The following is a 71,818-nucleotide window of genomic DNA, read 5'->3' as shown; positions in this document are numbered from 1 at the left end:
CCTTGGGCTACCCTAGTCCACCAAAGCTGTTGCTTCCTCCCAGAATCGAGGTCCTCCCATTCAAAGGTAAATATATCCCACTTTCCTCTGCCAGTGGGCACACCCAAAAAGCATCTTTTAGGTCTATCATGCTAAACCACTGGTGTTCTGGGGGGATATTACTCAGTAGTGTATAGGGGTTAGGCACTACTGGGTATCAATTCACTTTTTTTTTGTTCACTTCTCTCTAATCTTGGACAAGCCTGTAAGTCCCATCTGACTTCTTTACTGGTAATATGGGTGTATTTTGAGGGGACATACATGGTTCTAAGGTCCTGTCCTCAAGTGAGTCCTGGATCATTGGCTGCAGTCCTCGTCTCCCTTCCAGGGAGAGTGAATATTGTCGTACCCGAACTGGATGGTTCTCATGAACTATTCTATTACTATAGATTTCATGTTCAATTTACCTCAGTTTTTTGGTTTTGCCCAGAATTCATCTCACTAATTTTGTCTTCATCTTCTTCCCTTAATTGGACAAGCTGAACTACCATTTTCCCTTCCACTGGAAGCACTACAATGTCAAACTGCACCTTTAAATCCCATCCTAATAAATTTCACCCTGCATCTGGAACTAATAGAACATCCCCAATTCCTATTTTATTTGTTCTTTCAAACTTCATTTGTATTATAACTGAGGCTTTGAACCCTTCCCCTTTAGCATCTCCTGCTTGCATGGTATCTGGATCCTTTTTACACTCCTTCGCGATTCTACAAACACAAGTTCTTTCAGCCCCCATGTCTACTAAGAACTCAAATTCTTCCTCCTGGGGACCTATTTATAAAGCTATCAAGGGCTCCTGATGGTATTCTGTCCCCCAGGAGAGCCCCTGACACCCCTAGTCTTCCACTTCTCTTTTTTGCTTAGTCTCATAGACTCTCAGCTCCTTTCCCTTCTGGGGGAAATTCTTTCTGATATGCCCACTCTCTTTACAGTAAAAGCAAACTGGTCCTAGGTTCCTGTGTTTCCCAAACTCTCCTTGCTGTGTCCAGTCCCAAGGTGCTGCATCCCCCCTCCCTCTACCTTCTCCCACTCGGAATCCCTCTGCCTTTCATGGGTTGCTCTTTACGTGTTCGTTTCCTTCCCTAATGGCATTTACCATTACCTTGGTTTTTGTATTAGTCTTCTCTTAGTCCCTCTTTACATACTCCTTCTGTGCCTCTCTTAAAAGATTTTTTAATCTCCTTTCTTGCCAACCATCTAAATTTTCTAACTTTCTCCACATATCTGGCCAGGCGTGACTGACAAAATTTATCTTTAGTAAGACCTGTCCAGCCACTGTATCACGGTCAACCCCTGAATATTGCCTCATATTCCTTCTCAATCTTTCTAGCCACTCTGTCATGGTTTCTTCCTTAGTTTGCTGCTCATTGAAAGCTTTACGAGCGTTTTAATTACATAGAGGTGCCTCTTTGATACCTCTTATAATCAATGTTCTGTATTCCTCCATGTCTTGCCTCTCCCTAATGCTGTTGTGATTCCTGGTGGGGTGCACTATGGGCATTTTCAGATTCCCAGGAGGTCCTTGCACATGCTCCCTTTCCCATATCCATATCTCAGCCACTTGGATCGTCTGTGTTTCTTCTGGTGTGAATAGCATGGCCATTATTGATTGCATCTCTTCCCATGTATAAATATTGGGCCCCAGAAACTGATCTAACTGTTCCACTAATCCAGTGACGTCCTCTAGTAATCCTTTCAGTTATTTCTTGAACATTCTCACATAGAAAGAACTAAGAGGCACGGTTACAAATTTAATTCCTTCCAGCACCCTACACAAGGGTACTTTCCTCAGGGGATACAATCCCACTGCTTGGTTCCCATCCCCTGATCTGCTTTCCTCTCATTGTGCCACCCTCTTTCTGGTGTTTTGACTAGGCCCATCAGGGGGTAGGGGAGGTGCATCTGGGGCTATTGGAGGGGGAGGGGGTAAGTGTTCTAATGGGTCTCATTCTTTATTTTCTGATAGCTTAAACATGCTCACCTTTGAGGGTGAACTCTCCCTCCCACAGCAGGCAGCATAGTCACTCTCTTCCTGATTGAATGGTTTCTTACCTCTTACATGGATGTTTAATGCCTGACACATCCATCCTTTGACCCATATGACCCATATCTCGGCCAGTGTACATGATTGCTCCTAATTTCCCTTCTGGTCCATTCTACCATGCAATACTGAATCATTTTGAGCTCATCCTTATCTCTGGTATTTGGCTCATATTTCCACAGGTCTAGTTTCCTTCCCAGTGGGCCATTTGGGAGTATACCTATTGGTACTGCCTCAATTTCTACTCCTCCCCTTGGGGATTCCCTATTTGCCCACAGTCCCATCCTGACTGGCCGATCACAGGCCCTCCTCTGACAGAGCCCACCTTTCCAACCATAGGCCCTCCAGACAGAGCCTGCCTCTCTCAGAAGAGAAAAGGAAAGGGGGGCCAGAAAAAAAAGAAACAAGGAAAAGAGGAAAGAGAATAAAAGGAAAGAGAGAGAAAACCAAAAAAACTGTACTTCTTTTTTGACAAGTAAAAATAAATAAAATCTTACGATCCAGGGGCTTCCATATCAGAGGATGGGTCCCTGCCCTTCTTCTTCTCCTCGGTTCAATGCTCTGGTCCCACGGTCACACTCTGCTCCCTGTCCCGCCTGGCTCAGCTCAGCTATGGCCTGCCCCTGGCCCAATTATCCTCGGCAGCTGCAGTTCCACCCCTGGCCCGACCTGTCTCAGCTTTGGTGGCTCCACCCACTCCAATTCGACTCAGTGGCTTCCATCCAACCTCTGACCCAGCTTGGTTCGGCTTCGGTGGCTCTGCTCACCCCAATTCAACTCAGAGGCTCAGCCCGCTCCACTTCAGGAGTTCCTGCTCCTGGCCTGACTCGCCTCAGCCTCAGTGGCTCCACCTGCCCTGATTTGGTTCAGCTCAGCAGCCGGCCCAGCCTGACCCCCTCAGTTTGGCAGCTCTGCCCTGACGCAGCTTTGCTTGGCAGCCGGACTGCCCCGACCCCTTTGGCTCGGCAGCACACGAACTGCTGCACCGGCTCCTGGGTGACTCCCTGCAGCAAACCCCTCGGCGGCCACCCCACTTCCAGCCTGGCTTCGGCTGGCCCTGGAAATTACAGCGCTGGCTGCGCCCCAGAGGCTGCCCCCACTCTGAGCACTGCACGAGCCACCACGCCATGTGGAGCTTATAGGTGGCCATTGAATCTTAGTATGTATTGTATAGGTGGCCTTTGAGTCTGTCCTGGTTTAGGACAAATTAGGGGAAATCTCCAAAAGGGAGCCCCCCAAAAAAAACAAACCTCCAACCACCCCTCCCCCAATACCGGGTTCAGGAAGGAATTTCTCGGAGGAGCAAAGTGGAAAACAAAACCTATTTATTGACAAGTAACAAAAGAACACTCCCCAACACAAGAAAAGAAAAGAACCCAGGCAGTGTTGTAGAGGGCGCTGAGCTTCTCTTGCAGACTCCGGGGGTCCTGGACGTCTCAGGTCAGGTCCGGAGCTGGTCCAGTATCTTCAGGGGAGGGTAAGAGAGAGGGAATGAAAGAAAAGAAAAAAAACCAGCGCAGAAAGCAGCAAAAAAAGCAGCTATCAGCTAGGGGCCGAGGCAGGAACAAGCAAGCAAGCAAGCAAGCCAGCAAGCCAGCAAGCCAAGCCAAGCAGCCAAAAGCCAAAAGCAAAAGTGCCCGGTCGTACTCACTCCTCCCTCCCCGCCCCGCTGCGGCAAGATGGCGGGGGGGGGATGGGGAGAGAGAGAAAAGGCACAGCTGCCAGACACAACACACGATATTGGGATAAAGGCTGTCACCCCACGACACTCCACCCCTTATCCCATATCGTGAACATACAATAAAAAACTTTCATTTCACTTACTCACACCTTTGACACTTACGCATTCCTCTCATCTTACTTGCTCAGACCTTTGACACTTACAGTTTCCTTCTGTCTCACATTCAACAAACAATGACATTCATATATGAGTCTCATCCCACAATCAGGTCTCCCTGAGGTACACACCGTGTTGTTCCATCTTTCTGCATTATCCACCATGTATAACCTGGTCCTTGAGCAAAGACAATCCCATGGATGGGTTTGTCTGTACTCGAGGCAGGGTTGATCCATACTGTCTTTCCCAACAAACCTCTGACATGGGCCACTGGGGCTTTATCCCCATCTACTATATTAAGGAGCTCAGACTGAGCAGGACCCGCTCGGTTGGTGGAACCTCGAGTGTTAACTAACCAGGTAGCCTTTGCCAAATGCTGCTCCCAGGTTTTTAAAGACCCCTCACCCAATGCTTTTAAGGTGGTTTTTAACAGTCCATTGTACCTTTCCACTTTCCCTGCAGCTGGTGCATGATAGGGGATATGGTATACCCACTCGATGCCATGTTCCCTAGCCCAAGTATTAATAAGATTGTTTTTAAAATGAGTTCCATTATCCGACTCAATTCTCTCGGGAGTACCGTGCCTCCAAAGGACCTGCTTTTCAAGGCCCAAGACAGTGTTACGGGCTGTAGCATGAGACACAGGGTAGGTTTCCAACCATCCCGTGGTGGCTTCTACCATGGTTAGTACATAACGCTTGCCTTGGCTGGTTTGAGGCAGTGTGATGTAATCAATCTGCCAGGCCTCCCCGTATTTGTACTTAGACCACCGCCCCCCATACCAGAGGGGCTTCACCCGCTTGGCCTGCTTAATGGCAGCGCACGTCTCACAGTCGCGAATAACCTGAGAGATACTGTCCATGGTTAGATCCACCCCTCGGTCTCGTGCCCACTTATAGGTGGCATCTCTACCCTGGTGGCCTGAGGCATCATGGGCCCATCGTGCTAAGGATAACTCTCCCTTATGCTCCCAGTCGAGATCTATCTTCCACTCCCCTATCTTTGCAGCCTGATGTACTTGCTGGTTGTTTTGCTGCTCTTCATTAGCTCTACTTCTGGGGACATGGGCATCTACATGGCGAACCTTCACAGGTAACTTCTCTAACTGAGTAGCGATATCTTTCCACTCTTCCGCAGCCCAAATTGGTTTTCCTCTGCACTGCCAGTTCGCCTCTTTCCATCTCTTCAGCCACCCCCACAGAGCATTGGCTACCATCCAAGAATCGGTATACAAATAGAGCCTTGGCCACTTCTCACTCTCTGCAATACCTAGGGCCAGTTGAATAGCTTTGATTTCAGCAAATTGACTGGATTCACCTTCTCCTTCAGTAGCCTCTGCAACCCGTTGAGTGGGACTCCATACAGCTGCTTTCCACCTCCGTTTCATCCCTATGACGTGACAAGAACCATCGGTGAATAGAGCGTAACGTGTTTCTTCTGCTGGCAACTGATTGTATGGCGGAGCTTCCTCAACCCGGGTCACTGGCTCTTGTTCCTCATCCGCGACACTAAAGCTTTCACCTTCGGGCCAATTTGTAATTATTTCCAGGATCCCAGGGCGATTTAACTTCCCAATTCGAGCGTGCTGCGTAATGAGGGCAATCCACTTACTCCAGGTAGCATTGGTGGCATGGTGGGTAGAGGGAACCTTTCCTCTGAACATCCATCCCAGCACCGGTAGTCAGGGTGCCAGAAGAAGTTATGCCTCTGTACCAATCACCTCTGAGGCAGCTTGGACTCCTTTATAGGCGGCCAAGATTTCTTTTTCTGTTGGGGTATAGTTATCTTCTGTAACTCCTGTATCTATCCTGTTATCTTCTGTACTCCCTGTAGCTCCGACTCCAAAATCCCAATGGTCGGCCTCGGGTCTCGCCGGGCACCTTCTGCCAAAGGCTCCAGGACAGACCATGGCTCCTGGCTGCAGAGTAGAGCACGTTCTTCACATCTGGTCCCGTCCTGACTGGACCAAGGGCTACAGCATGAGCGATCTCCTGCTCGATTTGGACGAAAGCTTGCTGCTGCTCAGGGCCCCAATGGAAGTCGTTCTTCTTGCGGGTAACCAGATAAAGGGGTCTCACAATCTGACTATACTCAGGGATGTGCATCCTCCAGAAACCTATAGCACCTAAGAAGGCTTGTGTTTCCTTCTTATCGGTTGGTGGGGACATAGCAGTGATTTTGTTAATAACATCTGCAGGAATCTGACGCCGTCCGTCTTGCCACTTCACCCCCAAGAACTGAATTTCTCGGGCAGGTCCCTTGACTTTGCTCTTCTTAATGGCAAATCCGGCTTTCAGGAGAATATGAATGATCTTCTCTCCTTTCTCGAACACTTCTATTGCCGTGTTCCCCCAAACAATGATATCATCAATATATTGTAAATGTTCTGGAGCCTCACCCTCTTCTAGTGCAGCCTGGATCAGTCCATGACAGATGGTAGGACTGTGTTTCCACCCCTGGGGCAGTCGGTTCCAGGTATACTGCACTCCCCTCCATGTAAAAGCAAACTGAGGCCTGCATTCTGCTGCCAGAGGGATGGAGAAAAATGCGTTAGCTATATCAATGGTCGCGTACCACTTTGCTGCCTTGGACTCCAACTCGTACTGCAGTTTCAGTATGTCCGGCACAGCCGCACTCAGTGGTGGAGTCACTTCATTCAAGGCACGATAATCCACAGTCAATCTCCATTCTCCGTCAGATTTTCGCACGGGCCAGATAGGGCTGTTAAAGGGTGAGTGGGTTTTACTGACCACCCCTTGGCTCTCCAGCTCTCAAATCATCTTGTGGATGGGGATCACAGCATCTCGATTCGTCCGGTACTGCCTGCGGTGCACTGTTGAGGTGGCAATTGGTACTCGTTGCTCCTCTACCTTCAAGAGTCCTACTGCAGATGGGTTCTCTGATAGTCCAGACAAGGTATTCAATTGTTTAATACCCTCTATCTCCACTGCAGCTATTCCAAAAGCCCACCTGAATCCCTTAGGATCTTTGTAATAGCCATTCCGGAGGAAGTCTATGCCCAAAATACACGGAGCCTCTGGACCAGTCACAATCGGATGTTCCTGCCACTCCTTCCCAGTCAAGCTCACCTCAGCTTCCAACAAAGTCAACTGTTGTGATCCCCCCGTCACTCCAGCAATGGAAACAGGTTCTGTCCCCACGTGTTCCAATGGCATTAAGGTACACTGTCATCCAGTGTCAACCAATGCTTCATAGTCTTGTGGCTCTGATGTGCCAGGCCATCTGATCCACACCTTCCAAAAAACCCGGTTTTCCCGTGCCTCTTCCTGGCTAGAGGCAGGGCCCCTCTAAGCCAGATTGTCCTTCTTTCCTTGGGCGTATGCCTTAGAAGTTCCTTCAAGGGGATCGGACATGTCATCGTCATACTCAACATCTCGGCTACGAGCAACTGGAGCTGCCCTCTTTTTGGTGATACTTCCTCTTTTCTTCAAATCACGCACCCATTGTGCCAAAGCAGCGGTGGGTTTTCCATCCCATCTCCTCATGTCTTCTCCAGACTCACGCAGAAAGACCCATAACTCAGCCCGTGGGGTGTACCTTCTCTCCCCATCAAAGGAGCGCCAGCGTTGGATACCAGGGCCTCTAATTTGTACAGCCGAGATTTGAATAAGGTCCTCCTTAATCTCTTCCCGGAGTTTCTTATGATTCTCCTCTATTTTGTCCTCTAGTTTCCGCAGTCGGGTTTCCACTGCTGCAATTCTGGCATGAGTTGGTCCATGCACAGCATCTGCATACGCTCGAAGCTTCTTCGCCATATCGAGTACAGTCTCATATGTATCATCCCGCTTCATTATTGCTAGGGCAGAAGCGTATTCAGGTGGCCCAAGTCGCACAAGTTTCCTCCACATTACGGGTGTGCATGGTACCAGGTCCGGATTCCTAGTTGTTATATCATCTGAGAAAATGAGCTGTGCCACCGTCATCTCTCTCAGGCGTTGGATCCCCTGTTCTATGGTTTTCCACCGTGTCTGCTGTATATAGAGATCATCTGCACATAAGTATCTTTGTGCTACACTATCCAGGACCCGTTCCCAGAGGCTGTGAGGGCTAGCCCTGCTCATCATACTTTGATCGATGACAGGATCATGTGACAGGGATCCCAAATGCCTCGCTTCAGTACCATCCAAAATCGTAACCTCCCCTGCAGCATCCCAAAGGCGGACTAACCAACTAATTATAGATTCGTCAGGTTGTCATCTGTAATCCTTTCTTAGGCCTCTGAGGTCCTTCAGAGAAAAGGAGTCAATATTAGCTCCAGAATCTGTGCCCCTTGATGTGGCCTCTGATTTTGGTGAGGGTCCTTCTCCTGCATCATCATCATCATCCTCCACCTTTCAATCGGTCTTGTCTTTACACTTTCCACCTCTTGTATTAGCTGCGACAGCCATGGGCTGGGGCCTATTATCTGAATCAGCTGCTAGCCTGGAGCCTGGGATGTTAGCTGCAGCCTGGGTCACTGGGATAGTAACTAACTTATCTGCCTGTTCCCTTTCTGCTATCTGCTGCTCCACAGTATCTAGCAGAGTACGGTAAACAAACGCCAAGGCCCAGCTCACTGCAGTAAGCCTTTGCTCCTTAGTATTACCATGGCACTTCTCCCTCAAATACTTTGCCACCTCGACTAGGTTCTGAATTTGATCAGATGGAAAGTCCCAGTCTATAGGATCAGAAAATTCCTTTAAAGTCTGGCCCATATCCTCCCATTTCCCACTCCACTCAAGATTTTTCCTGCTTTGTTTTACTCCTGAATCAGGAGTCTCCCTAAATTAAATGCCAGAAAGATGGTTTCTTTTAAACTCAGGGGAAATTCAACATTTCCTAATAGAGATGTCAACAATTTGGAGGAGAAGAAGGAAGACAAAAGCTGAGAAGCCCCTTCCCCTTCTTCTCCCCAAACAAACTGAGTACACAGCCATGACAGCAATCCATACATTCCTGAAACAAGGTCTTTCATAAACCTCCGACAAATCAGCACACATAAGACCAGCCCAATGACTATTCTGGTTAGTGCCCCCTGCTTACAGAAGCTACTTATTAGGGACAACACATGGGCTATTTTTGGGTAAGGAAATAACGCTAGGGACCACAAAGGTATTAAAACTTCAAAAACCCCAAGGGACCAGAAATACCGGCAAACTTTCACCCCAAATGACATTATGAATTACCAATATTTTGCCCGCAAAACAACCAAAACCAAAATATTATTGTTATAGGTTTTTTTTTCCACTGTCTTTGGCCTCCGTTTCCTGGCCAACGCACCAAAAAGGGTGTCTTGGTTTAGGACAAATTAGGGGAAATCTCCAAAAGGGAGTCCCCCCAAAAAAAACAAACCTCCAACCACCCCTCCCCCCCAATACCGGGTTCGGGAAGGAATTTCTCGGAGGAGCAAAGTGGAAAACAAAACCTATTTATTGACAAATAACAAAAGAACACTCTCCAACACAAGAAAAGAAAAGGAACCAGTCTGTGTGGTGGAAGGCGCCGAGCTTCTTGCGCAGACTCCGGAGATCCCGCCGGACGTCTCAGGTCAGGTCCGGAGCCGGTCCAGTATCTTCAGGGGAGGGTAAGAAAGAGAGGACGAAAGAAAAGGGGGAAAAAAAAACAGTGCAGAAAGCAGCAAAGGGAAAAAAAGGCAGCTATCAGCTAGGGCTAAGGCAGTAGCAAGCAAGCAAAGTGGCAAGCAAAAGCAAAAGCAGGCCAGCCAGCCAGCAGCAAGCAGCAAGCAAAAGCAAAAGCAGGCCAGCCAGCCCGCAGCAAGCAGCAAGCCAAAGCCAAATAGCTGAAAACGAAAGTGCCCCAGTCCCCCTCACTCCTCCCTCCCCCCCCCCGCCGCGGCAAGATGGCCGGGGTGGGGGGGGGGGGAGGAAGAAAGAGAGAGTGAGAGAGAGAAAAAGCACAGCTGCCAGACACAACACACAATACTGGGATAAAGGTTGTCACCCCACGACAGTAATCTACCTGGGGTAAGAAGTGAGTGCTGAGCAGCAGACTTTAAGGCAGGGAAGCCATATGCCAAACCCTGAAACCCCAGAAAACGAAAGAACACGGAACCTTCTTAGGCATGGCAGGGTAGTGCCAGCTGTGGGTTTATAATTATGGACTGTTCGCCAGACCCCTCTATGCTCTTATTGCCAATGGAAACAGAGATCTCCAGTGGACAAGAGACGCCACATGGGCCTTTCACCAGCTAAAGAGTGCCCTCATGTTGGCTCCAGCTTTGAAACTTCCAGATGTAAGTAAAGCACTCTTTCTATTTTTCCACGCAAGGAATTGCCCTGGGAATATTGGCTCAGGACTTGGGTCCATGCCAGAGGGCAGTTGCTTACTTCTCTAAGCTACTAGATGCAACAGCCAAGGGTTGGCCAGGTTGCCTCAGAGCTGTAGCAGCAGCTGTGCTGAATATTCAAGAGGCACGCAAGTTTACCCTGGGACAAAAATGACCATGCTAGTGTCCCACACAGTGTCTGCAGTACTGGAAGTAAAGGGTGGCCACTGGCTCTCACCACAGAGGTTTCTGAAATACCAGGCCATCATAGTAGAGCAAGATGACATAGAGATAGTGGTGACTAATATTGTCAACCCAGCGGAAATCAAGGAGAAGCAGTACACCACGATTGCCTAGAGACCATCGAAGCTACCTACTCCAGCCACCCAGACCTAAAGGACACTCCTTTGGATGATGCAGAGACCTGGTTCACTGACGGGGGCAACTATGTTGCCAATGGGAAGCGACATGCTGGGTATGCAGTGACCACCTGCAGAGAGGTAATCGAGACTGGACCCTTACCAACAGGTACCTCTGCGCAGAAGGCTGAGATAATTGCCTTGACCCGTGCCCTGGAAAGGGCAAAAGGGAGGAGAATAACCATCTACACAGACTCAAGGTATGCATTTGGAGTCATACGTGCACATGGAGCCATCTGGAAGGAGAGGGGAATGCTGACCTCACAGGGAAAGAAGAGACAATCCAGCTGCTGGAAGCAGTTCAGCTACCTGAAAAAGCATGTTAAGGCACACCAGAGAGTGAGCTTAAAATTGGAGGAAAGAAATGAGCTGGCGGATGGAGAGGCAAAGAAAGCAGCAAAGGGTGAGGTACAGATTTTCCTCGAAGGTAAGCCTTAATGCAATAATACTAATCAAAAGAGATGTACAACTGCAAGTGGTGGGCTACCATTGAAAGACAGCTAGTAATCCCTTCCCATTTTCGTGGTTACTAGTGAAGGAAGGGCACTAGAAAGCACACTAGGGCCTAACTACTTAAAAGCCTTTTGTAGAGTGTGGCTCCTTTCTCAAAATGACCAAGGCTGCCAGTGATACAGAGTGCATTGAAATAAAGTGTTGACTTTGAAGCAGTAATTTCCACAGGCTTTCTAGAACACACATCTGATTGAAATAATCGTTGTATCGTTGTCAGGAATTTATATGCCACTATCACTCAGGTAAGCCGACAATGTGATCCTTGCCTCCAGACTAACCTCAAAATACCCCCCGGCCAAAACTCGGTCAGACTGGGAGAGGCCATGAGCCTGTACAGCAGTGGCAAATTAACTTTTCAGAACTCCCAAGGAAAGGGGGGTATCACTATTTACTGGTATTGATAGATACATTTCCAGGGTGGCCAGAAACATTTCCCACCAGAACTGTCAAAGCTCAAGAGGTGACCAGATTATTTTTACAAGAAATAATACCACGCTTCAGAGTTCCAGCCACGATATCCTCAGATAAAGAATCACATTTCATTTCCAAAATAGTGCAACAGATTAGTAGCCATCTGGGCATAGATTAGGAACTTCACACCCCATACCACCCCCAATCAAGCGGCCAGGTGGAGAGAATGAATCATTTGATTAAGCAGCAAATCATAAGACTGGGGCAAGAAGTTAATCTACCCTAGCCCAAGCTCTTCCACTAGCACTATTGCAAATTCAAACTAAACCTTGAGCTAAAGGAATGCTGAGTCCTTTTGAAATGCCTTATAGAAGACCATATAGAATACAAAGGGAATGTCCAGAATGTCCACCTACATGGTGGCATTAAGCAAGCAGCTCAGAGAAATTGAGAAACATGTGGCTGGAACTCGGAGCAGGGAGTTAGATAGCCTGGAGATGATGTATATGTTAAGTCTCTTACAGAGAAGACTTCGGAACCACAGTGGGAGAGACCACTGCGAGTACTTCTCACCACCTTCACTGCAATCAAAATCAAGGAGCAGGACGCCTGTATTCATCACTCTCAGGTGAAGAAGGCCCAGAAACCCCTTGAGGAGTGACGCCAGGTGAGAATGAACTGAGATTAAAACTTACTTGGGCAAAATGAGTACATTGCAGTCAGGAGTAGCTCATATTTTAGTTTGTAGAATTGTTTTGTGTGTAATCATAACTGAAGTTTTAGAACTTGAGAGTACCTCTATTCAAAGCAATGGTGAATGGCCTTGGTCCCAGGCATTTAATCAGTATACTGGATCCATGGGAAAACCTTCTGAGATAAAAGATTTAAACATATCTACTGTAGTAATTCACGAGAATCAGGTATGTGAGGAGCAAGAATAGCAGGAACAGGAACTGTGAACACTTCAAGGAATCTGAGGAGAAGAAATCAAAGTAAAGTGCTGGGTCATCAATAGGATGGCTTATGAGAGACCAGATGTAATTAGCGTCTGAACGTCCCCTGGTGTATATGAACACCAGCAAGTCTGTGATAACCTAAGTGAATCAGACTGTTGGTGCAATTTCACCTTGATACAGCCTGTAGAAGTGACCTGCCTTTGAGCTCGAATTGCTATCAGACTTTCATTTGAATTCAAAGTGGACACTGCATTCTTTACCACAGCAGGGCCTTATACACCCCATACTAGTTCAGACTCTACCCAGACTCCAAACTTGAACCTAATGTAGTAAAGAATGTGACTGAACAACAGCTATTATTCAATCCAGAATGGTCTCTCAAATGTGTGGAGTTGATAATGCAAATTAACATCTCAAAAATCCAACCAGCCTGCTCCTCCTTCCTAAAAACTTCCTTTGAGGGCTGGACAACATGGTTACAAAAACAGGCATATCTCAGGAGCAGAACAAGAAAGGAAGGAGCCAGCTCTCCTGGTGCTTAAAACCAGGAACACCAAGAAATCAGTTTCCTTAGGTCATTTTCCAAGCTGGTTGGCTGAACACCCAGGCAATGGCTGGTAAAGGGTGCTGAACTGCAGCATTATTAACCCAAGCAAGGAAGGTGATTTTCTTTATTTATAGCTATCCCTTTTCCTACTGAGATTTGGATCAGTGATCGTCCCAGTCTGAGGCAGTTGGATTCTGCTTAAAAGAGGTAGAGAGAGACCCCCCGTCAGAGCTCAGCAGCAGGCTGTAGAATTTTGAGCATCACTTTTGTACTGAGTGTTTCAAATAGCAGAAACCTGATCCCAGTTTCTTCTGAGGCACTGCAATGAATTTAGGCTCTTCTCTCAGATTTCCCCTTCATTATTTACTTGAGGCTTGGACCTGCCCTGAACACAGTCCACAGCTTGACCTTAGCTAGGGGCAAGGTGGGTGAAGTTTTGTAGACCAGGAGAGACATTCCTGCTTGCCACACATCTGGGAAATCAGGTGCTTTGGAGGGGGAAGGAGATTCCCTGAGGTCTCTATATTTCAGAACAAACATCTGCCTCAAATATGACCTAAACCTCTGTCAGATACACTTGTGAAGTGTGTCTGAATTTGCAGTGTGAGCCCAGCACATCCCTCTGGCAGGGATGGTCATGGACAGAAAGCAGTTCCTGTTCCCCATAACAAACATCTAACTGGCATATTAGGGACAAGATTAGGAGTTTTAAATGGAATTGATTGAGAAATACTGGTGAATAAACTGGCCACTGCAGCAGGTAGCCTAACAAAATTGAAGCAGCCTTTATAGTAATCTCTATTGACATTAGGAACTAGCCAGTGACAGATTTCAAAAGTACTGCCAAAGTAAAGAAGTATGAAAAGGCCGGGGACCAAGACCACAAGTTGATAGTAGAAGCACTTAGTACAGTTCAAGATAATGTGTCTTTAGCTTTCAGTTGTATACAAGCACAGTTATGGATACAAGCAACAGCAGCTCTGATCATATGGGAAAGGGGTGAAGGTAATTTTCCAGCTGAAATTCAAGAAATTGTGTGGGATAATGCAATTGATATTGAAAAGAAGTTTCAATCCTGGCGGACTATGGTGAATTTCACCTATGATCCTGTTCTAATGTGGCAACTGCCTTTGTGTTTACCATACATAATGCCACTGTTTATGTTATCCATCCCATCGTTGCCCTAGGATTAAACCATGAAAAAACAATACTCTATCCTTCAGAACATAGAGTGTGGGCACAAAAGATGAATGGAAAGTGGCAGACAGTAAACTTGGAATCCTGAATTACTAGAGAACAGATGGAATTCATTTGTGAAAGCAATATTATTAATGTGCAGGATGTGTGTCTGGACACTGAACAGAGTATTTGTCACTTTGAAATTCATCCAGTCATTGACCAGAAAACTGTGCTCATATATACTGGAAAAGGGTGTATGCTTGAGAACTGCTTGTGCTGCTGTACAAATTGATAGCAATGATGTTATTCTGTCTAGTAGAAACCATTCTAATCTCTGTATTTGTAATTTTGTTAAGATTATCTATTACATTGTTAATTTGGAACTGTAGAATGCTAAAACAAATAGCTGTACTAACCTCTTCGTCAAATGTACATGGTGAAGCGTTAAAAGACACTTATTGTTGTGGAGGTTTCCCTTAAGTAAAAGAATTTACTTATTTCCCAGGAAAGGGGGGAATGAGACAGAGTAAAGATCCATTCTGAATTAGGTGAAGTGTCTAAGAAAGGTGAAAAGTCTGTGAGGCCAAAGCTGAAGGAAAAACTCGCATGCCAAGACAGCAAGGAGACAGAGAAAGAAAAACAGAAAGACCACAAGGTCGATTTGCCCCCGACTTAGAAATTCCTTTGATAAAGAAGAACTGGTGCTAAATGTCACGCAGAATGAATATGTATGAACTTATTGTGAAACTGTATGCATATGCATTTGGAAGGGGGATAAAAGAAGACCCGAGGTCTTCAGAGGTACGCATGCCTTTTTGGGGGCTTGCGTCCGGCGCGCGTCGTAATAAAAGCATACTGGGCTTTACAACTTTTATACAGTTGTGAGGTTTCTTCTTTTCTCCGCAATACACCTCTCAGCCCTGGTGTGACCCTACCCAAACATCATCGAGGTCAGAGGGACAGAGACACCCCCAAAGCCCCAGAAGGATTGAACCTGGGATTTGGTTTGGGGCTGAGGATTTAGGAAGGGGTGGGAATTGGGGCTGGGCTTGGAGTTTGGAATGAGATTTAGATTACAGCTGGGATGGGGGTTATGGCTAGACATGGGATTGGCTTTAGGGCTGGAGTTGGGATTGGGTCTGGGGCTAGTCGAGTCTGGAACTGGGATGTGATTAAATACAGAACTGGAGTGTGTCTATATGTGGAGTGAGATTGAGACCAGGATCAGAGGCAGGTTTGGGACCGAGCTCACTCAGAGCAGTACAGGGGGGATGTCACTGTGGGATGGTTTGGGGAAAATCCTGGTTTGGAGAAAAACAAGGTGTGAATGCCTTGTGCTGGGGATTCCTCTCACCCAAGTCCATCTCTACAATTCACCTAATGTCCATAAAAACCTCCAAAAATCAAGAGTGAATCAAAAAAGCCACCAGGAGTTCCCTTTTTCAAGTGTCATTCCTCTGTTTTTCTGGAGGCCCCCATCTCAGGGCTGCTGGGGATCCCATGGGTCCTGGGCATCCCCCTTCTCCAGGGTCCTGCTTACGGATTCTGGAGGGTTTTGGGTTCCCCCTCTCCAGCCTCCCCCCAGTCCAGCCACTTGGGCCTCCCCCCTCTCCCCACCATCCTACACTAGTTTAGGGCAAATTTGGGAGAAAACCTCCAAAAGAGGTTTCCTCTAGAAAGCAGATTCAAGCAGCTACTCCCCCAGCTGGTTCAGGAAAATATTTCCTTGGAGAAAAGTGGAAAACAACTCTTTATTTAACAGGCAAAGCATTCACCAACACAAGAAATGAACAATATTAAACAATAAAACATAAAGAGGTTACAAACGCACAAAGTCCCCCTGTGGGCAGTAGCTCAGCTCACTCAGTCTCTTATCAGTCTCTTATCAGTCGCCCCAGTGCTGGAAATTCCGTGGCCCAGGCCTGACCCAGTGGGCCACAGGTGCGAGCTGCTGGTGATGTTCTGGGTCTTCAGTGCAGAGCAGGTTTAAACAGCTCCAAAGAAAAAGAAAAAGAAAAAGAAAAAGAAAAAGAAAAAGAAAAAGAAAAAGAGCAGTCCAGGGAACTTCTCTTATTCAGCGAGCTAAAAACTAACTAAAAGCAAAGGAGAGCTCTGTCCCACTGTCTATCCAGGAGCCGTAATGTGGAGAAGTGCAGTTTCTGAAAAAGAGCTGCCGCTTCTTCCTCCCACACTTCACGCTCAGAACCAGCCTTAAAGGTGCAGAACTCATTTCTGGGCTAAACAGACCGATGGGGTATGAGCATCATGAAGTCACCCCAGGACACGCCCCTGTCAGGGTCAGGGGGTCCCATCCCCGCCTCATCTCCAGGCTGCCGGGGGTCCCCCAGCTCTGGTATCGCCCCTTCCCTCTCCCTGCCCTGGGGGTTCCCCGTTCCACAGCCCCGGCTCTCACGGGGATCCCCAAAACCAATGTCCCGCCCCGTCGGTACTGGGCCATCCCCACGTGGACCCCCTGGGACCTTCCCGAGGGGCAATCGCGGCTCCTCTCCCCCCAGAAAAGCTCCTCTCAGGGACCCCAGAGATATCCGGGGCTTGAGTCCGGGATCTGCCTGCTCCGAACACTCAAAAAAAATCTTCCTGGAGACCCCAGGTTGGAGTTATTTGGGAATTTAGCTATTTGAGCTGGGCTTCTTGTAGGACTTTTAGTAGCCCCTTGTGTTCCTCATGTTGCAGTGAATGAACCTGTCAGTCTCGCTGGTAACATTTGCTCCCTTTCCTCCTGTGATTTTGACCAACTTTTCAAGGAAGGACAACAAAATATTTTTTTTTTTAGTGGCCACCCACAACAGCCATTTTCCTCATCATTTCTCCCATAAATTCTCAAGGAAGATAGAGGAACTGTTTCATAGTTTCCAAGAGTTCCTCCAGAAAGAACCACAACCTCCTCAGAGAAGGGAACCATGCTCTTGACAAAGGCACTTGGGGTCAGACAACAGTGCCTAAACTCATTGTGCCAAAATAATATTGCAATATGGTTAAGAAAATTGTTAGAGAGATGCCTCTGCCTCAGTAAAGGTGCTAATGAGACCAAATCCAAAATGGATTTTATTGAACAGTAAATATGAGGTGGAGAGAGAAATGGAAGGAAAGAGAAGAGGAGAGAGCAAAGGAGTGACAGGGACAGAGACCTCCCCTGGGGCAGGGCAAGTGTGAAATTGTCTCGTGTGAGTGTGGCCTTCCCAGAGTGGGGGTTTCACACCTGAGCCAGTTTGGGTAAGGGGGGTGGTGTTCACCCCCTAAGCAGGGATTACCCCACTGTTTCAGGTTGCAATGTAAGATGTAACCAAAAGCATGTTTCCAATCCCCATCCTCATCAACTGTTATAAACAGGTGGGGCAGTGTTCTTTATCTCTTCCATGACTCACCCCTGGTAACGCCCTCCAGGGGAGATATCTTCTGCTAATGGGCCATTGAGTGTCACTGCAGAACTGATAAAATTCCATCATCCCATTTTGGGATGCTCCGCCCAGGCGAAGGATCCAAGCATTCCTACCTGGACAGAAGCTGAGCCTTGCTATACCAGGAGCACCTTGCCTGCTGGATTCCAAGAGGACAAGAGCTCCATAACCACCACTGGACCTTCAGAGGAAGACCAGACCCTTCTACAGGATTACTGCTTTGATGTAATCACATTCTTCACTCCAACAGGACTGCAGCCACCATTTAATGGTACGGCTCCCACGACCCTGACCAGCAGGTTATATCCTGACTCTGTCAGTTTAAGGCAGTGTTTCTGTATCATTGCTTTGATCTTCATTTTTCTTTTAAATTGTAATACTGGCTTTGACCCTCCCCAGGTTTGCCTTCAAACCAGTTCAAAAAACAATGTGCTCATCTGTTGTTTTCCTCCCAAAACAGGATTTCTCATCCTGAAACCTTTGCCAGATGGAGGAGGTGGCTGCAAGGAAAAGGAACATGCCCCAGGAAACTCAGGCAGATGAGGAGGAAGCCAGTGCCCCTTTCCCCCTCTCTCCTGCTCCATCTCCCAGCCCAGCAAGGCCCCTGGCTGCAGGACAACCCCATCCTGATGGGGCTGCACTGGGGGGGATCTCCTTCCCCTTCCCTCTGGCGTGGGGACAAATCCCATCCTCTCGTTGTCCTTCCTCCCTCAGACAAGGAGATGAGGATAGAGACTAGAGAGGACAAATCCCTACAGTAGAACCTCGTTGAAGAGGACGTTTTGAGTGACTCCACAGTGCAGAATTCCACTGGGGAGGAAAATCCCCAGAGATCCCACAGGAGGAGGGTCTGCGAACCCAGCCCAGTGTGCTCTGAGGAGGAAAGACCCAACCTGAGCCAGGAAGGTGAACAGAGCTTCAGCCAGATCTCGGAGCTGGTGACTCATGGGGAGCTTCATGATGGGGAGAAACCCTACAAGTGCTCGGAGTGTGGGAAGAGCTTCAGGCAGAGCAGCACCCTGATCAGCCACCAACTCATCCACACTGGGGAATGGGCCTATGAGTGTGGGGAGTGTGGGAAGGGCTTCAGCTGTCGGTCAGAACTCATCAGGCACCAACGCATCCACACTGGGGAGACGTCCTATGAGTCTCTCCAGTGTCAGAAGAGGATTCAGACCAGCTCCAGTCTCCTCCAGCATGAGCAGATTCACACAGAGCAGAGGCCCTTCTGCTGCCCTGAGTGTGGGAAGGGCTATAACTGCGACTCCAACCTCATCAAGCACCGGCGCATCCACACTGGGGAGAGGCCCTACGACTGCCCCACCTGTGGGAAGAGGTTTCAGAGCAGCTCCAATCTCCTCTGCACCAGCGGATTTACACCGAGCAGAAGCCCTTCCGCTGCCCTGACTGCGGGAAGGACTTAAAGTAAAACTCCCCCCTCATCACCACCAAAGCATCCACTCAGGGGAGAGGCCCTACGAGTGTCCCCAGTGTGGGAAGAGCTTCACCCAGAGCTCTAACTTGAAAAAACACCAACGGAGTCACCAGTAAGGGAAGTTCTGCGAATGCCCCAACTGCAGGAGGAGCTTCATGCACTGCTCCAGCTTCATCCCCCATGGAGGTCTAATGTTGGGAAGAGCCTGGGTGATCCATGTTCTCTACGATCCATGCCGGGAAGGGAAGACACCTGCCCCTATTCCTTCCCCTGTCAATGACATGGTCTGGAACAGAAGAAAATGAGGGTCTGGCCACGGCTGTGTCATTACATTGACTCCCACCTCAGGTCATTGCCAGGGGCAGGAAAGGGACTTTCTCTCTTCCTGAGAAGAACGATTTCCTTTCCGGGTGGGGGAAATAGGTTGCCGGGAAGACTCAGGCAGTTGTGTTTTAGTTTTCCCTGTAAACATTTTTAATTATCCCTTCTGTTATCAATATTGTTTCTGTTCCAATTGATCCTTATCTCGTTGCTGTTCCCAATAAATTGTTCCTATCCCAGCCCGGGATCTTTGACTTTTGTGCTTTCCATGGGAGGCGGGAGGGCAGTGAGGGCAGCGAGGTTTTAGTGGAAGCAGGAAATTGGGGAATCCCATTCCTGAACCCCGGCCCATGGAAACCGAGCATCCCAACTGGTCCCAGCCCTGGTGGCCATGGCAACAGCCTTGGGAGCGGGTCCCTGGCTGGGGCTGTGGGAACCTCTTCCCTCGGGTGCCCAGGGACAGGAGTGGAGGGAACGGCTGCAGCTGAGTTGGGGCAGGCTCAGGTTGGATGTCAGGAAAAGGTTTTTGCTCAGAGGCTGCTGGGGCCCTGCCCAGGCTCCCCAGGGAAGGGTCCCAGCTCCAGGGCTCTCTGAGCTGCAGCAGCGTTTGGACAGCGCTGCCAGGCCCAGGCTGGCATTGTTGGGGTGTCCTGTGCAGGGCCAGCAGCTGGACTGGAGGATCCTGATGGGTCCCTCCCAGCTCAGCCAATTCTGTGGTTCTGGGATCCCATGAGCCTGCGGATGGGACTGCCAATGGTTGCCATGGCAATGGGCTGTGGCTGCAGGCCTGAGCTGGTGTCCATGGCAACCACCCTGGCATGCAGTTTCCATGGAGCTGCCACGGGACTGAGCATAGCAACAGGGGGCTGGTGATGGTTGCCATGGAAACTGACCATAGCAACAGGAGGCTGGTGATGATTACCATGGAAACAGACCATAGCAACAGGAGGCTGGTGATGGTTACCATGGAAACAGACCATAGCAACAGCGGGTTGGTGATGGTTGCCATGGAAACTGACTATAGCAGCAGGGTCCTGATGATGGTTACCATGGAAACGGACCATAGCAACAGGAGGCTGGTGATGGTTACCATGGAAACGGACAATAGCAACAGGGTCCTGCTGATGTTTGCCTGCTAAGGATCAGATTTGTCACAGGCCTTCCGAGGTGTTCCATGGGAACTTTCCAAGATTCTCCAGGCTGTTCCAGAGCTGGAATGTCACAGGCACAGAGAGGGGCTCCATGGAGACCTCCCAGGGGTTTCTTGGGATGGTAAAGAGCCCTGTGGTCAGAGGCAGTCACAGCCATGGTGACATCCCAGGGGACCTTGGGCCACACAGGCACTGATCTGTCACAGGCACTCACAGGGGCTCCACGGTGACATCCCAGGAGTCCCCAGGCTGCCAAAGAGCTGGGATGTCCCAGACACTCACAGGGGTTCCTCTCACAGGCACAGTGGGAGCTTCAGGCAAAACCTTTATTTCTTTATTGGAGAAACTCCTTCTGAGACATGAGATGGAGAAATTACATCCTGCAGGCACCATGGATTCTCAAACCCCTGCAGGGCCCCTAGACTTCTAAAATTCCTTCAAAGAGAGGAGACTGGAAGCGGTTGGATCCAATCCCAGCCCCAGACTTTGTCAAAGGTGTTAAAGATTAGACATGTGTAATTGAACTTTAATGCAATTTTTCCCCCAGGATTAAAGATTGAATACCAGATAAATTTATATAAATACAGCTCTGATTTATTCTGATCATGATTAGACAGAATGGTTCATTCCCACCACAAAGTAAATGAAAAAAGGGAGTTATTGTTGCAGTCTGAGGTGGTGTGCACACAACCTTCCCCGAGAGTTTCTTGTGCCAATGGGTAGGAACCATGAGAGCACCAGCACATAGACACACAGACACAGACAAACACACACACAGACATACAGACACACACACAGACACAGACACACACACAGAAGTGCTGAAAGTGTCCAGGGGCCAAAGACAAAGACAAAGGAGAGTCCAGGGTACAAATACAGGGAAAGAGGGTGCAGAGTAGAGCACTGGGGATCCAATGCTCTGAGGGTTCAGGGGCGGTACACATGGAAGGGACCAATAGTAAATGCCAGTGTGGATGGGCAGGTTACACACCAGTGGGAAAACAGGGAAGGGAGGACTCACAAGAACATGAACATATAAGAGTTAAACGGGTAGAGAAGGCCAAGGGAGAGTACAGAACTGGGACAAATTAACATAGTGCTGCAGAACACCATGGGGAAGCCTCTTTCCTCACCCTGAGCTGTGAGGAATGCCCAGAGCCTACAGTGTGTCTCTCCAGGGCATTTCTGCTGGCTTTTCCCTGGTAGGCTCACAGGTTTCCACAGTTGTGCAGTGTCACAATGATCTCCTTGGTTCTGCAGCCGTGCTGTGGCTGCTGTGTAACACTGGACCTGTGATACCATGAGGCTCCATAGTGTCACCATGGTCCCTTTGGTTCCACAAGGCCCTGCTGGGACATGATGGACCCTTGGTTCCATGAGGGGCCTGGGCTCCCACAGCCCCTCACAGGGCCTTAAGGCCTCTCCGAGTTCCCCATTGCCCCTCATGGCGTCTCAAGGCCCTTCATGGCCCCTCATGACGGATGGCCCCTCACAGCCCCTCACAGCCCCTCTCAGCCTCAGGCCTCGGGCTCCACCCAAGGCAGGAGAACAGGTTGGGCCCTACTTGTTCTGCTTTCATTTCAGTCCCTTCACAGCCACGAGTGCAGAAAGGCTGAAATGGAGCCTTTCCCCAGTGTTTCCCCCGGGGTTAATTGAGGGCTGAAGCTCTGTGCTGGCGCTGGCCCCAGCGCCACCATCCCTGCAGCCGCCAGGCCTTTGCTGTCCCCCCCGTGTCCGTTCCCTGTCCCCGAGTCCCGCCCGGCTCTGGAAGCAGCAGCAGCCGCAGTGCAGGGGGCGCCGGCCCGGCCCAGCCGGGGCTCCCGGCCAGGAGCAGCAGCAGTGCTGGTCCCTTCCCGCCTGCTCCTGCCTCGGCTCCCAAGGGCTTTTTCCAGCTCAATTCTGGAGCAGAGCAACCAGCACCCACACACAGCCCTGACTGCTCAGGGCCCGCCTGTGCTGCCCTGAGCCAGCCCTCAGAGGAAGAAAGGATTGGGTTCCAGCGCTGTTTTCAGCACTCTTTGACTCACCCTGAAGTGACAGCAGGAGGCTGCTGGTGCCTCTGCCTTGGGAATTGCAGATCATGGCTGCTCTTGGCCCTCTTCTGCTTGCCACCTGAATTTTATCTATAAAACTGCAAGTGCCTCTTTCAGTTGGTGCTACCTACGGTGCTTTCCTGACAGTGAAGTCAGTATTTTTTTCTCGGACATAAAGATCAGCAGATACTGGAATGCCCATCAGCCCCTGAGCACTAAAGTGAGGGTAATTAAAGCCACACAGGCCACATTTGCAGTGCTCAAACACAGCCTTGTTGCTGGCACTGTTGAAATAGAATAAACTGACAGAGGCCATCACAGAAATTGCCTCTGCAGTGTGGAATTAAATTAAAAAATCCACCAGGAGAAACTGAAACCAGAACTTCTTGACTCACTTCATTGCTCCTTCCCAGCAGCAGGAAACGCAGATGCCCAGAGGTGTTTTGCACTGCTGCTGCACCCAGTTTGAGCCCAGGCTCTGCCCAGTCCCAGCGGGAACCTGAGCCCAGCCCAGGGAGCTCAGCGCACGCGGGGCCAGGCCCAGAGCCCCGGGCACGGCCGCCCATTGTGGGGCAGCGGCGCAGACGGAATGTCCTGCAGCCCAAACCTCCTGCTCCTGCCACACAGTGCCAGCCTTCTCCCCCTCCTCCTCCTCTCCCAACACGGCACAAATTCCAGCTCCGAGAAAGCTTCCCCAGACAGCGCTCTGGCTCCTGTTCCAGTTGAATGTCCCTGCAGAGAAACAGGGAATCTTTCAGCCACTTCCACAAGCTCAGGCTTTGCACTTCACGGGGAATCTGGGATGCAAATGGCCTTGTTAAGAAAGCCAAAGGCCAAGGGAATGGATTATAGATTACTGAAAAAAAGTCACCCAGCTTCCAGGCAAGGTTTACCAAGGCATTTCCTGCATTTCTTTTCAGATTCTTTCAGTTGGCTGCTCTGGGAAGTCCAGCTTGTACTGGTGCTTATCATGAACTGATTGTGCTCTTGATTTATGCACCAAGCACCAGATGTGGAATCATCTACACTGAACTCAGAAACAAACTCCCCCTGTCACAGCAGTTTCACATTCCAGATCATTTTCAAGATGTCCAGTGACAGGTTGGAATGATTATCACACAATTCTCCACTTGTAGCTGCAGGCTCTGGAGATTCTTTCTCTGCATGCAGCCAGGCTTGTATTCCCTAGCAATTCCTGGTATTGGTACCTCCTGTTTTCTTAGCCTAGAACAGTAACAATGAAAACCTCACCAATGGCACTACTCCCCAGTCCACCAGGAAAAGAAAGGACAAGTTTTCAAGTCCTCAAAACCTTTGTCCTGCTTTGCTGCAGGAGTCCTGCTGCATGCACAGACAATGTGGAAAGCCAAGAGAAGCTGCAGGTGGTGGCACATCATATGACAGGAACTCGACCTCTTTCTCCAGGAAAGGTTTTTGAAAAGAGCAGAAAGGATTGCAGAGAAGATTCCTGCAAAACTGAAACAGCTTGAAAGGAAAATTGAAAGAAACAATCCAAAATATTTTCCTCAATTTATTTCTATGCTCCCTTTTCCATCTTGCACTACTTTCCCATCCAGTTAATTCCAAATGGATCTCACCTCTGAGATCGGTGACTTAGTGAGTTTTAGACACACTAAAATACCATGAGCTGCACACAGTTTGCCTTCCCCTGTTTTTGTTGGAAAGCAATGCTGGAGCCATCAGTGCAGTGCTTAGGTCAGGCACAAATCCTGCAGGCAGGGGATGTGCCCCGGCAGTGTGTGACCCTCAGCAGGGACAATGCTCAGCAATCCTGCAGCCAGGGAATGTGCCCCGGCAGTGTGTGACCCTCAGCAGGGACAATGCTCAGCAATGCTGCAGGCAGGGAATGTGCCCCGGCAGTGTGTGACCCTCAGCAGGGACAATGCTCAGCAATGCTGCAGGCAGGGAATGTGCCCCGGCAGTGTGTGACCCTCAGCAGGGACAATGCTCAGCAGCGTTGCTGCGCTCAGTCTCCATGGAACCATGCCAGGAGCAGCTGCTGAGCTCAGAAGCCATCGCAGCCCCCACCCTGCTCCAGAGCCCCTTGGCAGGGTGGGCTCCTGCCCTGGCTCTGTGTGCCAGGAGCCGGCAGCGCTGGGTGCAGGGAGCCCAGGGAGGGCACAGAAATGCTGGGTGAGAAATGCTGGGGCACAGCGAGATGGGCGAGTGCAGTCGGCCAGGGCAGAGGAGCAGCACGCACAGGGGGCACAGCCTGCAGGACACATGGCCAAGGGGAGAAAACAACAAACTTCTCAGGAGGGTGGAGAACAAACTTTTAGTTGCAAACTTCAGAGAATGAGGTACTTGGGAAATCTTAAACAGCATTGAATTACAGTAAATCACTTGACAAAGCACTGACTTTGCAAACTCTAACCTGTCCAACTTCAAGTTATCCAGATTTCGATAAAAGGAAGTCAGGAGAAGAGAGAGAGGGAGACAGAGGTCCACAGTCAGTCTTGGATCTCAGCTGCTGTGAGCTCTGGGGCCATGGGATGTGTCAGTGTCACACCCGTGTCACAGCCTGACCTGCTCTTGTCCCTCTCTCAGGTGGGGTTTTTGGGGTGCCAGGGGCTTGGCTGCCACTTTGGGGCTGCACCAGAGGCTGCAGTGGCTGGGGTGGGGCAGTGACCACCCCACCTATGCCGAACTCTCCCTGCCCCCAAACACACACTGGAGATGTCTGGGGCTGTTCATCATTTCTCTGCTCTCCAGCACCAAGGCAACGGACTCTGGATACAGTTCTGAGCTCATGCCCAAGGCAACCACCTCTGGCAATGGGGCTCCATGGAGCTGCTCTCAGGAAACCCCCAAGAGCTGGGGAGTGCCCAAAAAACACCTCAGAAATGTGAGATACCTCAAAATCTCTTCAGGAATGTGGATTATTAAAAAAACTCACTCAGTAATGGGGTCCCCCTCCCTTCATCACCCCCAAACTTTGGCTGTCTCATTCCAGACCCCAGCCCACCTCCCCAATCCCAACCTCAACCCATCCCACCCCTCCTGGACATCAACGCCCCCTTCCCAAGCCATATTTCCCCCATTTCTCACCTCCCAAACCCCATCCCACCCATCCTGCCCCATCTAATGCCCATCTCAACCCTCCTGATTTGAAGCCCACTTTGCTCAATCCCCTTCCAACCCCATTCCACACCAAAGAGCTGTGGAATCCAGGAATTTTGGGGTGGGATTGAGTAGTTTTCAGTGGCATTGAGATGACAGATTAAATCCTCTTGTCTCTTTCAGTGCCAAGAAAGGGAAACAAGTACACCAAATACCCCCAAACCCCCCAAATTCTCCCAGTTATCTCCCTGAATCCCAGATTCCCCTGAAACACAAGTAAAAAGTGAAGCTTTAGATGTCTTTGATTAATTTATTTATTTTTACCCTAATTTTCTCTGTTTTAAAGGGATGAAGATGAATAAAAAAAAAAAAATTAGGGCCAAAACAAAAGAATAACCAGCCCAGTGTCTTCCCAACATGGATCACAGGGAATGTGGATCGCCAGGGCTCTGACCAACGTGGGTCCTGCCATGGGGGATGAAGCTGGAGCTTGAAGCTTCTCCTGCAGCTGGGGCACTCACAGGGCTGCCCTTACCGGTGACTCTTTTGGTGTCAGGTAAAGAACAAGCGCTGTGAGAAGCTCTTCCCACACTGGGGACACTCGTAGGACCTCTCCCCGGTGTGGATGCGCCGCTGCCTGATGAGGGTCAAGTTGTGCTTGAAGCCCTTCCTGCAGTCAGGACAGCAGAAGGGCCTCTCCTCTGTGTGAATGCGCTGGTGCAGGAGGAGATCGGAGCTGGTGTGAAACCTCTTCTGACACTGTGGACACTCGTAGGGCCTCTCCCCAATGTGGATGCGTTGGTGGGTGACGAGGGTGGAGCTGCAGCTGAAGCCCTTCCCACATTCCCCACACTTGTAGGGCCATTCCCCAGCATGGATCATCTGGTGGCTGATCAGGTCGGAGCTCCGTCTGAAGCTCTTCCCACGCTCCAAGCTGTTGCAGAATGGCTCTCAAGCTCAAACTTCCTTTAGGTCCCTGTTCGGGCAGCCATTTGTTGCAGAATGAGGCCTTTGTCGGGGATGAGCCATTTGTCGGTGAGGGGAGACTCGGGCACTCAATATGAGTGATAAGCAAGTTCCGTTTATTGAAGAGAGCATCAGACACTTATACAGCAAATAATAAGCTTATGAATATTCTGTAAGCAAAGCGATCTATTGGTTAAACTATACCATCAACTCTTCCTCATTCCTTTGGGCCTACATTCTCTATTTCCCACGTCTCTCTGTCCACTTGTTATCATACGGAGCTAGGCCCAAGGACACGCTATCTTGCAGTGGCAAAACTCAAACTAGCTGTGTTCGGTACTTTCTCAGCTCCTGGTCAGCTAACAAGCGAATGTCTGCGTGACCTCTGTCATGTAGCCATTTCTCCACACTTACCAGTGAGCATTTTCAGTTCTGCCACCCATGTTTAGAGCAAATTTTCTGTGACTCACTGCACCAGGTCAGTTCAAAGAAGAGCATTAGGAAGTATCCAGCTGTATTTTCTCTTCTTCCTTCTGTGTACATGCTGCTTTTTTGAGCCCTCTGGCTTTCTGAGCTCCCTCACATGTCTTGATCCTTTTCTGGATAACCAGAGGGATATCAGGATTAAATCCTGTCTCAGCTCTGAGGTCTGGCTTTTGAAGAGCCCCAGTCATCCTCTCCTACTCATCTCATTCTGGTCTTGGTGGAAATACTATGCCTTCATGGGATTGTTATTCATCTTTGGGGCATTCTGGCACTGCTGTTCAGTGAAAGATTTTGAGACTTTGAAAGGTTTCCTGATGTGGCAATGACAATCCTCAATCCTAATGCTTGATGGGGGTTGCAGTTGCCTCAGTTGTGAAACCTCCTGAAAAACATTGTTTGCTCTTTTCTCCTTGACTTTTCCTTGACTGTTTTCATCAACAGATTAGGAGGTTTGGGGATATCTTTTCAAAGGGAACTTCAATTAATCTCCTGTCTGGCATTTCAAAGGGGAACAGTGGTTTGGTTTTTTTTAACCAGCATCTGCTTACCATCCAATTAGCTAACTGCCTTTAATTAACCATAATACATTCCAGGAGAGCAAAATAACAAGGGAACAAAATCAAGTGGTGACAACTCTGTGACTGAACCTGGACTTCCCCTTTCCCAGGTGCAGGATTGTGGGTAACCCTTTGCTGGCCACTTTGAGCTCTGCCATGCAGTGCCTTGGGTTTCTGGGGAGGGAAAAGCATCCAGTCCCTCACCTTCAGGTTCACATCTGCAAATCCAGAGGCCATTTCTGTCCAGTGGATATTTCTGTCCAGGGGATTTGCACACTGGATGCTCCATAGGATTCTGGTTGTAAGCTTTCCTCAAAAACATGGTGAGATGAGGTGTGCAGGACTCATTTCTTCAGAAGAGCAGGAGAAACCTCTGAAGGCCTCCCCTAAAGGGCCTCCTTACCCAGCAGTCTGACACAGATTTGCTTCTGAAGAGATTTGTAATTTGTCCTTATTATGTTCTATGTGTGATTTAATGAAAGCCTTTTTCTCTACTGTAATTGAGCTCTTAATCTCATCTGAAAAGCAGAGCATAATCCCTTCAGAGATGGTGTTTGAGTAACAGCCTGTTTGTGTTTCCTCTGCTGTGGTGCTGCTCATGGAGCTGCTCACTCCTGATTTAAGAACAGAAAATAAACAGATTTCTCTGAGTCAAAAATACATCAGTGATGGCACATAGCGTAGGTTTGAATAAAAAACTCTTTTTTCTATTGGGCAAGAGATCTTCCAAGGAAGATCTTCCCTGGTTCTGCAAAGAATATGAAGGAGTGAGTTTTCCTTAGTGAGCCCCTGAGGCTTCATGCAGGTCATGCTCAGAAAATGGCACATGGGCATGGCAGCTGCCAGCAAAACAATTGGCTATGGGCAGGTAAAAGTTGGCAGGCGATAAGAGTGGAAAGTCAAAACAACAGGATGCTGAAAAACTTGTAAGAGGAATAACGACTTCAGTGAAAATCCCTCATCTTAAAGCTTCAAAACACATTTTTACAAAAATCCACAAAGGTGTTCTGATTTTGATCAGTCTGATCTTCCTAAATAGCATTTTACAATCAGAATTAGGAGTTGAGAGACACTAAAGGAGGCTCAGCAGAGGATTTTTCATTGTGACCTTAGTATATCTTTTTTACTGTCCTGTAGTTTGGAAGGAGGCTCCAAGCTCCAGCTGCAGCCTGGGGAGATCCTGTTGACCTAAACACTCCCCAAAGCTGCTGTGGGGCTGACCCAGAACCAGAATCTGTATGGAACTGGGTAAAATGTTTCCCACTAGAAAACACTTGCAGCTTGATGGTGATCCACCATTCCCAGTTCAGACCACAGGCAGTGCCAGTAGTCACCAGTTTGCTGCCTGCTCTGTGCAGAGCTGGTGGCTGTGAGTGGCAGAGCTGTGGGGTGAACAGGCTGGTGGCTTTTTGGGGCACACAGAGCCTTCCATATCTACTGCTTTGTCCCCACTAGAGAGTGGGTTTTCCTAGAGAAATACCTGGAGAGTGGGAAGGATGAAGAGCAAATCATTCCCTGCCAGTGGCTGCTGTGCTTGTTGCAAACACGAGTCACATCTGGTAGGAGTCCTTGCTGTCAACCCTCAGGGATTCCAGGCTGAGATCAGCTCAGCTCTGTCATTTGCCAGGGGAGTGAGGATCAGACTCCACCACACCTCCAGAGCTGGGGATGAGTGGGTTGAATCACATCCAGAGCCAGGATGAGGAATGGGTGGTGTTTTGTCTTGCCATGCACAGCAGATATCCTAATTTAAAGCTGTGCTGTCTTCCCAGATTCTGCTTCTTCCTCTGAGAAGACCCATCCATTTTGATCCTGTTCCTTTCCACCCATCCCTCTAAAGATCTCCATTACTGGAGTAATTGGCACTATTGGATCAACTTTTGATGTGATGAGCAGTGGATTTTTGTAGTCAACATGCCAATTTAAAGTGCCACAAATAAAAGATCAATTACTTCTTTCCTGGAGAAGAAATTAAGGTAAAACCTTTCAATGTAATGGGCTGAGTGTACAAAGCTAAAGAGGTAGAAGATTTAAATGAGACTGTCTCCTGAGAGGATGTGTTTTTAATGTAAAAGTAACAAAAACAACCCAAACAGTGAGAGAGCATCACTTGAGCTGCACCTCTGTCAGTAAGGGATGGATCCCTCCTGCTCTTTCTCCTGCCTGGGGCACCTGTGTGGGGCTGGTTGTCCCTGTCATTTACCTTTTGATTGCACAACCATTTCTTAGAGAACAGTTGGCTCTTTAGACTCCTCTGGGCATTCAAGGGAGTCCAGGAGATGTGGGGGTGAGCTGATAAGTGGGTTTGGATGGTCCTGGCTGTTAGGTGTTGCTATGTTTCCTGATGCTGGTCTCCAAAGCAATCCCTGGCACGCTGCTTTTGTGGAAGGCAGAACAGCTCTGTGCTTGAAATTACCTGTTCTGGAGAAATGCAATGAATTTTCTGCTAGGAACTGCATGTAAGCAGAGATGGAGCCTAAATTATGGATCTGCCCTTGTGGGGATCCCTTACACTGACATAAAGCTCTCTGTGCCTCTCCAGAGGGCTGTCACCCTACAGAAACATGTCACTTCAGGGCAGGGAGGGGGATTTGACATCACAAAACATCGAGGGAAAAACATCGAGGCAAATTCTATTTTTCTGGTCAGGAAAACCAGGGTGTGTGCCTGCTGTGTTCCACGAGCAGCAAATCAATTGCTGAGGGATTTCTGCTGGGAGATTTGTGCTTTATGAAATTCCTGCCAGTGGCAGAGGGCTGGGGAGCTGGAAACGATAGCACTGTCTTCCCCTCCTCTGCTGCTTTAATTGTTTGTAATGATTTAATAAGCAGCACTATTCTTCCCTGCAGCAAACACAGGTGGCATTTTATTACCTTTACTAGGGCCCCTGTTTGGAATTTCTTTGCTGTATTTCCTTCTTTGCAGGCTTGGTCCAAAACTTGGAGAGGTCAGTGTAAGAACTGGACTTTGTGCTGTCAATATTCTGAGTGTTGAGCCAGCACCAAATCCATGCAATTTTATGGGAAAGAATTAATAAGGACAAATGACATGATTTAAACAAGGAAATGCTCTTGGCTTTAGCATTTTATGTGCACACCAGGAGAGAAAAAGCAAAGCAGGTACAAGCTCCCAGTACTTGCAGAAGAATAAATGGAAATAACTTCCTGTTTAGGCTGGGAATCAGGAGAAAATTTATACTCATCAGAAGGGTGTTGAAGAGGAGCAGCTGCCTAGTGGCAGCAGACAGGTGGAGAAGTGAAACCCCAAATTAAAGGCTTTTAATGTGGAGTTTTTTGGATGTTGGGGTCTTTAGAAGCAGATTTTGTGAGTCCCATGGGCAATGGAGGTGACTTCCCAGGGGAGCATTCCTGTCCCATGCCTGGGATCTGCTGCCCTGGTCCCACAGAGTGATTTGGGTTGTACCTGATGGCTCAGCAGAGCTTAGGGAAATGCCTCAATATTGGTTGGATTTGAATGGCATTTGGGTCAAATCGAGTTTCTCCTCTGAGGGATGGAGTCTTGACCTCTCACAGGTTTCGCTTGAGTATTTCTTTAATCTGTCCTCCACCCCAAAACCCCCCAGCAGATCCCCTTCTCCTGCCACTCCGTGTCTCCCACAGCTGTGATTCTCAGAGCTTTTCCCTTACACTAAAAGAACTGGAAATCGGCTGGGTTTTGTTGCCTCTTGGCAACAAAATTGTCTCCTATTGTGCAGCTCAGGGGGAAAGAAACCTCTTCCTCCCTTCAGTCTGCTGCAACAAAGTGTTTTGTTCCTCTTTGTGAAGAACCAGGAAGAAACACTTCTTTTTAAGATGAGGGAGCCCAATTCAATTCCCTTATCATTCTGAGCAAAATAACCCAGTTATTTATGTTGAAAGTCACTCCAAAATTTTGAAGAGATCTTTTTAGAAAATATTTTTCTTGGTGACTTATTATGAGTGGGTATGGGAAGAAACTCTTTGCATTGAACCACTCAAAGCAGTAATTTCTTCCCAAAGAGTAGATGTAATTCCATTTTTTGGGTGAAAAAAAAAAGTAGTAGTGGACCAAAGGAGCTTCAGGCTGATCTCTATTTGCTGCCAATGACTGAATTAAATGCACAGGGTTCCTATCAGCTCTGCCAGACAAAACGTTGTATTTGGGTTATTGGGGGTTTTGTCAGAAATCTTTGTAGCATGAATAGTTCATGGACTTATCTCTGCTGGCTTCAGCCATTCCTGCTGTCCATCATATCTTGCTATTATAAGGCAGCTCTTTTCATTATGTTGTCTTTTAATTCAGATATCTGAGCCTTTTTCTACTTCTAGTCTCACTTTTCAGTAGGACAAACATTTTCACATTATCAGTGAGTGTATTCAGTGGTGGCAACACAAGTGAAGGCAAGGAGCTGGCAGGTGATAATTTATGAAACTTTCTATAATGGGAAAAAAACTCAGCATTCAATTTCCATCTCCTTAGAAATCTCTATTTCTTTTCTTGTCTCTTGTGCTCTTTGTGGCTGGTCTGAGTTTAGTGCTTGGAAATGCAATTATATGGATTCCAATTCTTTTGAGAGAGAATAATCTGTACACAAAGCCAAATAAATTTAACTTTTCAATATTAGAGCAGTTTGACATCCAGGTTGGGGACCTGGCAGTGGTTAGTGCCTGGCCAGCCTCAGAACACAGAGTTTGTCTGATTTAGGTGAAATTTCATTCATTGGAGACAATGTAAAATTGCCTCTCATTTGCTCAGCACTAAAAATCCATCCGAAGCTGATTGCCAAGTGATGGGATTAACTCCTGCAATGGCACCATAAAATGAGAGATGGAGAGAGGAATATTAAAAAATGGCATTTCCAACCATGTGCAGGCCCTGATGTCCTGCTGTTGGCTTGGTGCTGTCAAAGGGGCTGATTTTGATGGTTTTAGAGACACTAACCTGGGCAGTGAAATGCACCTCAGGCAGCAATTGCTTCTCTGGTGTCTGCAAGTGCCTTTATCTCCCTTCGTGCTCCTCAGAACTGAAATCCTGCACAGACCGAGTGAATCTGAGGCTTTGGGAAGGCCCAGTGGTGACAGATTTTGGTGAGATTTGAGTCAGGAGATGGAAGCAGCAGCTGAAGGGACTGTACTCTTCATCCTTGGGCTCTCCTGCAGGCTGATGCGGTGTGAAGGAGGCAGGGATTCCATAAAGCAGCTTCTGTAGCTCCTGGGACAAAAAAAAACCAAATGGTAAGTTCTTTAATTTGTTAGAGTTTCAGGCTGTGCTGCACCTCAGTTTCAGGCTGTGCTGCACCTCAGGGCCAGACTCTGCCCCTCTCTGCTCCAGCTGGTGCTTCCCAGCTGTCCTCTGTGGTTTTTATTTGCAAACCACCTCCCTGCTTTCACTTTGCTTTAAAAAATCAGCACCACGTTTGTGGCCGAACAGGTCCCAGAGCTGGGGAGAATGGTTTGAGATGCAATTTGCATCACAGAGTTATTACAGCAGGGAAATTGTCCCATCCCTCCTGTGCCTGGAGCTGCTAATCTTGTTCTGAACATTGAAAACCTCTTCAGCTTCTCTCATTATACTTAAATTTGATTTCACACCTCTTTCACGCAGGCTTTTCCTCTCTCCTTGGCTGGAATTCTCTGAAAAGATAAATTTTATCAAGCCTTGGGACAGTTCCCGTCATCTATCTCTGCTAATGCTGCTTTTAATTATCTTGGGAACCTGAGTATGAGGGAAACTGGGAAGAGTTTAGTGAGAAGAAAAGGAAGGCACAGAGGCCAAAGTGTAAATGCAGAGTCTGGGTCACCAGAGTCTGCAGTGTTGTGGGGATCTGGGCCGTGCAAACTGATGTTTTTCTCTGTGAATGACTGATTCCTTCCGTATCTCCTCCTGAAATTCCTGTGCACCAGGGCTGGTGCTGGAACTGCAGCCACACAAACTCCCCATGGAGCTGTGTGGGACACAGTGGGAATCATTTATTTGCTGTTTTTGGTGAAAAGTTGTGACATGAACCTCAGTGTCAGGGAGGTGACATGTTAATGCTGCTGCTGTCAGACAGTGCCCACACACTGTGTCTGGAGACAGCTCAGGAGAAGATGAAGAAAAACCAGGATTAAATCCCATGTGCCACTGAACTCTATCAGAGATAAACTGCTTGGAGTGAAGTCTGTGAAGTGACTGGGGAGAGCTGGATGAAAGGGACAGCTCTGAGAAGTGTGTGGTACGTCAGTGATGTCCTAACACTCATCTTTGCACAGAGATGAAAAAGTATCAGTTTGCATGGCCTGAATGTCTGGTGTGGAAACTGTGTGTTGCACAAGCTGTGCTGAGCTCATCTGGCTCTGAAATATCATCTCTGCACCTTAGCCAGGAACAGCAGCAGAGTTCTGAACAGATTAATAAAAATCAGTCACAACCCAGAAGCAAACCTTGGCAATACACATCTGTGGCAGATGAGGAGACCAAAAGCTTTCATTATTGTTCAATAAAAAAATCTTCTCTCTTGGCATTAAAATGCTTTAGTTTCAGCTCTGCCCCAGACTATCAATGTCAAGTGTTTCTCTGGCTGTTGGGGGTAGGTTCTCCCCCATAGCTCTCTGCAGGTTGGTGCTAATTAATGATGTTCTGTCAGGTTCAGATGTTTTGGTGCCTGACCAGGGAGTGCAGAACAGGGATTACAAGTGCTGACATTTACTGTACTAGAAAGTCCAAGGGATAAATTTGTGCCAATTAACACCTTTAACTAGGAGGATCAGTTCCTGTTGTGCATGTACCAGAGTCTGGGCACAGACAGGGTTTCCAAGGGACCAAGTAGGGCTGGGGCTCCCTCCAGGCTGGTCCAGCCCCTCAGGGTGCTCAGGAACAGGGGTTCCCCACAGCCCAGTGCACCCTCCTTAGCCCTGGGGCTCCCAAGGGCAGAGCCATGGCTGAGGCTCTGCAGGAGCAGGCAGGCTCAGCCCTGCTCCAACATGGGATCCCATGGGACAGGGCACGCTGGGATTTGCCCCTGCAGCTACCAGGTGTGTCCAGAGAAACTGCAGGGAGGGGGTGACCTCTGTCAGTGGGACCCCTCTGTGCACAGGTGCCCCCACTCCTGGGGTGGCTGTGCCAGCTCCCCCAGGGACCTCCAGCCCTGAGAACCTGGAGCAAGTGGAAACCACAACTTTGCAAATGCTGCCTGGGCCCAATGCAAATGGTAAGAGAACGGGGGTGTGAAAAAAAAAATTGTTTATTACAGAATTGTTTATCAACAACAATACAGAACAATTTTAGAATGTAAGAACATTTGCAACAACAACAATCCATAGAACATATATACATAAGAACCTATCTAACTAAACTATATTAAATCTATTTGTAGAAGACAAAAAATTCTTAAAGTCTTAAGTCCTAAATCCTATTCTAAAAAGAAAAAACTGTAGAACAATGTAGAACTGTAGAACTATGTACAAAAGGGTGCCATCGCTGTCTGGAATGTTCATCGGGGTAGAAGAAAAGCAGGTGTCATGGTTACTGCAGTCAGGCACAGACGGCTCTTCCATGTGTCCCCAGGTTGGCACATGTGGGCAAAGCAGGACTCTGCTACCAGAGCTGAGCTTGGCTGGGTCTGGAACAGAGCTTGAGTGGCCCAAAGAGAGGACAGGGCAGGCAGTGTGTGGCCACCAGACTCCAGTTCGCGAGGTACCACGTCCCTGAGCAGGGACCAGCCTAGCTCCAGTCTGGCAGCAGGGGACCCACTCTGCCTGTGGGGATCACGTGCCTATCCTGCTGCTGGCATTGTTCTTCACCCCAAAATCATGTCCTTTTCCTCATCTTTTACATCAACGTCCATGTCCTCAATGTGTTCTTCCACTTCCACTTCCATGTCCTCCTCTTCCTCATAAACATCCACCTCCATCTCTTCATCCACATCCACCTCCATCTCTTCATCCATATCCGTATCCACCTCCATCTCTTCTCCAGTCTCTTCCTCCATTTCCACATCCTCTACTGTAGGACTCAGGACATCCACCTCCATCTCCTCCACTCTGTCCATGACAGCCTGCAGAGGTGGCAAAACCTCAGAGTGGGGTCCCTGTCCCACACCATCCCCACAGAGCTGCAGCCCACTCGGGCAGCTGGAGGTGTCCACCTCCATGGAATGGCACCATACCTCCCTCAGCTGACAAATTAGACAAAGGATAAACGTGAGCATCTTGAAGTGAGGGGTGACAAAATGCAGGCACCAGGGAGCTCTCAGGACTGATGGGAGTAGCAGAGGGCAGGTGGCAAGAAGGGCGGCAAGAATGGTGACGAGGGTGAGCAGGCACAGACTGAACGGTGGGCTGACACAAGGGCCAGTGGTTGAGTTGTGCTCTTTGCTGGGGGGTGGCAGTTCCAGTTGGAACGTGGGATGTGACATCACACAGATTCCAAGATTCCAGGGTCAACAGAAGTGGTCACTGGGGATCCCTGAATGGTTGGGCTTGAAACGGACCCTGAAGATCATCTTGTTCCAAGCTGAGCAATCTTCCCCCAGACCTTGGGGGAGCCCTGTTCCCAAGGATGGGGCATGCACAGCCTCTGTGCCCAACCTGGGCAGTGCCTCACCACCCTCAGTGTAAAACAGCAGCTTCCTTAGATCCACCTTCAATCAGCCTCCTGCAGTTGAAAGCCATCCCCCTTGCCCTGTCACCACAGGCCCTGTTGAACACTCTGTCCCCTTCTTTCCTGTGGGACCCTCCCAGTCCTGCACAGCCACAGTGGAGCCTCCCAGTGTCTCCTCTTTTCAGGCTGAGCATCCTCAGTCCCACTTGGACAGCAGTCAGTCAGATCAGGGGATGTCAAAGCTGAAGGGTAGCAAATAGCATCAGGAACTGAGAGATGGAAGCTTTAGACCCAGATTTGCCTCTAAATATACAAAATTAATAACAGTGGAGGGGAAGATGGTGGGACACTTGTTCTGTTCTAACTGGTCAATTTTATTTTTTTCTTCTTTTTTGTCATGCTGATGGTTTTTCTGTTTGAAATGAAGCTTGGCACAATGTCCACTGTCTTCTCCATTTGTGAAACACCAAGCAGAGTCTGGGCAGGCTGATGATGCAGAGCAAAACCTGCAAATATACTGGTGATCCTGAGCCGGCTAAACCCAGCCAAAAGTAATTTCTGGAAAGTCAAGCCTGGTTTACATTTTCTTGAGTTTGGCTATGCCAACTTTACCGGTCATTTATAAAAAAGCAAATAAAAAGTTCAAACCGAAACAGACAAAAACCCAAATAAACAAACCCACGCAAACCAATCAAACAGATAAAAAACCCCAAATAAAACCAAAGGGAATAAGGAGTTAGTGTTAGTTGTGAGGATATCACAGCAGGCAAATGGCTGCTTCCCACAGAATCACCATAAAAAGCCACATAAAACAGCTGCTCCAAAATATACCCAACAGGAGAAAAATAAAAAGTGATAGATGGCAACTTTGGGGGCAGCTCCACATTAAGGTGAAGGATGAGCAGGGGTTCAGATCAGCATTCCCCACCCTCCAGGCTGATGTTTGCTCCTAATAAAAGACCCTTGCAGGACTGTGGCCCCTCTCAGTGCAGTGTAAATCATCCCCACAGCTCTCAGCTGAGCCACTGGCATTTCCAGAGCAAGATCCAGGCTCCATCCCGAGCATCTGTGGAAGGTCCTGAGCATCTTCATGCCTGGAACCACAAAACAGCTCAGGTTCTCCCTGGACTGGGTTTTCAGGGGAGGTTTCCATATCCCTGTGAGATCTGTTCATCCCTCAACACATCTGACTTTATGTACAATGATGCATTTTTGTTCCTTCCTTGTTCCTGTGTGCCAGTGAGGAAGCATCCATGTGAATGGAGGATGTTGTGCACAGGAACATTTATTCCTGGATTGCCATTTTGCTTCACTGTCACTCAGCTGAACATGGTCCCTTTCTAAGAGGGACTTACAAGAAATGTGTAGGAATTTTGGCTCTGAGAGGAGCAGAAAGCACATTTTCTACACCCCATTCCCAGCAGATGCAGTTTCCCTGGCAGAACAGTGATTGCCGTTCATCTTCCTGGGAAGAATGTGGAGACCCATTCAGACATCACAGATTCAGCTGATCTTTGGCTTTGTGTCCCTTATTTCACATGGCCAGTTTCAAGGGCCATTAAAAGAGGCTCATGTTTGCCTTGCTACCCAGAAGAGCTGTAGTTATTTCCAGGAGAAAACAAAAAATTGATTGTCCTCTGGTGTGGTAGAAATCCCACCACAATTGTGACTCTGAGAGCAAAGACAGCCTGTGCTTTTTGGGGCTGTAACAGCTGAGAGTGTGGCACAGCAGTTTTTATATTATTTTTAGAGTGCTGAAAACATAGTTCCCAAAACAATCTTTCTCTCCTGTCTTCTGTCATAAACTGTGGAACAGAGAAAATGGAAAGGAGCAGAGGTTTGTTTAAATTGGCTGGGGTTTTTAAAGTCTTAAAATAGTGTCAGCTTGATGCATGATACTTTAGAAATTGGATTAGTAGCACCTATTTCATCCCACCAGAGAGGTGGGATTTAAAACTTCCAACAACAGAAACACTGGATGTGAGAGAGCTCAGTTTTCCACCCCTCACACAAGTATCTTGCTGTACTATTTTAAGCAGCTCAGCCATATATATTAAAATATTGCTCCAAACAACAACAGAATGAAAATGTTCCACCAAATGGGAAAAATAAGAAAAGTGGGCGGCAGCCCTTTCTGAAGAGCTTGTGTTGATTTTGCAAAGTTGGATGCAAACAAGGTTTGCCATATTTCTTTCCTAGAAAATGTAGATATTTAATAGAAATCTGTGTCTGAGGCTGCTGAGTTGGGTATGATTTTAGATCTGGGAGGAGCAGAACAGGTTCCAGAGAAGCTGTGCTTGTGTCACCCTTGGCAGTGCTCAAGGCCAGGTTGGATGGGGCTTGGAACAACCTGGTCTAGGGGAAGTGTCCTGAACATGGTGAGTCCATGAAAAGAAACTTTTGGTTTTCCTGAGATGCTGCCCTTGCAAGGGGAGCTCACAAATACCCCACATAGTTTGAAATGCCCTGAGCAGAACCCAGCTGTGCTTTCTCACAGGTGACGAGGGATTTTCACTTGTATTTTATGGGGGATTTTCAGAGGGCAGTGCAAGAGCAGCTGAGTGTGTTTGACAGGCAGAGAGGGCCAGTGTGGCAGCAGCTTAATGCAATGGAGCTTTTCCTTCTGTGATCCTGTATAACCTGAGGCACTCTGGGGCTCTTGGACCTGGCAGCTGGGCAAGTTAATCATTGTAACAAGTGATAAATTAACCTGCTCCACTCTCCTTAGCATGGCTGTGATGAGCATTAAGTAAACCAGCGAGCCCTTGCCAAGGTGGGAGCTTGTTCTTGGCCAGGGAGGAGGGAGAAAATATTGCTTGGAGTAAATAAAGCAACTTTGCTTCCCCAGGAAGAGGAAAAGCAGCAATTAAATATGTGAGTGCTGCATGGAATAATTTGCACAAGGACATATCTTGTCTGCTATGCAGGAATGTTCCCAATCAACCATGCTTCTCCTGACCTTTATTTTTCTGTATTTTCTACCACATCATATAAGAGACTCTTGATTTAAAAAAACCAAAACAAACACCTTGTGGGGAGGCATTTCTTCCTTTCTTCAGAGTGCCTCTTTCTTTTGTTCCCTCCAGAGCTCTCACTTCATTTCTGCTGTTCCTCGGATCACAGGCTTACCTCTTTCCTGGTCCCCTGGGCTTGTTTTGCCTCTGGGTGTCATGAACACTATTAATTGTGGGGTTTTTCTTCCATCTTAAGTCTGTCTCTTCAAGTGGTTTACCTTCATTTACCTGTTCGAGTGATGGATTTTTCTCACCTTTTATTACTTAGTGCTTTTTCTTCATTCTCTAAACCCAACTTCTCCCTTGCCCTGTGGCTGTTAGATGCCATTACAGGAGCATTCATTCTTTCTCTACTGCTTCTCTCAGCTTTCACAGGGAGCTGAGAGCTCTTTGGGGTTAAACTTGACTCACTTCAGTGCCTTCCTTGATGCTGCCTGTGTACTTGGACACTTTAAGGGAATAAAGTCTCAGTGTGGAGATTACAGCTGTGAAATAATGGTTCTTTTGAAGAAGACAAGAATGCTGTTGTCAATCTTTTCAAGGATAAACTGAGCACCTTCTTTTGGGAAGAAACAGGCTCAGCTCAGCACAGAGGTGGCTGATGCAGGTACCCAGGTTTGGAGGGAAGGGTGCAGCTCCTGGGGGTGTGTTTGCGGGGAGCTGTAAGGTTTGTGTGGGGTCCCTGGAGCAGTGGGAACACCCCACTGGGAGATGCACATCAGGAAATGGGTGCACAAAGGGCCTGAAGTGTGACCAGCTTTGGTGAAGGGTTCCATAGGAAAAAATATTTTTACTGGGATTTTGACAATTTGAAGCTCCTTCTCATATCCTTTGCCTAATGAACATTCCCCCTTTGCCAGAGTGTGGGAAATCCTGAGTTCACACTATGAAAACCCCTGATAATTATAATTTTTTTCTATTTTTCAATGGTGTCATCCCAGCGGGAGTCAGAGAAAGAGAATGTGTGTGACCTGCCTGTCTTTGACTTTGTGACAGGAACAATGCCATGAGGAAGCTGGTCAGAGGAGCATCACTGCTCTGTCCTTAATTTTCCTGCACAACTGAGGATGATTTAAGAACCAAGGCACAGCCAAGATCTTTCCTCCTCCTGTGCTCATCAAGCAATCAGTGCCTCATCACACCTCAGCTTCAAACACCTCGTTTGCATCTGGCTGACCTGGACTGCCCTCCCTGGATGGGAAGATGAAGAGGTGGAAGTGTGAAAGATTGGGATTTTATGGGTGAGTTGTGAAATAGTGTCTGGTGCAGGCTGGTTCTGTGGAAACATCGTGTGCTGTGCCATGGAGGACGAGAGTAAATGAATTAAACAGGAGATAAAAAGGGCAAGGCACCTGGTTAGCTGCTGTTGAAGAAAATGTTGGGAAAAAAAATACATGTAAGAAATATGTCAGAGATGGTCATTAACTGCACTGCAGGGTCAGAGCTCCTTTAGTAATTGGCCATGTAGTGAATACTAGAAATTATTTTAAAAGTTCCTAAGTGACTGAGGGCTTTTAGTGAATGGTTGGGGGAAACAAAGGAATACTGTTTCTGGCAGAACTTTTATTATAATATAAGCATTATCCTCTTTCTGAGATAACAGCTGCTTTGAATAAACTGAAATATCTTCTCCATTAGCTCTGGCAGGAACTGGATAAAGCTCTCATTCAGGTATACTTTAACATATGTCTGTAGAATAATAAATTTAATGAGAGTCATAAAACGTATTGTATGAGTAAGGATTGTGCTTAGGGCAAGAAGAAAGAGTAATTAGGAGTGGACAAAACATGTATTATAGTGGGGAAATTATAATTTATGGTGGTTTAGGGGGAATATTTAACTAAGCTGAGATAAAAGTCTACCTTTGTTGCAGGCTAAGCTTTATAACAGAATTCTACTAGAGCAAATTTGGGCTCCAGACAGACCTTTGGATACGAGTTTACCTCTGGTTTGAGAAAGCCCAGGGCTTGAGCAGCATTTTATGGCTTTGCTCTTGACCCTTGGGCTATAAATGCTCCTGTAAAATTAATGCCAAAGTTATAGCTTCTACAAATTTCTAAGAGTTCCAATGGAGAAAGGTCCACCTGGACTTTGGGGACAGTTTCTCAGAGCAGAACATTTCAGGTGCCATTAAACTGCATTCAAACGCCCTTTTATTGGGGCATAAATTTCACAGCCTGGTCTATCAGCCTGACACGTTCTTTGCGAAGAGACAAACTTTACAAGCCACTTTAAAAATAATTTCACTGCCAGGTTTGCAGCTCTGAGAACATTAATAAACTGAAATGGCTTTTCACCCTGCAGTAGCCACTAAGTAATTATGATTGTCTGTAGGCAGACTAATGAAACCAGCTGTTAACAACCTAATGAGAATTTTTACCAGCCCTCTGCTCCACAGCCACATCCCTTTTCTGTCCCTGATTTTCCTGCACCCAGTGCTTCCCAGAGAAGTTTAGTGTTGCTTGATAGTCAGGTAAAAACTGCTTTATTTTGTAGGAGTGGTGATGCTTCAACTGGGCTGCTGCCATGCTGGGGTCACATCACAAAGTCCAGTTTCTGCAGGAGCTGGGGAGCATGGAGAGCTCTGATAGCACAGCATGGCAAAGCTGGAGTGGAGGATTCTGGTTTAGTGTGCCCCTGGTTTAGTGGCAGACAGCATTAGTGATTGATTAATCTTTAGTTCAAAGATAAGGTGTTGCTGTTTTGGCTCTAATCTTAGGTTGCTTTCAACACAGTTTTTCCTGGCACTTAAGATACTTTTCTCTTGCTTTCAGTACTCTGTCATTCCAGATGACCTTTAAAGGTCCCTTCCAACCCAAACCATTCCATAATCCTTTGGATACATGATGAATAGCAACATATATTTTACCCTTATTATGGATGATATTACATCATGTCTGGCCTTTTGGGGCTCTTTCTTCTTCAGGTCCTGGTGACTACACTCGCTCCTATATGCTTTTAATTTTTTCTGTTGCTTACCTGTTGCAGAATGAGGCCTTTGTTGGGGATAAGCCACTTGTGGGTGAGGGGAGACTCGGGCACTCAATATGAGTGATAAGCAAGTTCCATTTATTGAAGAGAGCATCAGACACTTATACAGCAAGTAATAAGCCTATGAATATTCTGTAAGCCAAGTGATCTATTGGTTAAACTATACCATCAACTCTTCCTCATTCCTTTGGGCCTACATTCCCTATTTCCCACGTCTCTCTGTCTACTTGTTATCATACCCAGCTAGGCCCAAGGACACGCTATCTTGCAGGTGCAAAACTCAAACTAGCTGTGTTCGGTACTTTCCCAGCTCCTGGTCGGCTAACAAGTGAATGTCTACATGACCTCTGTCATGTAGCCATTTCTCCACAGGAGCCTGCCTTTATGCAGGTACAGGGAGAGTGAGTGTTGAACCAAATCAACTTCCAACACACTGGGCCAACCTCCAAAGAGTCCAGTTTGTTCTGCTGCTTCCTTCACGAACACTCATTGCCTGCCAGTTTGCATTTTTCCCATTTCTGCTCAAGACTAAGGAATTTGGGATTTTAGATTGCTGTCAGTCTGGTAGCACCAATAACCTGCCTTGGGCTATTGAAAAAAAAGAGTTGGCATCACTGAATCTCTGGTCTGTTTCCATCTGTAAGTTGGGAAATGTTTCCCTAAGCCTTGGTAGCAGTGATCCTGGTTCTAACTTGTGTTTTCAACAGGGAATTTCCTGTTTTATATTCCAAAGATTGATGAGGTTTCTCTATGTCTTTGTAGGGGATGGAAAACCAGAAGGCTGAAGGCCCATCTGTCAAGGAGCCAGTGAAGGAGAGGAACGATGGCCCAAAGAAGCTCCAGGCCACATTGTCTGCTAGCAAACGGTGCTGAGCACTTTTGTCAGATGTGACAAAGCACATGACAAGCTTTACATGCCTCTTCCTCAGGAAAAACTTTCTGGCAGAGATGACCAATGCCACAGATTGTTTCCTTTCCCTACAAATGCTCTAGGATAAAAAATGTCTACTTCTGCATTGTGCTGAACACATCTTCTCTGGAGGGGTTTCCACAAAAAAGGAGAGACAAACAGACACCCATTGGTTGCAGCTCAGACGATCCAGTGCAGTGGCAAGGGCAGTGTTGTGGAGGTACTGAGAGGGCCAAGTTTCTGCTGCCTGACATGGGACAAGTAAATTCAAACAGGGCTTTTCTTTCATCTGAGTGGAGTCTTTTTCAGATGGGTGTTTTGATGAGAAATCTCAGTCTGGAAGCAAGATGCCTTTCCACAAAGATGCAGTTCTCATCCATGTGGTTTGGCCTGGCTGAATCGTGGTTTTCTTACCCTCAAACACTACCAAGTTTGAGTAGTAAGTAGCAAGGCAATTCCTGAACAACTTCAGTCAACAGGTGTCTCAATGTGGACTTTTTCTCTTGATATTCCTGTCCTTCATGTAATTTGCTCGATGGACAGCATGTTCGGTTTATTGCCCCCTGGGCTGCCATCAGCATTTAAGACAGGAATTGCTCCTTGCTGTCTCTTCATGGCAGCTGCAGAGTTGCTTGTACCTGTTCTCCTCTGATAGCAGAGGGGAATTATTTAACTCTGTCCTGCTCAGCAGTGGCAGGAAAGTGACCACATGCCTCAGTAGCACAGCTGGCATCTTCCTGTGCTCATGGAAGAGACAGGTTGATCCAGGAGAATTGTTCCCAGTGGGTTCGTTAAGCTGTGCATCTGATCTCTAGGGAATCAAATGAAATGTGAGTGTAGTTCTGGGATGTCTGGCTTCTGTTTTTATCTCTCTTACTGATTTTCTGAATCCTTCAAATTTGGCCCTGTTCATCTGTTCAGATGCATCTGAGCTACTTTTCCAGATTGTCATGCCTGGTTGCAGAGACACTTCTCCAGAGTGATGAGTTCCCTTATTCTAAGACACACACATCCCATATGAGGAGGCATTTAAACTTGGCAGTAGTGTCTCTCTTTCTCCACAAAGCAATGTGACCTGTGTGCCCTGGCAGCCATCTGAAGATAGATCAGATGCATCTCATCCTTGGTTTTCCTGAGTGAGCACTGGCAAGATTGTTACCTGCAGATTGTCTCCTGTAATGATTGTCAGGAGGTCCACATTGTTCTTCGGACCTTCATGATTTTCCAGCTTGAAATCGCATAATTAGGAAAGCTGCTCAAGATGTTTTGCTCACAATTATTTGAAGGTATTGTCTGTGGCTGCAGCTCTCTCCATAGACAGCAGCAGGCACAACTTTCCCAGGCATTGTCCTGGGATAGCTGTGAGAAGATCAGAGAAGAGAATGAGAAACAATTCTTATCTTCATTTGCTGCACCTGTTGTTGTGAACATGTGGAATGTGTTATGGAGATTTGTTGACCAAAGGGTAATTTTTTAATTGGCCACTGGTGATGGTGTTTTGGATTCAATTGACCAATCTGGTCTGTCTGTATCAGACTGTCTGTAAGGGTGATGAGTTTCAGTATAGAATAGCATAGCATAGCATAGCATAGCATAGTGATTGATCAGCCTTCTGGAATCATGGAGCCAATGTTAATTATTTCCTCAACAGGGATGCCATGCTACAATAATTATCACCACCAGGTCCTCATTTGGTTTTATTTTCCAGGGTGAAATCTCCCTCTGATGGACACCTCCTACCCCGTGCACAAGCCCAGGTCACATCACCTCCAGCTGTGGAAGAAACGGAGCTGCTCCAGAAGCTTTACCATCTCCTGGAAGCCAAGGGGTTTCACTCAAGGATGGAAGGAGTGGAACTCCTCCAAGACCTGTGCAAAACCAGCCCCCAGCTCATCTCCACTAACATTGCCCAAGTATGTAGGGTATCTTCGCTGCTCCTTTCCTTTAGCTCCTTTCCTAAGCCTGTAGCAGTAAAGTTAATTCAGTGTGTCTTGGCACTCTGTCCTGGCTGTTTGTGACACGCTGGTCCCTCTTACCCAGACAAATGTAATTCAGGTCCAGGCTTCAGGACAAGTTATTTCAGTCCAGCTGTATTTGTCTGGCAGGTGCCTATTGATGCTGTTCATCAGATGATGGCAGAATTTTCTGCTGGTGTAACTGCCGCTCTCTCCTACTCCCAGTTGGGTGAAGTGAAGGGAATCCAGCCCCTGAAAGCATGGCAAGTGTTCTCTAGACCAAAAATGGGTTTGCATAGGGAAGAGAAGTATCAGGCTAGGTTGGTTTAAACCCAGTTGTTTTTTTGAAAGAATACTTCTATATACTCCATCTTGTCTTACACAGGCACAGCTCTGGCTACTCATTTCCATCCTTGTTCCTATTCCTCTTGGTAAAGACAGTGCTCACCCTTCTTGGGGGTCTTTCTTTCTCTTTGGAAAAGCAGGAAAACAGCTAAGGACTCATCTCTGCCTTCTCTTCCCAGTAGCTGCTTTTTCCCTTTTTCCAGGGAAAGGTGCCTGATAATGTGGCTGTCAAGGGACTGAACCTGCTCTAATGAGAGCTGTACAGCACATTACATTTTAGAAGTCCACCTGTTACTTAGAGAAATGGTCTGGATCCTGGAAGAGTTGATCAGAGCCCTGCACTTCTCCAGACACTGGCTTAGAGACAACTCAAACAAAAGAACACTTAGATCTCCTACAGCCATAGTTTTGGCAAAATCATAACTGCCCTCAGTACTTGAGGCAACTGTATAGAAAACCAGGCATTGTAAACATCTGCTTCCATTCAAAGCAAAGGTACTCTTTAGCATTAATCAATGGAATTGATTCAATAATTTATAGATGGAGAGAAATACCATAGGAACTATTCAGTCCCCAGCCAAACCTCTTAAAAACGGAAGAAAATCTTTCAACCAGCATGAGGTTGTGCCACCATTCCAGTGAGTGGCCCCCAGGGAAACAGTGAAATTGTGCAAGCGAGTGCTGACCTGACAGAAAGGATCACTTTCATCTTTGACATTGCTGACTGCTACATCCACTCTTCAAACAAGGACATTTGAATCCAGCTTTCACGTTGCTTGTTCTCTTCACAGATTTTTGAATATTTTGTCCTGAGAATATCTGACAGCCACAAGAAAGTGAAGCAGAGGGCACTGGACATGCTGGCTGAAATCACAGGAGCCCTGAAAGATGCCTTGAACCCGGTGATCATTGGTTTGGTGGAAGGAATACCAAAGAACCTGAACTCAAAGGATGCCAGGGTTTGTGGGGCAGCTGTGAAAGCACTGGAAGAATCCATTGCTCATTTGGGTAAGGCTGAGCCCTGGCAGGGACTCTCCTCAGCTTCGTCTCTGTCTCTCCTGCACAAGAGAGCACTGAGTGCCTTGACAGCTGCTCTTGTCTGTGGAACACTGCAGCTGACACCCACCAGAGGCTGTGCAGGTGCAGTCCTTATGCACCATCCCCAACAGGCTGGAATGGGATCAGCATTTCCCAACAGTCCCAGGAGCCCTTGGCTCTGTGCTGCTTGTCTGAAGAGCAAGTCCTGGGCTACAGCTCTGCTACAGTTCAGTGACAAACGGGGTTTGGAGTTTGCTTGGGCCCCGTCTGACTTCCCAAATGAACAGATTTGCTGTTGGCATGAAGGGACACTGACCCATCAGAGCTTCTGCAGGGCAGCCACCTGCAAGGCTCCACATGAGAGGCATTAGCTGCCTATTTTCCACTTTTCTTCTTTGTCTTCTATGTTCAAAGGGGAACTGATGATTCACCAATTTCATTTCTTTAGAACAAACAGGTATAAACCCAGCTGTCAATGATGCTTTGTTCCACATGTGGTTTTGCATGGGGCAAAATGGCCACAGCAATTAACTACATAGGCAAGGGCTGCTCTAAATTCCTTTGCCACGCAGATTTATGTCAGCTCTGAGAATGCTGCACTGGGGAAATATGCCTGAAAAAAGGAGTGTTGAAGAGGCAGGTCTTCAAGGGGAGTTTCCACTTTCTGCTCCCCAGCTGCTCTGTGAACTCAGGAACTGCCTGACTCAGTGCCTTTCTGTCACCCAAGTATGGGGCTCAACAGGGCTCTTCCTTTTTGCTCTGGGATGCCAAACCTTTTCACTGCTTCCATGTGACTGAACTCTTGAGGTCCCTGATGTGAAATGTTTTAACACAACTCCTGCTACAGCAGACAAGTTTGGATTTACAAATATTAAAGGAGAGTTTTTCTTTTGGAATTTAAAACCCTTCCAAGCAAGCTAGAAAGAAAGAAGAAAAGGATTCAAATATCTACAGAAATGTACTTCATTTTATAAAATGGGGTTGGCACTGCCCTTTCCCTCCCCACTGTCCTTGCTCCTGTGACCTGAGAAAAGTGAGCAGAAACATGTGTTTCCCTTGTAGATAAAAGTGTCACTGCTGAAAGAGTTCAGCTACCAATGGAATCACCTGAGTGGCCAAGCCCTGCTGGATGTCACTGAGCGTATCACAGGTATGGCCTCCCCTTCTGAGCCAAGAGCTCTTCCCAGGGAGCATTTACAGGGAATGCCTGTGAGCAGACAGCAGAGCAGCTCCTCCAAACCAGGAGGTGCTGAGCGTGTCCCTGCTGCCCCATAGCCAAGGCAGGTGGGTTTGGCAGGTTTTCCCTGGCTGCTGCAGAGCTGGGCAGCACCTGAGATGGGGGCAGCGCTCGGCCTGGGGCTGAGCTCTCACTGGGGCATCTCAGAACCACCTCCAGCAAAGGGAGGGCGAAAAATGCCCCAGCTGGCTCCTCTCTGGGAAGCTCGGGAACATCTGTGATCTTTGAGGGGAAATGGTGGCAAATGCTGTTTCAGGGCATCAGTTTGTTTTGTCCTCACAGAATTCTTGTTTTTCTCTTGGAAAGTTTTGAGGCTGAACCGTGCAGGGCCTGGGGGTCACAGCTTAGGCCAAAATTCAACAGAGGTATCAGAGGCACAGGTTTAGTGCAAGGCACCTCTGGGGCACAGGGACAGAAGCAGAGTGCTGAGGCTCCCTGCCTGTGCTGTCAGAGTGGCCTTGGACTGAGCCTTTCAGGGTGTGCAAACAGTGTCTGCCTGTGTCAGCGCTGTCCAAAATGCTACAAATGCAGCTGATAATTGATTCCTCAGAGGAGCTTGCTATGTCAGCAATAGCCAAGGAATGGAAAAAGGATAATCTCAATATATAGCAGAGAAGATGATTGATAGCCTTGCCTTAACTGGGGCTAAATCCACTGCTAATTATGCCAACATCTTTGAATGCAAGGTTTAATACACTTTGTGTCTTCATTAGGAATCTCAAAAGGGCATGTTCAGCAATTGGGAATGTCAAAGGTCCAATAAAGAGCATTTGAATAAAGTAGATCTCCAGCAATAGGGCATTTAGTTTAGCAGTTCTTTTGATCTCTTTTTCAAATAAAGGAATAAACCATAAATTAGGACTACTTTAGAAAAAGTAGATGTTCTCTCTGAGATTTAGTAGGAACACACAGCTGTTCCTCACGTTCAGTAGTCACCGATGTCTTTAATTGCATTTAAACTCAAATAAATTCCCATTTTAAAATGGGTACCATAACTCTTTTCCTGCTTAGCAGAATTGGTTTTGGGTACTTGCAGGAGCTCTTTCAATGTTGATGACTGCTGGTGGACTAAAAGCACAGAGAAAATGAAGTCTCTTCCACCACAGAATATTAAATGCCTACTAGATAACATTTTGTCTGATCAGAAAATAAGAATGGTCTCCAGAGCATTTCAGGTTTTCATCTCTTAGCCAAATCTGCCAAGCAAGAAGCCTTTTGGTAGTAAATATTTGTCTGTGTTTGATACAGTTCAGTTCAGAAAATGGGTGGAGATATTTCAGGGACAATGTGAGAAAACACTCGTATTTTGGTTACATTTCAGTCTCCTGTGTAGCATTTTTCTTTCTCTATGCCCTATTTCTGTGAACATTATAAGAAAAAATGCCATTACCATTGGGAGGGGAAGTGGCATTAAAATGTGGAGATGCCCAAATGCCAAGGCAATGGGGTCTGGGTAATTCTCTAAGACACCCTGAGGTTTGAAACAGCTCTTTGTAGGAAGCCCCAAAAGCATTCTGCCAAAGACCCCAGATGGTCACTGATGTTTCTCATCCAGCTGTCAGGCAGCAGCCATCTCTGGTGGGCTGGAGTTTTGAGGTGTGTTCTAATCCTGCCCTTTGCTGTGTGCCACTGAGCACAGGGAAGAGCCAGATTAGACATTTGGCACTTGACATCAAAGTTACAAAAATGGAATCATCCCTTTTATTAGAAATCTCTTCATTTCCTCTCTATGTGCATTTCCAAATCTTCAGTGTGGGTTTAGACAACTTCTTAATGGAAATCAAAGGCAATTGGACATTTCATTCATTGTTCATGCAGAGATTGTGAAATAATTTAGTAAAGGTAGGAAGTCTGCCACAGGGACAGGGCTCTGGTTGGAGCAATTAGTGCTGAGGGGTTGGTGGTTCTGTTTCCAGGATGCTCAGCTGCTTTGCCTGTTTCTGGACCAAGGGGCTCTGGGTGCTGTTTTGCTGATCTTGGCCAGAGAGGCTGGCAAGAAGCAGAAGCAGAGGCAGATCCTTGTTTGCAGTGAGGCTGGTGGGTAAGGAGCTGTGTGTCTGTCCCGGCAGTGCTTGTGCAGGGCGTTCATGCCAGGAGCCCTGAAGTCGTCCAGCGCGACGCCCTGCCCGTGCTCTGGTCCTGCCTGGAGAACAAGGCGCTGCCTGTGCGGAGCGCCAACGTCCGCACCGTGGCCACCAAGCTCGCCTCTGCCCTCTGCAAGGTGATGGGCACCCAGCTGAAGAAATGTGCTGCCAGCAAGCCTCCACATGTGCGGGAAAACCTCTCCAAACTGCTGGGCTGGTGAAGGCGAGATGTTCTCCAGAAAGCTGAGGAAGTGCTGAATTGGACACCTCTGGATTTGCCTTTTGAGCTGTGCCAAAAATGACAAAATCCTTAGGAAGGGTGTTCATCTGCCCCTACTCTCTCCATCACATTTCCTAGTCATGGCATGGGGGGCCTGAAGCAGCTCCAGATTGAGGACAAGGTGAAGGCAATCATGGCTCAGCCTCACACAGAGGTGAGGGGGAAGCTGGGCCAATCTCTGCTGGGAGGAAGGGTCTTGTGGCAGCCCAGAGAGGCTGTACACATTGCCAGGGAACAGCTGTGCCCTGCATGCGCCCCTGCAAGGAGCTGTGCTGCTGCCAGTGCCCCTGGAGCTGTAGGGCTGCTGAGCTGTGGGGCAGGCAGAGGAGCAGGAGGGTGCGTGTGCAGCTGAGCCATTCCTGGGGAGCACAGGGCTCTGGGCTCCCTGCTGTTCCAGGGCAGCCCAGAGGCAGGGCTGTGCCTGTGCCAGCTCTGGGCAAGTGGCTCAGGGTTTGCCCTGGCCTGCCTCAGTGTCTGCCAGCAGGAGCATGTTTCCCTGTGCAGCTGTTTGGACATTTCCAGGAAATGTGTCCCAGGAAATACGGAGCTTCAGCTGCTTTAGGTTTGCATGGTGGCCTCTGTCAAACTTTGTGTCTCCACTTTGCAGATCTGACTGGTTACCGTCTTACCGAGAAGTTTTCTCGGACACTTCCGATGTTCCCTCACCCACAAAGTCCTTGCCTCCCGTCCAGAAGAGCTCTCTGTCCTCCAAGCTCAGGAAGAAGCTGCCACCTGTATGGAGAGTGTTTGAAGAATAGGATTGATGCGTTAGGCTTCATAGTTACAGCTGTACATAGATTCGGAACTTTAGATGTAGTTTTGAATTAATGTGTTTTGATTCTGTCTTTAAGTTTTGATGACATGTTTTTATTTTATGTATTTCATTTTGATGATGAAAAAAAGTAAATAAATAAACAAAATTGAAAAAACCAAGAGGAGAATGTGAGACCAGGACCTGCCAGCGTAGAGATTATGGGAGTGCAGCTCACTCAATGTGCCAGTGTCTCACCACATCCTTTCCTCATTGGGCCTCTCCTCTTCCTCTTTGGCCATCTTTTCTTTGTGTCATTTGTGCTGCTCTTTGTTACTTGGCATTACAACAGGGCCACACATTGACCTGTGTGGGGGACAGTGGATCCAAAAGATCCTGTCTAGTCAAAGGTTTTCTACCTAGGTGTGTTCTGTGCTCACCAAAGGCCTGAGCAAAGAAACCAAGAGAAGTGTGCCCAAATCCCAAAGCTTTGCTCCTTTGCAATCTCCCACAGATCTGGCTCACAGGTGTCTTCAATCACAATTCCATAGGTAAGAAGAGTTCATGTATTTCACTGGGAAAAGATGTACTGCTTTGGAAAAGTCACCTATATGTATATTTACCTGGGACAGCAGTGCAGCTATGTTGTTTGCACCTTGTTTGCAGAAGGATGAGTGCACTGGGAGGCCAATACCAGGTGACGAGGGTTCCTCAAATCTGTACTGCAGCCTGGGTGCCATTCAGCCCAGAGCTAGGGCATCATTTGTTCCCATGGACCAGTGCTTGCCAGTGGAATGAATTCCTGCACAGCTGGAAGAAGCAATTCTGGATTCAGCTCCAGCTCTTGGTGGGCTGCATGATCATTGACAATGCTGCCCTTCCAGAAATTATTCTGCAGTTTCCTTTCATAGTCATTTGAAGCTTTTAAACTTCACATTTCAATTTGCTTTGCCTTAGGCAAAAACACTTCTGGGCCTGGTGCAAACTGTAACCTTTTGACAGCAAAGTCCTCATGGTTGCCAGCTTCTGATGTTACACAATGTCACCTGGCTGCATGTGTTTGCTTAGCTCTGGGCCTAGTCCCGGCCCAGTAAAGCCCAGACAGGGTAGCACGTTGCAGGGAAAATTGGTTTGTGAGCTTATGGGGTTGCCATCAGCAGCAGACTGAATGTGCCCTTTGGGGATTCCTCTGGAGACAAATTTAGGGACCTGCTCCATGCCACAATATTCTCTTAGATCTTTCTGAAATATCCTAGAAAAGGCTGTGAAACTTCAGATCTCCTTGCACAGCCACTGTTTGAAAAGGGGCATTTTTGTTCCTCCTCAAAGTCATTGCTCTTGCACACCAGAAGCATGAACATCCACCAACAGGAATGATGCATGGTCCTGCTGCTGCTGCTGCAGAGAACTGGGCAGTGCAGACCTGGGTGTTACCAATATGAGCACTTAATTAGCATTTCATGCTCCTTCAAGCTGTCCAGATCCCAGGGCTTTTTGTTTCAAAGCAGCCACTGCACCATCTCTAGGGAAGAACAGGAAATGGGAAACAGCCACTGCCAGCCTTGCAAGGGTGTAGGGGAAAACCTGAGGTGTCTGCATCAAAAGATGTACGGGAAGAGTGTAATTGCCAAAGCAAACGCTTCGTTGGGATAGCAGGAGCGGTTCTTTACTGCATGCTTGCATGAAGATCATTTGGGATGTCCTTTTTGTATCTCATGCAGAAAAGGAGCTCTTAATAATACCACGCTACTTAAACCAGATTGGGATGCAGCTCTGTAGTGGTTCACAATGAAGCAGACTGCCTGCTGTGCCACTGCCAGCCCTGCTGAGCCTGCGAGGGACTGTAGTGTATCCCATGCCTGTTTTGCCTCCAAGCAAAGCTTGGTTTTCCTCATTAGTGTGGAGTAAATACAAGAGTAATAAAATGGACAATTAGACTGGCCACTTTGGAGGATATGCTCATGCTTTCACATGTCAGTCCTGCACCTCATGCTCCCAAGGCTTGTTACTCATCAAGAAGTATTTTAACAAAAAAACCTCAGCTCTCATGTTACATCTGAAGAAAATTGCACAAGATCATCAAGAATTCTGCTGTCAGGAACAAGACAAGAGCCTTCCGACGCTCACTTGCAGCTGTCCTGGATTGCTGCAGCCCTTTGTGAAAAGCTGCAGCAGACAGAGTGTTTGGAGTTGGTTTGGGCCTTTATGAAAGATCAGTGGAGCAGTGTGCAGGGCTCTCGTGGCAGGAAACCGTTTGTCCAAGCCCAGGGACACGGTGCCGGCAGGAGCGGAGCGGCCCCGCTCCCAGCCCGAGAGTCTGTGAGCTGAGCCACGCCAGGGAGAAAAGGCAGCGAGGGGCTCCAGCCCAGCTGCTTCCCTGCCCTGCCCGCTCCATGCAGCTCTGCCATGGGAGAAAGCCGACGCCGGACGAGCCCCCGAGCTTCCATCAGCTGCTGGAACTGCTACGTGACAGCTCCTGTTCTTCCGAGAGAGACCCCGGCGCCTTCTTGGAACGCGTGTCACGGGGGGATTCTGTTTGTTAATAAACTGTTGGGGGTTTTCCACTTTCATCTATCAGTAATACTTTCCTATTGCTGGAAAGGGGTTGTTGGAACACTTTAGAGGAGACGACTTATTGCACAATATCCTGTTTGAAGTTGTCTCAAACTGTGTGAGACAGATGGCTTCACACAGGAGCATCCCCAAGGCTGCTGAGGGGAAGGCACAGAGGAGGACAAACCCAGTATTTCTGAGGAAAACTCCTTGACACCAAACCAACCTGAGCTGTCAAACAGCAGAGCTGATGTTTCGAGACATGGGCCAAAGGGGAAACCTTTCAGTGTGTTTGGTGCAGGCTGGGTTATGCTCGAGGCAAAGGTGTGTCAGTGTGTTGGATAATACTCTTTTCTTGACCTAGAGGGGGACACTGAGAGGTGTTTTAAAAACTTTTATTCCATTTTCAGTCTCATGAGAAGGGTGAGACAATACAGATGTTATCATTCACGCCATCACAAGCAGAAGCCAACGACTTCCTAATTATAATACATTATAAGCGTTTCTTGGTCTCTCAGCCTTTTTGCCATGCCAGGTTGTAGATGCCTTAAAGCCAATGATTTGAAACTACTCCTCGTGGGTCCCACTCCAATGCATCTTTCATAGCTCTGTTTTTCCAAAGTCTTATTTGCAAGTCCATCTTTAGAAACTTTTATCTAGCTCCATTTCTCTCTCAACAATATCTGTCCTATTCCATGGAAATTTTTAAGTTACCATTTCTTGTCTCAAGATTTTATACATATTCATACTGTGTGGGCCTTCTATTAGGCTCTAAAAACTTTCTACAAAACCATTTCCCACATCAGTGCACTTGGCTCCTTCTCTCCTCATTGTGCCTGGCAAGCACAGGAGCCCAGAGCTCCTGCAGAACCCATCCCAGCACTCAGTGGGAGCAACCTTGTGTCCAGTCCTCGCCTGGAGCTGTGGTGCCCAGCATTCCACCACGCTGGAATGAGGAACAGTTCCTGCTCTTTCAGAAGGAGCTAGGGAGCTTTGGCCTTCAGATCAATTGTCTGCAGGCTCCCGCAGTGCCTGGCGCTGCTCCCTTGCCAGAGGCACCCCAGGCCAGGGGGGCACATCTGGGCTGCTGTGTCTGGCTCTGGGGCTCCCTGTTCTGGGCAGCGAGGAGGAGCTGCAGAGGCTCTGCAGGACTGACAGGATGGGCTTTGGGGCTGGCAGGAGAAGCTGAGGGACCTGGGCTGCTGGAGCTCCTGAAGAGGAGGCCCAGGGCTCCTCCTGCAACTGCTCCAAGGGTGGCTTCAGAGAATCCCAGAATCAGCAAGGGTGGAAGAGGCCATGGAGATCATCAAGTCCAACCTGTGCCCTGACACCACCTTGTCTCCCCTGAGCCTCCTCTCCTCCAGGATAAACAACCCCAGCTGCTCTCTCAGCCACTCCCCACAGCTCTTGTGCTCCAGACCCCTCCCCAGCCTTGCTGCCCTTCTCTGGACACACTCCAGCCCCTCCATGTCCTTCCTAAATTGGGGGCACCAGAACTACAAACAGCACTCGAGGTGCTGCCCAAGCAGTGCTGAGCACAGGGGAAGAATCCCTGCCCTGCTCCTGCTGGCCACACCATTCCTGAGCCAGGCCAGGAGCCATTGGCCTGCTTGCCCACCTGGGCACACTGCTGCCTCATGTCCAGCCTGCTGTCCATCAGTCCCTGCCGGTCCCTTTCTGCCTGGCCGCTCTCCAGCCCCTCTGGCACCTTGTTGAGGGAGGCGGGCAGGGAGGGAATGGGTCCAGATCCAGTCCTTCCTGAAATGTGGTGTTTGCTGGCACTGCCAGTTCCCACGTCTTGGTATTTCCCTATTGTGGCACAGCCCAAGTGCAGCAAGTGGCTGGCAAAGAAAGCCAAAAGCAAGCAAAGACCTGGTACCTACAGCAACCCGATCTCAGGTTTGCTGACAGCGCCAGTAGCCAGATGGGGAATGTTTCAGATGCCAGCACAGCACAATTGCAGCAGTTTGCTGGCACAGGAAATGAGCATCTGGCAATTTCTCAGTGCCGGCTCATCCCTCAGCCAGATCTAGTGTGCGCTGGCACTGCCAGTGGCCAGACCTGGCAATTTCCCTCTTCTGGCAGCAGCCATGTGCAGCAATTTGCTGGCCAAGAAAGGTAAAACCTGGCAGTTTCCCCTTGGCAGCACTGCCCAATGGGGAGTTTGCTGGCAGCAGGACCCCAGGGAGGGAGAGAGAGAGAGGGAGGGAGGGAGGGAGGGAGGGAGGCAGGAAGGAAGGAAGGAAGGAAGGAAGGAAGGAAGGAAGGAAGGAAGGAAGGAAGGAAGGAAGGAAGGAAGGAAGGAAGGAAGGAATTTCCCGCTGCCGGCAGAGCCCAAATCCGGCAGATTTCTGTCGCCGGCAATGAGGCCGCCCGGATCTGGTGTTTGCTGGCAGCGCCAGCGCCCAGATCTGAAAACTTCCTGGTGCCGGCACAGCCCAAGTCCAGCGATCTGCTGGCACAGACAGCCAAAGTTTGGAAATTTGCAGGTTCTGGCACCAGCACCATCCAGCTCTGGTGTTTGCTGGACCACCAGCGCCCAGATGTGGAAACTTCCCGGTGCCTTCACAGCCCAGCTCTAGCAATTTGCTTTTAGCTAGCTCAGGAAGAGAAGTTCCTCTTTCCGTGGAGGAACCGTGACTTTCCTTTTTCTTGGAACTGTTTACACCTGCTCTGGACTGAAAACCCAGACGAACGCCGGCAGCAGCTCACACCCCTGGCCCACCGAGCTCCGGGCCACAGGGACTCCGGAGAGACCGAGTGAGCCAACTCCAAGCCACAAAAAGGACTTGCTGAATTTGCCATCTCTTCAGCACTGTCCGAGACTTTATTTAATATTATTCATTTTTCATGCCTGTGAATACTTGACTTGTTCAAGAAACTGGGGTTTTTTCCCCTTTTCTTAAGGGAAGTCTTTCCCTGAACGAGTAGGGGGAGGGGCTGCTTGAATTCGCTTTCTAGACGGACCCCTTTTGGAGGTTTCCTCCCCAAAATTAGCCCTAAGCCAGCACAAACAGTCACCATGAAAACTTCACCAGCGGCATCGTTTCCTGGTGGCAAATCTTGCGACAGAAGGTCGACCTTGTTCTCCGTGAGAGATTCTTGGGAAGAGCAGACAGGAGAAGATTCCTGGAAAACAGAAACAGCTTTCCAGAAGGGAAATGAAAACGAAAGAAACAATCCAAGATGTTTTCCCCTATTGATTTCTGCGCTCCCCTTTCCCGTGTTCGGGCAGGCGCAGGGGCCGTCCCGGGGGCGCGTGGGGCTCGGCCGCGGGGCTTGTGGGGCCAGCGGGGAACGGGCGCAGGGACCGACGGCCGAAACATCGGGAACTCGACGGTAAAAATTGGGAAAAACAACTTGGGACCTCCGCAATGGCCCAATTCCCCCCCCAGTATTCACCTGCCAGCTCCCAAATCCCTCCCATCTCCCCAAATCCTATCCAGGACCCCCACGACCCCTCACGGACCCCCCCAAAACCTCACCCGGGAGCCCCAAAACCCCCCCAGTTCCCCCCAAAAAGCCTCAGCTCCCCCCGACACCGCCTCAGGACCCCTCCAGCCTCGGCTACCACACCCTAATCCCCCCCAGGTCCCCCCAAATCGCCCCCCGGACGCTCCCGCTGCTGCGCCCCCCCTCCCCCGCCGCCGCCTCTGCCGCGCTTGGCTCGGCGCCGCTTACGAGAGCCCAGAAAGCACCCAAATCCCCCCCAAAACCGGCCTCGGAGCCCAAAAATTCCCCCCCCAATTGCCCCAGAGTCCCCGCAAATCCCCCCCGGACACCTCCGCCCCGGCCCGGCCGCTCCCGCCACCGCTGCCCCCGCCGCCGCCGCCGCCTGTGCCGCGCTCGGTTCGGCCGCGCTCGATGGGAGTCCAGAAACGGCCCCGATTCACCCCAAAACCGACCTGGCGGCCCCCCGATCCCCCCAGGAGCCCCAAAATCCCCCCGATTCCCCCCAAACCGCCCCCCCCCCGGACACCCCCAACCTGAGCCGGGCCGATCCCGCCGCCACCATGGCCGCGCCCGGAAGCCCTGAGCATTTTGGCGGGAAATTCCCGCAACTCCGGCCCGAAAAGTCGGGGCTTTTGGGCTTCAATCCCCCCCCGTTCTGGGCATGCATTCGGGTGGGGATTTTGGGGGTGAAAACTCGGGAATGTTGGGCTTGAAAATCGCGACTCTAGGGGTTCCAAACCGGGACCTTTGGGTCCTGGAAGGGGAAAAAAATCGGGGAAGATTTGGGGTTCAAACTCGGATCGTTTGGGGTTCAAGCTCGCCATTTCTGGGCTTGAAAACCTGAATCTTTCAGGGATGGATCTCCGGATTTTTGGGGTAAAATCCTGCCTTTGTAGGGCCTGAAAAAGGGGGGGAAATGGGAATTTTGGGTCCTTGCAGGGAGAAAATCTCGCAGTGTTTAGGGCTTCAACCGGCATTTTTGGGGTTAAAACTTGAGAATTCCTTTCTGCCTGGCTTTCGGGCTTTCTGTTTTACCTTTTCTTTCCTTGCTGAGCTGCGATGGCCACAAGTTCAGCTCAGCCTCCCTGCGGGACTGTCCAAATGCCTGCAAGTGCCCCGAAAACCCACTCGGGAGCCCCCAAATGCCCCCAGGTCATGGCAGCATTCATCTGGGAGCCCCAGAATGGCCCAGGAAGGAGGGAGGGAGGGAAGGAAGGAGGGCAAAAAGGAAGGAAGGAAGGAAGGAAGGAAGGAAGGAAGGAAGGAAGGAAGGAAGGAAGGAAGGAAGGAAGGAAGGAAGGAAGGAAGGAAGGAATTTCCCGCTGCCGGCAGAGCCCAAATCCGGCAGATTTCTGTCGCCGGCAATGAGGCCGCCCGGATCTGGTGTTTGCTGGCAGCGCCAGCGCCCAGATCTGAAAACTTCCTGGTGCCGGCACAGCCCAAGTCCAGCGATCTGCTGGCACAGACAGCCAAAGTTTGGAAATTTGCAGGTTCTGGCACCAGCAGCATCCAGCTCTGGTGTTTGCTGGACCACCAGCGCCCAGATGTGGAAACTTCCCGGTGCCTTCACAGCCCAGCTCTAGCAATTTGCTTTTAGCTAGCTCAGGAAGAGAAGTTCCTCTTTCCGTGGAGGAACCGTGACTTTCCTTTTTCTTGGAACTGTTTACACCTGCTCTGGACTGAAACCCAGACGAACGCCGGCAGCAGCTCACACCCCTGGCCCACCGAGCTCCGGGCCACAGGGACTCCGGAGAGACCGAGTGAGCCAACTCCAAGCCACAAAAAGGACTTGCTGAATTTGCCATCTCTTCAGCACTGTCCGAGACTTTATTTAATATTATTCATTTTTCATGCTTGTGAATACTTGACTTGTTCAAGAAACTGGGGTTTTTTCCCCTTTTCTTAAGGGAAGTCTTTCCCTGAACGAGTAGGGGGAGGGGCTGCTTGAATTCGCTTTCTAGACGGACCCCTTTTGGAGGTTTCCTCCCCAAAATTAGCCCTAAGCCAGCACAAACAGTCACCATGAAAACTTCACCAGCGGCATCGTTTCCTGGTGGCAAATCTTGCGACAGAAGGTCGACCTTGTTCTCCGTGAGAGATTCTTGGGAAGAGCAGACAGGAGAAGATTCCTGGAAAACAGAAACAGCTTTCCAGAAGGGAAATGAAAACGAAAGGAACATCCAAGATGTTTTCCCTATGATTTCTGCGCTCCCCTTTCCCGTGTTCGGGCAGGCGCAGGGGCCGTCCCGGGGGCGCGTGGGGCTCGGCCGCGGGGCTGTGGGGCCAGCGGGGAACGGGCGCAGGGACCGACGGCCGAAACATCGGGAACTCGACGGTAAAAATTGGGAAAAACAACTTGGGACCTCCGCAATGGCCCAATTCCCCCCCCAGTATTCACCTGCCAGCTCCCAAATCCCTCCCATCTCCCCAAATCCTATCCAGGACCCCCACGACCCCTCCCGGACCCCCCCAAAACCTCACCCGGGAGCCCCAAAACCCCCCCAGTTCCCCCCAAAAAGCCTCAGCTCCCCCGACACCGCCTCAGGACCCCTCCAGCCTCGGCTACCACACCCTAATCCCCCCAGGTCCCCCCAAAATCGCCCCCCGGACGCTCCCGCTGCTGCGCCCCCCCCTCCCCCGCCGCCGCCTCTGCCGCGCTTGGCTCGGCGCCGCTTACGAGAGCCCAGAAAGCACCCAAATCCCCCCCAAAACCGGCCTCGGAGCCCAAAAATTCCCCCCCCAATTGCCCCAGAGTCCCCCGCAAATCCCCCCGGACACCTCCGCCCCGGCCCGGCCGCTCCCGCCACCGCTGCCCCCCGCCGCCGCCGCCGCCTGTGCCGCGCTCGGTTCGGCCGCGCTCGATGGGAGTCCAGAAACGGCCCCGATTCACCCCAAAACCGACCTGGCGGCCCCCCGATCCCCCCAGGAGCCCCAAATCCCCCCGATTCCCCCCAAACCCCCCCCCCCCGGACACCCCCAACCTGAGCCGGGCCGATCCCGCCGCCACCATGGCCGCGCCCGGAAGCCCTGAGCATTTTGGCGGGAAATTCCCGCAACTCCGGCCCGAAAAGTCGGGGCTTTTGGGGCTTCAATCCCCCCCCGTTCTGGGCATGCATTCGGGTGGGGATTTTGGGGGTGAAAACTCGGGAATGTTGGGCTTGAAAATCGCGACTCTAGGGGTTCCAAAACCGGGACCTTTGGGTCCTGGAAGGGGAAAAAAATCGGGGAAGATTTGGGGTTCAAACTCGGATCGTTTGGGGTTCAAGCTCGCCATTTCTGGGCTTGAAAACCTGAATCTTTCAGGGATGGATCTCCGGATTTTTGGGGGTAAAATCCTGCCTTTGTAGGGCCTGAAAAAGGGGGGGAAATGGGAATTTTGGGTCCTTGCAGGGAGAAAATCTCGCAGTGTTTAGGGCTTCAACCGGCATTTTGGGGTTAAAACTTGGGAATTCCTTTCTGCCTGGCTTTCGGGCTTTCTGTTTTACCTTTTCTTTCCTTGCTGAGCTGCGATGGCCACAAGTTCAGCTCAGCCTCCCTGCGGGACTGTCCAAATGCCTGCAAGTGCCCCGAAAACCCACTCGGAGCCCCCAAATGCCCCCAGGTCATGGCAGCATTCATCTGGGAGCCCCCAGAATGGCCAGGAAGGAGGGAGGGAGGGAAGGAAGGAGGGCAAAAAGGAAGGAAGGAAGGAAGGAAGGAAGGAAGGAAGGAAGGAAGGAAGGAGAAGGAAGGAAGGAAGGAAGGAATTTCCCGCTGCCGGCAGAGCCCAAATCCGGCAGATTTCTGTCGCCGGCAATGAGGCCGCCCGGATCTGGTGTTTGCTGGCAGCGCCAGCGCCCAGATCTGAAAACTTCTGGTGCCGGCACAGCCCAGTCCAGCGATCTGCTGGCACAGACAGCCAAAGTTTGGAAATTTGCAGGTTCTGGCACCAGCAGCATCCAGCTCTGGTGTTTGCTGGACCACCAGCGCCCAGATGTGGAAACTTCCCAGTGCCTTCACAGCCCAGCTCTAGCAATTTGCTTTTAGCTAGCTCAGGAAGAGAAGTTCCTCTTTCCGTGGAGGAACCGTGACTTTCCTTTTTCTTGGAACTGTTTACACCTGCTCTGGACTGAAAAACCAGACGCAGACGAACGCCGGCAGCAGCTCACACCCCTGGCCCACCGAGCTCCGGGCCACAGGGACTCCGGAGAGACCGAGTGAGCCAACTCCAAGCCACAAAAAGGACTTGCTGAATTTGCCATCTCTTCAGCACTGTCCGAGACTTTATTTAATATTATTCATTTTTCATGCTTGTGAATACTTGACTTGTTCAAGAAACTGGGGTTTTTTCCCCTTTTCTTAAGGGAAGTCTTTCCCTGAACGAGTAGGGGGAGGGGCTGCTTGAATTCGCTTTCTAGACGGACCCCTTTTGGAGGTTTCCTCCCCAAAATTAGCCCTAAGCCAGCACAAACAGTCACCATGAAAACTTCACCAGCGGCATCGTTTCCTGGTGGCAAATCTTGCGACAGAAGGTCGACCTTGTTCTCCGTGAGAGATTCTTGGGAAGAGCAGACAGGAGAAGATTCCTGGAAAACAGAAACAGCTTTCCAGAAGGGAAATGAAAACGAAAGAAACAATCCAAGATGTTTTCCCCTATTGATTTCTGCGCTCCCCTTTCCCGTGTTCGGGCAGGCGCAGGGGCCGTCCCGGGGGGCGCGTGGGGGCTCGGCCGCGGGGCTTGTGGGGGCCAGCGGGGAACGGGCGCAGGGACCGACGGCCGAAACATCGGGAACTCGACGGTAAAATTGGGAAAAACAACTTGGGACCTCCGCAATGGCCCAATTCCCCCCCCCAGTATTCACCTGCCAGCTCCCAAATCCCTCCCATCTCCCCAAATCCTATCCAGGACCCCCACGACCCCTCACGGACCCCCCCAAAACCTCACCCGGGAGCCCCAAAACCCCCCCAGTTCCCCCCAAAAAGCCTCAGCTCCCCCCGACACCGCCTCAGGACCCCTCCAGCCTCGGCTACCACACCCTAATCCCCCCCAGGTCCCCCCAAATCGCCCCCCGGACGCTCCCGCTGCTGCGCCCCCCCTCCCCCGCCGCCGCCTCTGCCGCGCTTGGCTCGGCGCCGCTTACGAGAGCCCAGAAAGCACCCAAATCCCCCCCAAAACCGGCCTCGGAGCCCAAAAATTCCCCCCCCAATTGCCCCAGAGTCCCCGCAAATCCCCCCCGGACACCTCCGCCCCGGCCCGGCCGCTCCCGCCACCGCTGCCCCCGCCGCCGCCGCCGCCGCCTGTGCCGCGCTCGGTTCGGCCGGCGCTCGATGGGAGTCCAGAAACGGCCCCGATTCACCCCAAAACCGACCTGGCGGCCCCCCGATCCCCCCAGGAGCCCCAAAATCCCCCCGATTCCCCCCAAACCCCCCCCCCCCGGACACCCCCAACCTGAGCCGGGCCGATCCCGCCGCCACCATGGCCGCGCCCGGAAGCCCTGAGCATTTTGGCGGGAAATTCCCGCAACTCCGGCCCGAAAAGTCGGGGCTTTTGGGCTTCAATCCCCCCCCGTTCTGGGCATGCATTCGGGTGGGGATTTTGGGGCTGAAAACTCGGGAATGTTGGGCTTGAAAATCGCGACTCTAGGGGTTCCAAACCGGGACCTTTGGGTCCTGGAAGGGGAAAAAAATCGGGGAAGATTTGGGGTTCAAACTCGGATCGTTTGGGGTTCAAGCTCGCCATTTCTGGGCTTGAAAACCTGAATCTTTCAGGGATGGATCTCCGGATTTTTGGGGGTAAAATCCTGCCTTTGTAGGGCCTGAAAAAGGGGGGGAAATGGGAATTTTGGGTCCTTGCAGGGAGAAAATCTCGCAGTGTTTAGGGCTTCAACCGGCATTTTTGGGGTTAAAACTTGGGAATTCCTTTCTGCCTGGCTTTCGGGCTTTCTGTTTTACCTTTTCTTTCCTTGCTGAGCTGCGATGGCCACAAGTTCAGCTCAGCCTCCCTGCGGGACTGTCCAAATGCCTGCAAGTGCCCCGAAAACCCACTCGGGAGCCCCCAAATGCCCCCAGGTCATGGCAGCATTCATCTGGGAGCCCCCAGAATGGCCCAGGAAGGAGGGAGGGAGGGAAGGAAGGAGGGCAAAAAGGAAGGAGGGAAGGAAGGAAGGAAGGAAGGAAGGAAGGAAGGAAGGAAGGAAGGAAGGAAGGAAGGAAGGCAGGAAGGAAGGAAGGAAGGAAGGAAGGAAGGAAGGAAGGAAGGAAGGAAGGAAGGAAGGAAGGAAGGAAGGAAGGAAGGAAGGGAGGGAGGGAGGGAGGGAGGGAGGGAGGAAGGAAGGAAGGAAGGAAGGAAGGAAGTGAAGCCCTAAAGCAGATAGCCTTCCAGAAGTAATGGGGTTAAAACATAGAATGAGAAGCATGTAAAGAAGGGCCTGGCACTAGAACACACGGAGAAAGCACAGCACCAGGAAAACAGAGCAATAAATTAGATAAAAGGTAGAGCATCATGACAGGGGAAGAGATAAGTATAGGAGAAACTAATAAGCTAAGCAGGTTTAGAGCCAGCAATGTCAAAACGACCCTATGGGTTTTGCCAAGCCACGGGATCCAAGCCAAATACACCGGGAATTGACCAAATTAGGAAAAGAGTTCAAAAGTTTAAAGAGGAAGACTCATCAGAAAGACCCCGTCTATGATGAAGGCAACAGGAACGACCACCTGAAAATTCCCCAAAAGAGATGTCTCCACCTACGCTCCGCCCACGCTCCGCCTACACCATGCCCCATATGAATATGCATGATTATGTATCTGATCTGATGTAATCCTATACCCAAAATTGTATATAAGACTTGCTTTGCTATGAGAACTTAGAAATCCATTTTGTGATTTCTCCGACGCGTCGCTAATAAAAATACCTCCTGCTTAATTGACTTAAGCTGAGTCTGATTAGGCAGTCACCCTGCCTGTTTGGGGCAAAATTTGGCATCATTTTCTGGCGACCACGAAGGGACATATGGCACCAGACAGGAGATCCAAGCCTTAAGGGTCCTCTCCCGGGCCCGGGTCTGGGGTCGGGGTCTTCTGGGCGCCTCTGACGGCTTTTCGTCGGGAGAAGCTCCTTCCCTGGACCGGTGCTCTCGGATGGACGCTGGCTGCATCTCCTGCTCAATTAAGAGGTATTTGAATTGCCTATTGGCTTTAAGAGCTATTTGAATTGTTTGTTGGTTTTGGGATAAAGCGCTTTGTTTGGGAAACGAGGGTCAGACGTGACCGCTCGCAGGGTAAGCCGGAGGGACGCCTCGGTAAAAATCCCTGATTTTACGGGTTAAAGTCCCGTAAATACGGGTTAAAGTCCCGTAAATAGAGTACAAAAGGAAACGACTAGGTTATGGTAGAGAAGAGTTGAACTTGGTATCCTTGGTTTGTTTTGCTGTATGGGAGATTGCCTATTGTTCTTTGAGAGTGGGAGAAAGATGTGTTAATTGGTGGTTTTATGTGTTTGTCTTATGTGTCCGCTGTAAAATTTTATAGGGGATGCTTTTATTACTTTCTATGTAAACAGATTGGAAATGTATGTGCATGAACTTGGCAAACTGGTATCTCACGGTCTGCAGGCGACCTCTCGTGGCCCTACCTGGTAAACAGTCCGTTCTGATATAGACCATAAGGCAGGAACTGTTTCATAAAGATGTGTGGGTGAGAGTGAATGAGACGCAGCATCGCTGCGAAGCGAGAGGGAGTCCCGCTCCGCATTTCCTGTTCTTCGCGAGAAGCCAGGTCGGAAACGGACAAAGCGATTGGAAATTGTGTGTATGAAGAGTTAAAATCAATTGACATACAGTATTTGCGAAAAGAAACTGTTCCGGTTAAACAGAAAACGCAGACACAGGGAATAGCCATGGGAAGCCAACAGAGTAAAGATATAAATATGAAAACCCCTTTAGGATGTATCTTAAAACACTGGAAGGACCTGGGAGGGATTCCAGGGGGAAACATAAGTAAAAAAACACTTCTTAAGTATTGCACACAATGGTGGCCTCTGTACCGTCTTGATGACGGAGAAAAGTGGCCACCAGAGGGGACAACTAACTATAATACCATTTTACAACTTATGCTCTTCCTCCGACAGCTCAATAAATGGGATGAGGTAATATACACAGACATGTTTTTCACCCTAAGGAATAAACCTGAGTGGCAAAAGGGATGTGGAATTAATGTAGCCCCTCAGGACCCCCTAGTATTGGCTTTGGAAAGAGATAAGAAAGGTCCGAAGTCAAAGGACCGTTGCTGTGATGCATGCAGTATTGGACAGCAGTGTCTCAAGTTAACAAGGAGGGATAGTGGAAAGGAGAGCGAAATAAGCTTGTGGGAATACCATCCATTCGCTCCAGGGCGGGAAGGACCCCTTCCCGGACCAAAAGAGGAACAAGGGGATCCTAGCCCATTAAAGGAATTGGAGCAGTGGTGGAAATCTAAGTTTGGATGCAGTCCTCAGAAACTAGACAACGGCTGGGAGGAGGGTAGCCCATCAAAATCGGGGATTAGCGAGGGAAAGGGCAGCCCTCAGGAACTAGGTAGCCCACAGGGGTCGGGGAGCTATGTTGACAGCCCACCCAGACTGGAGCTCGAAAGGGAAGAAGGCAGTCCATTGGGAGAAGAGAGCCGGGGGGAGACACGCAGCCCGCCCAAGCTTAGTCCATACGGGGATAGTAACACATCCAGAAATGGGGGTGACTGTAGCATGGAAACTAACACACCAAGGACTGGTGTTTGCAGAATGGAAACCAGCACACCAAAGGCTGGGGACAAGAGCGACTCATGGGGGGGCGACGTCCCTGAATTAAAATATAAGGGGAGTGGTAATGTGACATGCGAAAAGGAGACAGAGAACAACTCGCAGAGATTGAGTATAATAATACAGATAAAGGATAAAAGAGATGGGAAAGCAGCAGAGGATGAGAGGGGTAGTAGCCCGGGGCAGGATAAGGGTCGACAGATATTAGGGGGACGACAGACCCAGGACGGGAGTCGGACGGACTGTGTAATAGAGATAGGAGGTGAAAATGAGGAACTGGACATAGAGGCACAGGAAGAGAACCCCGGGGCAAGGACCAGTCACTCGCATTATACCAGATCTGTGGCACGGGGGGAAACAAAGCAAAGAGAGGAGGGGAACCATACGATAGCTCCTCTCCGACAAATTATGCCAATGGTAGGGGAAAAGACTAGAGTAAAGGTGCCGTTCTCGACAAGTGATTTGAACAATTGGAGGGATGAAGCAAAAAATTTTAGGAGAAATCCGGAGGGAGTAGCAAAGAGATTTGAATTAATGGCGAAGAATTTAGATATTGATTGGGAGGATATAGAAGTGATGCTGTCGGAGCTGACAGATACAGAAAGGGGGCTTGTGTTGGAAACAGGGAGACAACATGCTCAAGTGTTACCGGGGAGAATAGAAGATAATTTTCCCAGCAGTAAACCAGAATGGGACCCAGGTAACGCGGATCATTATCAACGGTTGGTGCAGTATAGGAAACTGATAGCGATGGGCTTGCGTAATGCAATCCCTAAGGCTATCAACTGGTCAGTGCTATATAACATCAGGCAAGGAAAGGATGAGACCCCATCGGAGTTCTTGGACAGACTCAGGGCGGCAATGAGACAATACACACCCCTAGACCCGGCAACAGAAGAAGGGAAACAGCACCTGCTAGGGTTAATGATGGGACAGAGTAACCCAGACATCAGGAAGAAGTTACAAAAGCTTGAGCACCCAGCAAACAAAAACCTAGAGACACTGCTAAATGAGGCATGGAAGGTATATAATAATAGAGAAGCAGAAGAGAAGAAAAAGGAAGACAGGAGGATAGCCCGAGTGGTGGCTGTAGCAGTGGCAGCTCAAAAGACAGGTTACCCGGAGCCTGGAACTCGAGGAAGGGGTAGAGGCAACCCAATGGGAAGGGGAGGGAGACTCCAGCCCCACCCCACTAGGGTAGGGCCAAATCAATGTGCGCACTGCCTACAGATGGGGCACTGGAGGCGAGAATGTCCCCAACTGAGGGAAAGATTTATGGCCACTACCACCACCACACATCAGGATAGTGAATGACGGGGACCGGTGGGCCGTACCCTAGCAGACCCACTGGTTAAAATGGAGCTAGGGGAAGGTAAAAAGGAATTGCAATTTTTAATTGATACGGGAGCAACTTTTTCGGTTTTAAATCAGGAATTGGTACCTAAAAGTGATGAATTTGTACAAGTTGTGGGAGCAACAGGCCAACCAGAAAAAGCTTACTTTTTGAAACCCATTAAATACAAAATTGGGAAACAAATGGGAATACATCAGTTCCTGTATTTACCAAATTCACCAAAGCCCTTATTGGGAAGAGACCTATTGGAAAACCTGGGAGCCATAATAAAGTTCAACAAGGACAAATTGGAATTTCAAGTAAACGATGAACAACTGATTACAGCCCTAAGCCTAACAATCAGTTGTGTGGAACCCAAACCTGAGAACCACAATTTCGAGCAAATCCTGAGCAAGGCTTATCCATTGGTATGGGCTACAGATATACCTGGAAAATCAAAACGAGCGACACCGATTGTTGTCGAACTTAAGGTCGGGGCAAGACCGGTGGTAAGAAAACAATACCCTCTGAGGATAGAAGACAGAAAGGGAATTGAGCCCATAATCAAAAGGTTTTTAGAATTAGGGTTATTGGTAGAATGTGAATCGGACTTTAATACACCGATCTTGCCAGTAAAGAAACCTAATGGAACGTATAGGCTCGTTCAGGATCTGAGGGCAGTAAACGAAATAACCAAGACATTACACCCGGTGGTTGCTAATCCATATACGCTTTTAACTAGGCTAAAGGATAGCCTGGCCTGGTTCACCGTATTAGATTTGAAAGACGCATTCTTCTGCCTTCCCTTAGCCCCCAAGAGTCAAAGGATTTTTGCCTTTGAGTGGGAATCAGTAGATAGGGGGAGAAAGACCCAACTTACCTGGACACGGTTGCCCCAAGGCTGGTCTAACTCGCCCACGATCTTTGGGAATCAGTTAGCCAAAGAATTAGAACAATGGGAAGGGCCGCCGGGAGATGGCGCTCTCCTGCAGTACGTAGACGACCTCCTAATAGCGACAGTGACGGAGGAAGAATGCATTGAATGGACTATTTCCTTGTTGAATTTCCTGGGTTTAAGTGGATATCGAGTCTCTCAACAGAAAGCACAACTGGTGCAAAAGGAAGTGGTGTACTTGGGATACGAAATCTCCAGAGGACAGCGATCCCTGGGAGCAGCCAGGAAAGAGGCCATCTGCCAGATGCCCAAACCAGAGACGGTGAGAGACCTGCGCGCCTTTCTGGGGATGACAGGTTGGTGTCGGCTATGGATCTACCAGTATGGGATACTCGCTAAACCATTGTATGATTTGCTAAAAGAAACCAAGAATGTCCTAGTTTGGACTCCCGAGGCGGAAGGGGCCTTTAAGAGGCTGAAGCGGGAGCTGATGAGAGCACCAGCCTTAGGTCTCCCAGATGTGTCAAAACCATTCTGGCTATTTTCCCATGAGCGGCAAGGGATGGCCCTAGGAGTACTGGCACAGCAGTTGGGACCACACAAGAGAGCTGTGGCCTACTTCTCCAAGCGATTGGATGAAGTAAGTAAAGGATGGCCAGGCTGTCTGAGGGCAGTGGCCGCAGTAATAATTAACATAGAAGAGGCCAGGAAGTTTACGCTGGGCCAAAAGGTGACTGTGTTAGTATCCCACACTGTGTCAGCTGTGCTGGAACAGAAAGGCAACCATTGGTTGTCGCCTTCCAGATTTTTAAAGTACCAGGCCATCCTGGCTGAATCAGATGATGTAACCATTCAGGTAACTAATATTGTGAACCCAGCTTCATTCTTAGAAGGAAGAGCTCCAGCAGAACCCATCGAACATGACTGCCTGGAAACAATTGAAGCCGTCTACTCCAGTCGCCCAGATCTCAAAGAAGAGCCGTTCGAAGGCGCGGACAACTGGTTTTCGGATGGCAGCAGCTTCGTGAGGCAAGGAGTAAGAATGGCTGGCTATGCAGTCACCACTACAGAGAGGGTAATTGAGTCAAACCCCCTGCCTGCAGGGACTTCATCTCAAAAAGCAGAGCTGATAGCCCTGACCCGAGCCCTGGAATTAGCAGAGAACATGCAAATTAATATATGGACAGACTCTAAATATGCCTTTTCTGTCGTACATGCTCATGGAGCCATCTGGAAAGAAAGAGGACTGTTGACTACACAAGGAAAAACAGTCAAACATGCAGGAGAGGTTCTGCGACTGCTGGAGGCGGTCCAACTCCCAACACAGGTGGCCATAATGCATTGCAAGGGGCATTTGAAAGGCAATACTATTCCAGAAATAGGGAACAGGAAGGCAGATACAGAAGCTAAATTGGTGGCCATAAGAAATAAGAAAGCGGAAATAGCGGCCCTAATACCAGGGGAGCTGGATATCAATATCCAGCCAGATTACCAAGAATCAGATCATAAGTGGATTCAAAGGAATAAGGGCAAAATACTAGAAAATGGTTGGGGTCGATTAGAAACAGGACAGTTAGTGATACCAGGAAACGTGATGTGGCAGTTTGTGAAGGCAGAACATGAGAAGGCCCATTGGGGCCTAGATTCGCTTTACCAATATTTGCAGACCAGAATAGCAGGACCAAAATTATTTACTACTATAAAACACGTTACGTCCCAGTGTGAACGGTGTCTGAAGAACAACCCAAACACAGGAACCAAAGTACACCTAGGAGCTATAAACCGAGGTAAATTCCCAGGTGAGATATGGCAAATTGATTTTTCTGAACTCCCAAGAAAAGGGGGGTTTTGGTACCTGTTGGTATTAACTGACACATTTTCTGGGTGGCCTGAAGCATTCCCCTGTAGGACAAATAAGGAAAGAGAGGTAACTAGAGTACTATTGAATGAAATTATTCCACGGTTTGGGGTACCGAAGAGCATTTCTTCAGATAGAGGTACACATTTCTGTGCAAAAGTAGTGAAAGCAATAAGCAAAGCATTACAAATCAATTGGCAATTGCACACGCCCTACCGTCCACAGGCCAGTGGGCAAGTGGAAAAGATGAATCATCTTATCAAACAGCAAATTGCTAAAATATGCCAAGAGACTAATTTGCAGTGGTATCAAGCTTTGCCTATTGCTCTGCTGAGACTGAGAGTCAAGCCAAGATCGAAGGAAAAGTTAAGTCCTTTTGAAATTCTATATGGTAGACCTTATGCTATGCAAGCTGTAAATGGGGATGTCATAGACCAGATTGGTAATCAATACATTTACGATTATGTAATTGCGGTGGGGAAACAGTTTGATAAGAATGCTGCTGTGATGATAGAGCACCAACCTAAGCAACCGGATTACAAATTGCATCCGTTTAACCCCGGGGATTGGGTGTATGTTAAGAATCTTTCAGGAAAACCCCTACAAGAAAAGTGGGAGGGACCTTTCCAAGTGCTGCTGACTACCTTCACCGCGGTTCGGATCAAGGAGCGACCTACGTGGATCCACTATTCACGGGTCAAGAGAGCTCCGGAAAACCAACAAGAGGAGATTAAACCTGCCCTAGATGTACAGACTTCTGAGTCAGCTGTCTCCGCAGGATCACGTGAGAATCCAACATAAACTAACATTGACTTTGCCAAAACCTTTATCTCTCATAGCAGAATTTAATGCCGAAGCTAGAGCTGCATTGCGTAGCACGCCAATACAGTGGATAGGGTGGGTCGAAACGTACAGTCAACAAGGACCTGACCCACAGGACCCTATTCACGATCGGCCGTGCTTTGGATGTGGGGAAAGAAATTGTGTGGGACTAATTGGATTTCTTTGTGGAGGTTGCGATAGAAAATTTTGGAACGTACAAAGTTGTTTACTGGACCTCCAATGTTATGAGTGTAGCTGCAGAGAAGCAAGGGAAAATGACGACTATTTGGCCTTAGAGAAATTCGCTAACAGACCCATTTTAGAGGCTAAGGAATTGTTTGAAGCTCCCGAACAAATTGTATTAGGGTGGTGCCATTGGAAAGTACACCGCTGGTTACAATATTGTTTGAAACTTAGTCGTTCTAAGGTTTTATCGACCCGTTGCTATTCTTCTGTCCCACGACATCCACTAACAAGTGACCAAATTGGACCCTTTAAAAAACAAAGAGATTTAGACACTGAACTAGAAAAGGCTATTTTACGAGTAGAACAAATTCACATCAAGCAACGAGAACGCCAAAAGAAACAAAATTGACAGCCAGACATTATGACCCTGACTCCACCCCAAACCTTTACAACTCTGATCATTGGACTCTTGATAAGTATAGCTCTTCCCCAAGACTCTTCCCCAATAGACCCATGGTCTCATGCACATCAGTGTATCCACCCGGAATTAGGAATGAGCGGACCCTACTTCGAGGTTTATGCCTTACGTAACAATCAGCCATATGCAAGTAAAGTATGGCATCAGCCCTCCATGATAGCATACAAGGGAGACCAAATCCAAATTGGGTGTCGAGAGCTTGACCCAACAGGAGAAAGAGGAGGAAAAACAAGGCGGCTGGTATTAACAATTCAACCCTCGATGCCAGCCTCTAAACAAAACCTAATTACCTTTAGTCTAGTGAAAATGGGCAAACCCATTGCCTGGACTCAACAAAAGGGCCCAATTTCATGTCAGTGGAGCGACTTCAGGGAAGATCCACCTGGATCACAACCCCGAAACTCGGTGATTTATAGAGCATCTAGTGGTCCTGAGGGAGGAGAAGCACTGTGTGAGATGGTATTTAGATTGGATCAGTCAATGACGTTCACATGTGAAAGGGAGTTAAAAACACTGGGACAGGGTTTTAGCTCCCTCGGGCGTGTTTTCGGGCGTGCTGCCGAATATAGGATACAATTACCAGAAGATGTGATCCCATTGTATCCAGATCTAGACTTGCCTCAAGAAA

Source organism: Melozone crissalis, unplaced genomic scaffold, assembly GCF_028551555.1.
Source record: "Melozone crissalis strain CALT ecotype California unplaced genomic scaffold, PUWL_Pcris_2 ptg000063l_1, whole genome shotgun sequence".
NCBI lineage: Eukaryota > Metazoa > Chordata > Aves > Passeriformes > Passerellidae > Melozone > Melozone crissalis.
Note: the sequence above shows the minus strand (reverse complement) of the source record.